The sequence below is a fragment of the Lolium rigidum genome, chromosome 7, assembly GCF_022539505.1.
Source record: "Lolium rigidum isolate FL_2022 chromosome 7, APGP_CSIRO_Lrig_0.1, whole genome shotgun sequence".
Lineage (NCBI taxonomy): Eukaryota > Viridiplantae > Streptophyta > Magnoliopsida > Poales > Poaceae > Lolium > Lolium rigidum.
The window spans coordinates 292,864,097-292,936,185 of NC_061514.1; the positions used below are offsets into that span (position 1 = coordinate 292,864,097).

Consider the following 72,089-nt stretch of genomic DNA (forward strand, 5'->3'; position numbering starts at 1 on the left):
ATAGTGAAATACAGGTGGTATGAATATATATGAGCGAGTAGCAACGGTGCCGTGAAAATAGCTTGCCGGCGTGTAGTTGATGGTGGTAGTATTGCGGCAGTAGTAACGCGATAGAAACGAGTAAACAAGCAGCGATAGCGATATTTAGGAACAAGGCCTAGGGATTACACTTTCACTAGTGGACACTCTCAACATTGATCACATAACAGAATAGATAAATGCATACTCTACACTCTTGTTGGATGATGAACACATTGCATAGGATTACACGAACCCTCAATGCCGGAGTTAACAAGCTCCACAATTCAATGTTCACATTTAAATAACCTTAGAGTGCATGAAAGATCAATTTGACTAAACCAAGTACTAACATAGTATGCACACTGTCACCTTCACACTATGTAGGAGGAATAGATCACATCAATACCATCATAGCAATAGTTAACTTCATAATCTACAAGAGATCATAATCATAGTCTACGCCAAGTACTAACACGGATGCACACACTTGTCACCATTACACCGTGCGGGAGGAATAAAACTACTTTAATAACATCACTAGAGTAGCACATAGATAAATTGTGATACAAAACACATTGCAATCATAAAGGGATATAAATAAGCACTTCACTATGCCATTCATAACGGTGAATAAGTATTACGTGAAATATAGCCTAAGAGACCCACACGGTGCACACACCGTCACCTTTACACACGTGGGACAAGGAGTCTCCGGAGATCACATGAGTAAAATTCACTTGACTAGCATAATGACATCTAGATTACAAGCATCATCATATGAATCTCAATCATGTAAGGCAGCTCATGAGATTATTGTCAACACCCGGATTTTTAAGTCCAGATGCCTGTTATGCCATACATCGCAATCCCAGGAATATTGTTGTTGCGAGCCATAACAGTTGAATATCATAAGTCATCATTCATTACATACCATAGTCGTCTTACAAATAGAGATCACATGATCCATATTACACAAATAGTTGATCTATTGATCAACATACACAAGGTTCACGGTTTCATAGCGGAAGCGTAAATAGAAGGGACTCTCTAGTCCACAGGCCAACGTCTGACGTCAGAAGGCTCCCTAGTTGTCGTGGGCGTCCTGCGGGTCGTCTTCTTCAAACTGTTGTTCTGCTTCAGGATCTGGCCATTTGAATAGCCAGGGACACAGCCGTGAGTACTTTAAGGTACTCGCAAACTAATACTAATGTAAGGGCTAACAATTCTAGTGGGGGGTGCTAAGCTCTAGTTTATTTGGCGTAAAGCTAATTTTATTTCACAAACATTTTTGTAAACCACTCTTCATGTGCTAACTAACTCAAGTGGGAACATTAGTGTCATTCCCACAACCAGAGTTGTGATTCCAAGTCAAAGTCTCCATTCAAGTTCAAAATCATAAGTCATCCTTCAGCATTCATAGTTTTCGAAAAGTTCGATGACGGAACAAGTATGGCCTTTCCAACTGTCCATAACCGAGGACGCGGCTATTCGAATAGGTTTAACTCTGCGAGAGGTTGTACACTTGTGCCACAATAATTGCAATAGCTCGTCGGGGGTAATCGGCCCTGATTTATCGTACGCGATACGCGAACTACCAATCATAACCTTTCATTTACATACCCTAGTATAGGCACCTCTCCCCATGAGCTTGGCCTCCCAGAGTGAAGACGAACGATCAGCACTGGGAACCGCACGAGGCTTGGGCCGGACATTCACCTCATTTCGCATCATATCGTATCGTTTCTTTTGTGGTAGAGGCAGCTTTCGGCATAACCCCGATGATGCTTGTTTAGAGGGAACCCATACTAAGACACACAAACTTCCGGTTAAGCCCTACCCGGATTCAGGTATTGTGGGGGTACGGTAAAATTGGAATGGTATCGCATCCGAACCCAACCATCAGTGTTTTTGTAAAATTCACCGAGTCATTCACCGGTCATATTCACCTTCAAAAATCATTCAATGGAATGCATCTCCATTCCAAGGTTTCAAGACTCCTTCAAAATCTTTCAATAGAATGACTCGTCATTCCAAGGTTTTCGAATTCATTTCGGTTCCCAGCTTCCCAAATGGAGGAGTCACTTTCAAATCAGCACTAGCATCTATGTATGAGGGGTGCTAAGTATTTTGCTTTGCTTCTAGGCTACGTTTGATACTCTTGTACTAGTCCAATACTAGCCAAGTGAATCATGAATCAAAAAGTACTTTGATAAAACCAAAGTAAAAAGGCTTGTAAAGTAAAAACTGGAAAATTGGATCAAAAGCCTAAAGTAAAATAGGGGAATGCTTCTGCTCACAGAGAGCTTAGCAAGTTGCAAGAGTATTATTGTGCAACCCAAAATGGTTTGCCTCAAGCTAGCTTGCATTGGTGGTAGCTTGCTAACTGTACTACTTTAGTAAACTTCTTTACCTTGACCAAAGTTAACTATAAAAGCAACTTGTTGAGAAAACAAGTAAAAAGCTGGTAATGTATAAACTTGGGATAGGCTATGTAGGAAAAGGGTAAGATTCATGGTGCCTTGCCCCAAGGGGCGTTGCACCTTGCAAGAATATTAGTTTGCAAACTACATATCTTAGCTTGCAAACAATATCACCTTGCAAAGGTAATTTCTATCAGTGCTAACTTGCGTTGGTAATAACTTGCAATACTATCAGCTTGCCTTGGTTGAAGTGAGGGTCCAAGTTCTCTTCTCCTTCCTTGTTGTAGAAGTCCTCCTCTTCCTGATGGTCTCCGGTACTAGCGTCTAAAATACGAATACGGGGTACACGATCATCATACCAAACTTACATACTAACTAATCTCATACAAGCTTCACACAACTTAACTCGTATCACACACTACTATTAAGTGAGTGGAGGTGTTCTTCCTATTTAAGAAAATAATTTTCTCTCATACTAACTTATGTGTTACTTTTAATTACTTAGAGAAATACTTTCCTCTCATATCTTATTAAGATTTAATTTCTCTTATGAACAAAATATGACCTAGGTTGACTAAAGTCAACCTCTTCATACTCATCATTTAAGAAAATGATTTAAATGAGGTTCCATACCTCATACAATTTAATACTAACCTGGTAGTGATTTAATGTCACCAAATACTCAACATAAGATTATATAGACCATGGTCCATACCTCATGTTGAAATACTTGAGAACAAGATTTAAATGGGAGGGAAAGCCTCTCATAAGATTTAACACATAGTTGTAACTAGGTTAACAACTACCATTGAGGTGATTTCACATCCTCAACAATTCATTGGCTATTCTAACATTGCTTGTACTTATACCAATTATTCTATTCACACAAATACTACAATTAGGGTGCATTGGTTGTGTGGTTTGGGAAAATAATTTCCTCTCCCTACATATGTAAGTGATAGTTTTCCAGCTAGTGTTTGAGAAATACCTTTCTCTTATTGAAAACTTCTTAAGATTTAATTTCTCAAACAATCATGCATGAAATCATGTTGACCCAAGTCAACCATTCATCATTATCATTTGAGAAATAGATTTAAATGAGGTAGAGTACCTCATGCCATTTATTAACACTACAAATGATTTAAATCTCTAAGGAATTCATATAGATGAGTTTGGGCCAGGGGTCCAAACATCACATGAATTCATTTGAGACAAGATTCAAATGAAGCATAAGACTTCATATGAATTACTTAATAGTTTTGGACAATATCAACTTGTTAAACTAGCCATATTACCCACTACTTAAACTAGGGCATGATCATGCAAGGTGACCACACCATTTTATTTCATAAACAATTAGTGCAAGTCAAAAGTGAGCTAAAGGAGTTGGAATTTACTCAATAGCTATTTTGGTTGATTTTTAAGAATTACTCTAAGGCGGAAAAGTCCCTGTCTTGTTATTTTTGTTAGATTAATTCTACAAAGAGATTGACCATGAGGCCAGTGGCATTGGATAGATCTTTTCCTAAGCTTTCCAGAAATATAAAATTCCCTAGATTTGGTTTAGCCAATTTGAAATGGTTAAATTTCAAAGTGGAGGCGATATTGAAAAAGTTTGAAAAGGATTTAAATAAAATTTCCTAGACGGGCTGGCGGGAAACTAAACGAGGCCGAAACTATTTAAAACGCAGCGAAGACGAGTTGGGCCGGCCCAGTGGTGCGTCCAGCGCGCAGCGGGCCAGCTGACAACGGGCCCCACTAGTCAGCGGGTCTTACTTACCGAAACGGTACGGGGGCTGAGGGGCGTAGGATCAGAAGCGGATCGGACGGCTGGGGATCGTCGTCGTCGTCGACGCGAGGGCGACGCGGGCACGGCGGAGGAAGGGGGTCGGCGGCGAGCTGGGGCGTCGGCGGTCGACGGCGAGGGGCGCAGCGACGTTGTCGAAGACGGCGGTCCTCCTGGTAGCCGCGGCGTCTCCGGGGAGGGCTCCAATCGGCGGCGGCGTCTGCGTCAGCTTGCGGGTCTCCGGCGTGCAATTGGCCGGCTAGCGGTGGCGAGGTGCTATGGAGAGGGGCGGAGGAGATTCAGAGGGAGGAGAGGAGTGGATTTGCTGTGAAGGTGAAGGCGCGGGGACGGCTCCTTTTATAGGGGCGAGTTGGCCGTGAGGGTGTGCGGTGAGGGCGACAGCAGGGCGGCGGTTCCGGCGGGCTAGAGGGCTGGGCAACGACGGGGCGGTGTTCAGCAAGTCCAGGCGGTTCTCCTGGAGGTGACAGCGGGGTCGGGCGGTGTCGGACGGCGACGCATTGCTTCCGCGTCCGCGGCGGCGTCCGCGGGAAAATGTCGACGGTGTCGACGGCGGCAGGCAGCGCGAGGACACGGGACCGTGTCAGGCGGGTTCAGGGTGCGGCGGTGAGGCTCGACGCGCAGAGAGGGGGTCCAGGGGAGGCGTGCTGCGGCGAGGCGACGCGTGCCCAATGACGTCGGCTGTGGGCATGCTCGCGACGTCCTCGGCATGCCGATGCCGTTCTGGGCGCGCTTCGTCCGGCGGCTGTCGTCGTTCTCCTCGACACTGGAGGGGCTAGGGTGGTGTAGGGATGCATGGTGGCGGTTTTGGGCACCGGGGCCGGAGAGTGGAGAGCAAGGGGAAGAGGGGGAGCACGGCATGGCCGGCATGCTATGGCATGGCCATGGCTAGGCCATGTCTTGCCCTTCCCTAGGGTTGCTGTGGTGGTGTGAGGCGGAGAGGGAGCAAGGGGACGAGTATGGTGTAGGTTGGGGTAGATTATGGGTAGTGTAGGACACTATTTCAAATAGTGTGTGTTGTTCCCTATTTATGTTTCACCAAATTTTGCCCCAAATTTGAATTGGCTCAAAAGGTTGACAATTTTGAAAAGGGTGCAATTGGTTTGATCCTAAATGACCAGAGGCAAAGAGAGGTGGTGGTGGAATTTAGAAATTCAAAATCTAGCAAAATCCCTAAGTGGGAGATTGTTCCACTTAATTAAAAGTGCCAACTTTGGAGGGGCATAACAATTGATCAAAGATGATTTTGGCCAGGGGTCTTTACCAAAGTTGCTCTCCTTGATGTCCTCTTGGATGACATGCAAGGGGTTGGGAAAGTTCAGTTTGAAAAACTTGGAATAGAGAGGCTCAAAGTAGTGACCAGAATAATAATGGCAGAATTGACCATTATTGCATGTGATCCCCAAATGAGTTTGAAATTGATTTGAATTGGGTTTCTTGGATTCCAAAAGTTGTAATAAATGTTTAGTAACATTATTCAACTAATGGTGAAGGCCAAAATGGGTTAGGGTCAAAATTTAGAAAAATGGCATAAGCCATATGTGAGGGTTTTGTGATTTTTCCACCTTTATTCTTTTATTTTTCTTTGCTTCAATTTGACCAGAGGGGGGTTTGTTTGATGCTAGAAGAAGTTGGATGCAAGGTTCCAACCATTTTGAGGCAAGGTTGGTGCCTAGGTCAAGATTGGATAAATTGGCCCTAAGTATAGGTGAGGGAAGAAAATGGAATTATCCCACTATTGGATTTCTTTCCATCCGATTGGACTTGTCTTGATTCTAAAGTCATTCTTATTAGTTTAGAAACAATTTCAAACCATTGAAACCATTCCAAAAGGTCTAGCTCAAAGATTTGTAAAATTGGCCAAAACACATAAGAGGTGACAAGTCAAGTTTTTCTTATTTTTGTAAGATGCTCCCCTTGCTTCACTTGAGCAAGGGTGAGGGTCAAATTAGGGTTAGCGTGGGTTCAGAGATGGTTTCACCCATTTGGTAAAAGTAGAAGTGCATAGGACCAGAATTGGTGAAAATGGCTAAGGGTCACATATGCCTCTATGCATATGTGGCATCTGATTTTTAATAGAACTTGGCTTGACCCAAAGATGTTGTTGGGTGTTGAAATGGCATATAGGAGTGATCCAACCATTCAACTTCAAGTCTAGGGTCAAGATCCTCAATTTCACGAATTTGATATTTTGCTCTCATATGCCTCTATGGCATTATTACTCTCTTTTTGAAAACCTTGTGTTCCACATTTGGATTGCGTTGAAAAAGCACTAACTAGGGTTCAAGAAGGTTTTCCAATTCTCTACATCAAGTAGAAAGGCCTAGGGAAAGTTTTACAAAAAGGGCCATAGGCATATCTGCCTCCTTTCTTAAATAAGATTTTTCCTTTTTATTTTATTCTTCCAAGATTGAGGACAAGAGGGGTGAGGTTTAGGGTTTAGTAATTTCTGCAATGGTTCACCACCATTTAGCAAAAGAAAAGGGGTAGGGTTTCGATTCACATATTAGGGCTATAGGCCCACATATGGTTTTTCCTTTATTCGGGGTTTCTCAAAATAGATCAAAGGAGTTTTGAAAAGGTTAGGGCTTAGGGTTCTTCTTATTTGATTTCTTTCTCTTTTTGTTTTTATTTGGTTTGTGATCTTTACTTGATCACTCTAGGGTTTTAGGGTGGGTCACATAAGCATACTAACACTCATCAAGGCAAGAACACAAGTAATAGATAGGAGCAATAAGCCTAATACCTTATATAAGAAAAGTTTTTGTTGGTTCTCATTTTTGGAAAAAGTAAATTCCTCTTTGCTTTGTTTTGAAATTTGGGGTGTTACAAACCCTTCCCCCTTAAACAAATCTCGTCCCGAGATTTTAAGAGGAGTTAGGTTCCTAGGAGAGATTGGGCGGTTTGATTTAGTAGGAAACATACTTGTTATGTTCCGAGATGCTTCTTGTGCTTCGGCGGTCTTCAGGTGGTAGTAGCGACCGGTGCGGTGGTTCGGGTAGTTTGGAGCAAACTTTCTTCTAGTTGCGATATGGTGCTGCTTGCTTGTGCCGGTGCGAGAGGGTTGGCGGCGATCTTGGCAAGCTTCTTGCGGCATTCATTGGAGAAATGACCCACAGTTCCACATTCATAGCAGGTTACCATTGACTTGCTTGTTTGGGCGATGGGTACAGCATTGCTTCCCGTCCTGGGGGCATTATTGGCGGCTTTCATCGGGCACTTGTTAGAGTAATGACCAGTAACACCACATGCGTAGCAGGTCACATTGGACTTGGCTCCAGGGGCATGGTGGAGTATTGGGATGAGCCGTTCTAGTGATGCTATCTTCACGCGGAGGCGGGCAATGAGGTAGTCCTTCTTGGCGTGTTGGTGGCGAAGTGCCTTGCGCTCCATTGCAAGGATGCGATGGCTTCGAGTCATCCTGGCGTGCTCAGGGTGTATCTGCTTGGCTTGGGCACGGGAGTTGTTGCGGGTAGGAGGGGCCATCTGAACATCGAAGTAGATAATAAGGTAAGAGGGAAACTTCTATGGTTTGTTTGAGTTAAAATTCAAGAATCGAAAACTTGAAAACTTGAGGAGTGTTGAGGGGGTAAAAACCAGCAACACTTTTTCATTCATACCAAACATCACACATTACAAACCTAACACACCGTTGGTTTGAAGAACCATTCATTCGTTCTACGATACAAGGGGATCCTGATACAAATCACACCTACTTAAGTGCTGGAGTGATACTATTCTCCCGGGTGGACTCTTCTTCTTCACGGTTGAGGTGCTTGGCGTGAGGCGAGGGCGTTGTCCAAGTCCCTGCGGGTTTTGTACTGCCTGAAGTCCTGAGGTGCTTCGTAGGGGTTCATCCTTGGTTGCGGTGGGGGCATGGTCATTGGTTCTCCCCAGGGGTCATGTCTTGGGTAGTAGATGAAGCGAGTGTTCTTGATCTTGTCCTTATTTTGTCCACACAGACGAAAAATTGCTTCTTGCATCGCTTCTGCTAGTCCTTCCTTCCAAGTGTTTCCCGTTACAGCAATCCAAATGGTTTCCCATACCGGGGCATCAAGCTTCCTTCGTAGATCAGTAGAAACGTCCCACGAGGTGGTTCTCCCGACTTAGCTTTGAGTGGCATTCCGAAGAACTTGGGGTACGGGTGTCCTAGATAATCCACTAGTTGCTTCAACTCTTTTTCGAACTTGAGGTCGCCTTCGGGACCAAGCTGATAGGACTCCCATTGGTACGTCATCTGGGAGCAAAGAGGAGTAAATTAGAGAAGTAGTCAAGTGTGCAAATTTTTGGTGTAAGTTTGCAAAGGAAGTAGAGATTGCTCATCTTTTTTGAAAAAGGATTTCAAGGATAAGAGTAAGAACAAGTTTTCCCAAATATTCACTTCATTGGTTTTTGAAACTAAGTTTTTCAGACGTCCATTCTAACTAGGGTCTCCTAAGGTCAAACAATGGCTCTGATACCAACTTGTCAACACCCGGATTTTTAAGTCCGGATGCTCGTTATGCCATACATCGCAATCCCGGGAATATTGTTGTTGCGAGCCATAACAGTTGAATATCATAAGTCATCATTCATTACATACCATAGTCGTCTTACAAATAGAGATCACATGATCCATATTACACAAATAGTTGATCTATTGATCAACATACACAAGGTTCACGGTTTCATAGCGGAAGCGTAAATAGAAGGGACTCTCTAGTCCACAGGCCAACGTCTGACGTCAGAAGGCTCCCTAGTTGTCGTGGGCGTCCTGCGGGTCGTCTTCTTCAAACTGTTGTTCTGCTTCAGGATCTGGCCATTTGAATAGCCAGGGACACAGCCGTGAGTACTTTAAGGTACTCGCAAACTAATACTAATGTAAGGGCTAACAATTCTAGTGGGGGGGTGCTAAGCTCTAGTTTATTTGGCGTAAAGCTAATTTTATTTCACAAACATTTTTGTAAACCACTCTTCATGTGCTAACTAACTCAAGTGGGAACATTAGTGTCATTCCCACAACCAGGTTGTGATTCCAAGTCAAAGTCTCCATTCAAGTTCAAAATCATAAGTCATCCTTCAGCATTCATAGTTTTCGAAAAGTTCGATGACGGAACAGTATGGCCTTTCCAATCGTCCATAACCGAGGACGCGGCTATTCGAATAGGTTTAACTCGCGAGAGGTTGTACACTTGTGCCACAATAATTGCAATAGCTCGTCGGGGGTAAGCGGCCCCGATTTATCGTACGCAATACGCGAACTACCAATCATAACCTTTCATTTACATACCCTAGTATAGGCACCTCTCCCCATGAGCTTGGCCTCCCAGTGAAGACAGTCAGTCAGCCTGGGAACTGCACAGGGCTTGGGCCGGACATTCACCTTATTTCGCATCATATCGTATCGTTTCTTTTGTGGTAGAGGCAGCTTTCGGCATAACCCCGATGATGCTTGTTTAGAGGGAACCCATACTAAGACACACAAACTTCCGGTTAAGCCCTACCCAGATTCAGGTATTGTGGGGGTACGGTAAAATTGGAATGGTATCGCATCCGAACCCAACCATCAGTGTTTTTGTAAAATTCACCGAGTCATTCACCGGTCATATTCACCTTCAAAAATCATTCAATGGAATGCATCTCCATTCCAAGGTTTCAAGACTCCTTCAAAATCTTTCAATAGAATGACTCGTCATTCCAAGGTTTTCGAATTCATTTCAGTTCCCAGTTTCCCAAATGGAGGAGTCACTTTCAAATCAGCACTAGCATCTATGTATGAGGGGTGCTAAGTATTTTGCTTTGCTTCTAGGCTACGTTTGATACTCTTGTACTAGTCCAATACTAGCCAAGTGAATCATGAATCAAAAAGTACTTTGATAAAACCAAAGTAAAAAGGCTTGTAAAGTAAAAACTGGAAAATTGGATCAAAAGCCTAAAGTAAAATAGGGGAATGCTCGCTCATAGAGAGCTTAGCAAGTTGCAAGAGTATTATTGTGCAACCCAAAATGGTTTGCCTCAAGCTAGCTTGCATTGGTGGTAGCTTGCTAAGCTGTACTACTTTAGTAAACTTCTTTACCTTGACCAAAGTTAACTATAAAAGCAACTTGTTGAGAAAACAAGTAAAAACTGGTAATGTATAAACTTGGGATAGGCTATGTAGGAAAAGGGTAAGATTCATGGTGCCTTGCCCCAAGGGGCGTTGCACCTTGCAAGAATATTAGTTTGCAAACTACATATCTTAGCTTGCAAACAATATCACCTTGCAAAGGTAATTTCTATCAGTGCTAACTTGCGTTGGTAATAACTTGCAATACTATCAGCTTGCCTTGGTTGAAGTGAGGGTCCAAGTTCTCTTCTCCTTCCTTGTTGTAGAAGTCCTCCTCTTCCTGATGGTCTCCGGTACTAGCGTCTAAAATACGAATACGGGGTACACGATCATCATACCAAACTTACATACTAACTAATCTCATACAAGCTTCACACAACTTAACTCGTATCACACACTACTATTAAGTGAGTGGAGGTGTTCTTCCTATTTAAGAAAATAATTTTCTCTCATACTAACTTATGTGTTACTTTTAATTACTTAGAGAAATACTTTCCTCTCATATCTTATTAAGATTTAATTTCTCTTATGAACAAAATATGACCTAGGTTGACTAAAGTCAACCTCTTCATACTCATCATTTAAGAAAATGATTTAAATGAGGTTCCATACCTCATACAATTTAATACTAACCTGGTAGTGATTTAATGTCACCAAATACTCAACATAAGATTATATAGACCATGGTCCATACCTCATGTTGAAATACTTGAGAACAAGATTTAAATGAGAGGAAAACCTCTCATAAGATTTAACACCTAGTTGTAACTAGGTTAACAACTACCATTGAGGTGATTTCACATCCTCAACAATTCATTGGCTATTCTAACATTGCTTGTACTTATACCAATTATTCTATTCACACAAATACTACAATTAGGGTGCATTGGTTGTGTGGTTTGGGAAAATAATTTCCTCTCCCTACATATGTAAGTGATAGTTTTCCAGCTAGTGTTTGAGAAATACCTTTCTCTTATTGAAAACTTCTTAAGATTTAATTTCTCAAACAATCATGCATGAAATCATGTTGACCCAAGTCAACCATTCATCATTATCATTTGAGAAATAGATTTAAATGAGGTAGAGTACCTCATGCCATTTATTAACACTACAAATGATTTAAATCTCTAAGGAATTCATATAGATGAGTTTGGGCCAGGGGTCCAAACATCACATGAATTCATTTGAGACAAGATTCAAATGAAGCATAAGACTTCATATGAATTACTTAATAGTTTTGGACAATATCAACTTGTTAAACTAGCCATATTACCCACTACTTAAACTAGGGCATGATCATGCAAGGTGACCACACCATTTTATTTCATAAACAATTAGTGCAAGTCAAAAGTGAGCTAAAGGAGTTGGAATTTACTCAATAGCTATTTTGGTTGATTTTTAAGAATTACTCTAAGGCGAGAAAAGTCCCTGTCTTGTTATTTTTGTTAGATTAATTCTACAAAGAGATTGACCATGAGGCCCAGTGGCATTGGATAGATCTTTTCCTAAGCTTTCCAACGGTATAAAATTCACTAGATTTGGTTTGGCCAATTTGAAATGATTAAATTTCAAAGTGGAGGCAGTATTGGAGAAGTTCGAATTGGATTTAAATAGAATCGACTAGGCGGGCTGGCGGGAAACTAAACGGGCCAAAACTATTTAAAACGCAGCGAAGACGAGTTGGGCCGGCCCGGTGGTGCGTCCGGCGCGCAGCGGGCCAGGTGACAACGGGCCCCACTAGTCGGCGGGTCTTACTACCGAAACGGTACGGGGGTGAGGGCGTAGGATCGAGAGCGGATCGGACGGGCGGGGATCGTCGTCGTCGTCGACGCGAGGGCGGCGCGGGCACGGCGGAGGAAGGGGGTCGGCGGCGAGCTGGGGCGTCGGCGGTCGACGGCGAGGGCGCAGCGACGTTGTCGAAGACGGCGGTCCTCCTGGTAGCCGCGGCGTCTCCGGGGAGGGCTCCAATCGGCGGCGGCGTCTGCGTCAGCTTGCGGGTCTCCGGCGTGCAATTGGCCGGCTAGCGGTGGCGAGGTGCTATGGAGAGGGGCGGAGGAGATTCAGAGGGAGGAGAGGAGTGGATTTCGTTGTGAAGGTGAAGGCGCGGGGACGGCTCCTTTTATAGGGGCGAGTTGGCCGTGAGGGTGTGCGGTGAGGGCGACGACGAGGGCGGCGGTTCCGGCGGGCTAGAGGGGCTGGGCAACGACGGGGCGGTGTTCGGCAAGTCCGAGCGGTTCTCCGGAGGTGACGGCGGGGTCGGGCGGTGTCGGACGGCGGCGCATTGCTTCCGCGTCCGCGGCGGCGTCCGCGGGAAAATGTCGGCGGTGTCGACGGCGGCGGCGGCGCGAGGACACGGGACCGTGTCGGGGCGGGTTCGGGGTGCGGCGGTGAGGCTCGACGCGCGAGAGGGGGTCCGGGGGAGGCGTCGCGCGGCGGGCGACGCGTGCCCAATGACGTCGAGCTGTGGGCATGCTCGCGACGTCCTCGGCATGCCGATGCCGTTCGGGCGCGCTTCGTCCGGCGGGCGTCGTCGTTCTCCTCGACACTTGGAGGGGCTAGGGTGGTGTAGGGATGCATGGTGGCGGTTTTGGGCACCAGGGCCAGAAGTGGAGAGCAAGGGGAAGAGGGGGAGCACGGCATGGCCGGCATGCTATGGCATGGCCATGGCTAGGCCATGTCTTGCCCTTCCCTAGGGTTGCTGTGGTGGTGTGAGGCAGAGAGGGAGCAAGGGGACAGTATGGTGTAGGTTGGGGTAGATTATGGGTAGTGTAGGACACTATTTCAAATAGTGTGTGTTGTTCCCTATTTATGTTTCACCAAATTTTGCCCCAAATTTGAATTGGCTCAAAAGGTTGACAATTTTGAAAAGGGTGCAATTGGTTTGATCCTAAATGACCAGAGGCAAAGAGAGGTGGTGGTGGAATTTAGAAATTCAAAATCTAGCAAAATCCCTAAGTGGGAGATTGTTCCACTTAATTAAAAGTGCCAACTTTGGAGGGGCATAACAATTGATCAAAGATGATTTTGGCCAGGGGGTCTTTACCAAAGTTGCTCTCCTTGATGTCCTCTTGGATGACATGCAAAGAGTTGGGAAAGTTCAGTTTGAAAAACTTGGAATAGAGAGGCTCAAAGTAGTGACCAGAATAATAATGGCAGAATTGACCATTATTGCATGTGATCCCCAAATGAGTTTGAAATTGATTTGAATTGGGTTTCTTGGATTCCAAAAGTTGTAATAAATGTTTAGTAACATTATTCAACTAATGGTGAAGGCCAAAATGGGTTAGGGTCAAAATTTAGAAAAATGGCATAAGCCATATGTGAGGGTTTTGTGATTTTTCCACCTTTATTCTTTTATTTTTCTTTGCTTCAATTTGACCAGAGGGGGTTTGTTTGATGCTAGAAGAAGTTGGATGCAAGGTTCCAACCATTTTGAGGCAAGGTTGGTGCCTAGGTCAAGATTGGATAAATTGGCCCTAAGTATAGGTGAGGGAAGAAAATGGAATTATCCCACTATTGGATTTCTTTCCATCCGATTGGACTTGTCTTGATTCTAAAGTCATTCTTATTAGTTTAGAAACAATTTCAAACCATTGAAACCATTCCAAAAGGTCTAGCTCAAAGATTTGTAAAATTGGCCAAAACACATAAGAGGTGACAAGTCAAGTTTTTCTTATTTTTGTAAGATGCTCCCCTTGCTTCACTTGAGCAAGGGTGAGGGTCAAATTAGGGTTAGCGTGGGTTCAGAGATGGTTTCACCCATTTGGTAAAAGTAGAAGTGCATAGGACCAGAATTGGTGAAAATGGCTAAGGGTCACATATGCCTCTATGCATATGTGGCATCTGATTTTTAATAGAACTTGGCTTGACCCAAAGATGTTGTTGGGTGTTGAAATGGCATATAGGAGTGATCCAACCATTCAACTTCAAGTCTAGGGTCAAGATCCTCAATTTCACGAATTTGATATTTTGCTCTCATATGCCTCTATGGCATTATTACTCTCTTTTTGAAAACCTTGTGTTCCACATTTGGATTGCGTTGAAAAAGCACTAACTAGGGTTCAAGAAGGTTTTCCAATTCTCTACATCAAGTAGAAAGGCCTAGGGAAAGTTTTACAAAAAGGGCCATAGGCATATCTGCCTCCTTTCTTAAATAAGATTTTTCCTTTTTATTTTATTCTTCCAAGATTGAGGACAAGAGGGGTGAGGTTTAGGGTTTAGTAATTTCTGCAATGGTTCACCACCATTTAGCAAAAGAAAAGGGGTAGGGTTTCAGATTCACATATTAGGGCTATAGGCCCACATATGGTTTTTCCTTTATTCAGGGTTTCTCAAAATAGATCAAAGGAGTTTTGAAAAGGTTAGGGCTTAGGGTTCTTCTTATTTGATTTCTTTCTCTTTTTGTTTTTATTTGGTTTGTGATCTTTACTTGATCACTCTAGGGTTTTAGGGTGGGTCACATAAGCATACTAACACTCATCAAGGCAAGAACACAAGTAATAGATAGGAGCAATAAGCCTAATACCTTATATAAGAAAAGTTTTTGTTGGTTCTCATTTTTGGAAAAAATAAATTCCTCTTTGCTTTGTTTTGAAATTTGGGGTGTTACAATTATTGTATTGAAGTACATAGGAGAGAGATGAACCACATAGCTACCGGTACAGCCCCGAGCCTCGATGGAGAACTACTCCCTCCTCATGGGAGCAGCAGCGGTGATGAAGATGGCGGTGGAGATGGCAGCGGTGTCGATGGAGAAGCCTTCGGGGGCACTTCCCGTCCGGCGGCGTGCGGAGCGGAGACTCCTGTCCCCCGGATCTTGGCTTCGCGATGGCGGCGGCTGCGGAAGGTTTACGTGGGTTTCGTCGAACTCGTCGATGTTTTTAGGTCGGGGACGAATATATAGGCGGAGAGGCGGCGCAAGGAGGCGGGCCGGGGCCCCCACACCATAGGCTGGCGCGGCCGGGGGCCACCCGCGCCGCCTTATGGTGTGGGCCCCCTGCTGCCCGCCTCCGAGCTCTCCTTCGGTGTTCGGAAGCTTCCGGGAATTCTAAGACTTTCGGTGTTGATTTCGTCCGATTCCGAAAATATTTCCTTACTAGGATTTACGAAACCAAAAACAGCGAACATGACAAGCGGCCTTTCGGCATCTCGTCAATAGGTTAGTTCCGAGAAAATGCATAAAAATGATATAAAGTGTGAACAAAACATGTTGGTATTGTCATAAAACAAGCATGGAACATCGAAATTATAGATACGTTGGAGACGTATCAGCATCCCCAAGCTTAGTTCCTACTCGTCCTCGAGTAGGTAAACGATAAAAGATAATTTCGAGGTGACATGCTACCAACATAATCTTAATCATACCATTGTAAAGCTTATGAGATGAATGCAGCGATTCGAAACAATGTAAATGCAATGAGTAAACAATTGAATCATATAGCAAAGACTTTTCATGAATAGTACTTTCAAGACAAGCCTCAATAAGTCTTGCATAAGAGTTAACTCATAAAGCAATAAATCAAAGTAAAGGTATTGAAACAACACAAAGGAAGATTAAGTTTCAGCGGTTGCTTTCAACTGGTAACATGTATATCTCATGGATAATTGTCAACATAGAGTAATATAATAAGTGCAATATGCAAGTATGTAGGAATCAATGCACAGTTCACACAAGTGTTTGCTTCTTGAGGTGGAGAGAAATAGGTGAACCGACTCAACAATGAAAGTAAAAGAATGGTCCTCCATAGAGGAAAAGCATCGATTGCTATATTTGTGCTAGAGCTTTGATTTTGAAAACATGAAACAATTTTGTCAACGGTAGTAATAAAGCATATGTATCATGTAAATTACATCTTACAAGTTGCAAGCCTCATGCATAGTATACTAATAGTGCCCGCACCTTGTCCTAATTAGCTTGGACTACCGGATCATCGCAATGCACATGTTTTAACCAAGTGTCACAAAGGGGTACCTCTATGCCGCCTGTATAAAGGTCTAAGGAGAAAGCTCGCATTGGATTTCTCGCTATTGATTATTCTCAACTTAGACAACCATACGGGACAACATAGACAACGAGATAATGGACTCCTCTTTTATGCATAAGCATGTGGCAACAATTAATAATTTTCTCATATGAGATTGAGGATATATGTCCAAAACTGAAACTTCCACCATGGATCATGGCTTTAGTTAGCGGCCCAATGTTCTTCTCTAACAATATGCATGCTTAACCATAAGGTGGTAGATCTCTCTTACTTCGGACAAGACGAACATGCATAGCAACTCACATGAAATTCAACAAAGAATAGTTGATGGCGTCCCCAGTGAACATGGTTATCGCACAACAAGCAACTTAATAAGAGATAAAGTGCATAAGTACATATTCAATACCACAATAGTTTTTAAGCTATTTGTCCCATGAGCTATATATTGCAAAGGTGAAGAATGGAATTTTAAAGGTAGCACTCAAGCAATTTACTTTGGAATGGCGGAGAAATACCATGTAGTAGGTAGGTGTGGTGGACACAAATGGCATAGTGGTTGGCTCAAGTATTTTGGATGCATGAGAAGTAATCCCTCTCGATACAAGGTTTAGGCTAGCAAGGTTATTTGAAACAACCACAAGGATGAACCGGTGCAGCAAAACTCACATAAAAGACATATTGAAAACATTATAAGACTCTACACCGTCTTCCTTGTTGTTCAAACTCAATACTAGAAATTATCTAGACCTTAGAGAGACCAAATATGCAAACCAAATTTTAGCATGCTCTATGTATTTCTTCATTAATGGGTGCAAAGTATATGATGCAAGAGCTTAAACATGAGCACAACAATTGCCAAGTATCACATTATCCAAGACATTATAGCAATTACTACATGTATCATTTTCCAATTCCAACCATATAACAATTTAACGAAGAAGAAACTTCGCCATGAATACTATGAGTAAAGCCTAAGGACATACTTGTCCATATGCAACAGTGGAGTGTGTCTCTCTCCCATACAGTGAATGCTAGGATCCATTTATTCAAACAAAAACAAAAACAAAAACAAACTGACGCTCCAAGCAAAGCACATAAGATGTGATGGAATAAAAATATAGTTTCAGGGGAGGAACCTGATAATGTTGTCGATGAAGAAGGGGATGCCTTGGGCATCCCCAAGCTTAGACGCTTGAGTCTTCTTAGAATATGCAGGGGTGAACCACCGGCGCATCCCCAAGCTTAGACTTTTCACTCTTCTTGATCGTAGTATATCATCCTCCTCTCTTGACCCTTGAAAACTTCCTTCACACCAAACTCGAAACAAACTCATTAGAGGGTTAGTGCATAATCAAAAACTCACATGTTCAGAGGTGACACAATCATTCTTAACACTTCTGAACATTGCCCAAAGCTACTGGAAGGTAATGGAACAAAGAAATCCACCCAACACAGCGAAAGAAGCAATGCGAAATAAAAGGCAGAATCTGTCAAAACAGAATAGTCCGTAAAGACGAATTTTAAAATGGCACCAGACTTGCTCAGATGAAAATGCTCAAATTGAATGAAAGTTGCGTACATATCTGAGGATCACTCACGTAAATTCGCATAATTTTCTGAGTTACCTACAGAGAATTAGGCCCAGATTCGTGACAGCAAAGAAATCTGTAACTGCGCAGTAATCCAAATCTAGTATGAACTTTTCTATCAACGACTTTACTTGGCACAACAAAACACAAAACTAAGATAAGGAGAGGTTGCTACAGTAGTAAACAACTTCCAAGACACAAATATAAAACAAAGTACTGTAGCAAAATAATACATGGGTTATCTCCCAAGAAGTTCTTTCTTTATAGTCATTAAGATGGGCTCAGCAGTTTTGGTGATGCACCCGCAAGAAATAGTATTTGAAGCAAAAGAGAGCTTCAAGAGGCAAATTCAAAACACATTTAAGTCTAACATGCTTCCTATGCATAGGAATCTTGTAAATAAACAAGTTCATGAAGAGCAAAGTAACAAGCATAGGAAGATAAAACAAGTGTAGCTTCAAAAATTTCAGCACATAGAGAGGTGTTTTAGTAACATGAAAATTTCTACAACCATATTTTCCTCTCTCATAATAACTTTCAGTAGCATCATGAGCGAACTCAACAATATAACTATCACATAAAGCATTCTTATCATGAGTCTCATGCATAAAATTATTACTCTCCACATAAGCATAATCAATTTTATTAGTTGTAGCGGGAGCAAATTCAACAAAGTAGCTATCAAATATAGGAGGCATATTGTAATCATAATCAAATTCATCCTCCATAACAGGCGGCAACAAAATACTACTATCATTATAATCATCATAAATTGGAGGCAAAGTATCATCAAAGAAAATTTTCTCCTCAATGCTTGGGGGACTAAAAAGATCATGAAAACCAGCTTCCCCAAGCTTAGAACTTTCTATATTATTATCAACAATGGTGTTCAAAGCGTTCATACTAATATTACTACCAAGCATGCAAATAAGATTCCATAGGTTTTTTAATTTTCGCATCAAACAATCCATGTTTTAAATCGGGAAATAGAATAAGAAGCTCATTCTTGTCCATTATGCCAAACTAGTGTAAACAAGAAACAAAAAGATGCAATTGCAGGATCTAAAGGAAATAGCTTCGAGTACTTACGGCGCGGAAAATAGCTTAGTAGCCGAGATCCGGAGTGTGAGTACCTTTTACCTTTCCTCCCCGGCAACGGCGCCGGAAAATAGCTTGATGTCTACGCCCCCTCCTTTTCCTCGTAGACGGTGTTGGGCCTCCAAGAGCGGAGGTTTGTAGAACGGCGGCAAGTTTTCCCTTAAGTGGATCACCCAAGGTTTATCGAACTCGGGGAGGAAGAGGTCAAAGATATCCCTCTCATGCAACCACTGCAACCACAAAGCAAGAAGTCTCTTGTGTCCCCAACACACCTAATAGGTGTACTAGTTCGGCGAAGAGATAGTGAAATACGGGTGGTATGAATATATATGAGCAGTAGCAACGGTGCCGAGAAAATAGCTTGCTGGCGTGTAGTTGATGGTGGTAGTATTGCAGCGAGTAGTAGCACGATAGAAACGATAAACAAGCGGCGATAGCGATATTTAGGAACAAGGCCTAGGGATTACACTTTCACTAGTGGACACTCTCAACATTGATCACATAACGAGAATAGATAAATGCATACTCTACACTCTTGTTGGATGATGAACACATTGCGTAGGATTACACGAACCCTCAATGCCGGAGTTAACAAGCTCCACAATTCAATGTTCATATTTAAATAACCTTAGAGTGCATGAAAGATCAATTCGACTAAACCAAGTACTAACATAGTATGCACACTTGTCACCTTCACACTATGTAGGAGGAATAGATCACATCAATACCATCATAGCAATAGTTAACTTCATAATCTACAAGAGATCATAATCATAGTCTACGCCAAGTACTAACACGGATGCACACCTCTGTCACCATTACACCGTGCGGGAGGAATAAAACTACTTTAATAACATCACTAGAGTAGCACATAGATAAATTGTGATACAAAACACATTGCAATCATAAAGGGATATAAATAAGCACTTCACTATGCCATTCATAACGGTGAATAAGTATTCTGTGAAATATAGCCTAAGAGACCCACACGGTGCACACATCTGTCACCTTTACACACGTGGGACAAGGAGTCTCCGGAGATCACATGAGTAAAATTCACTTGACTAGCATAATGACATCTAGATTACAAGCATCATCATATGAATCTCAATCATGTAAGGCAGCTCATGAGATTATTGTATTGAAGTACATAGGAGAGAGATGAACCACATAGCTACCGGTACAGCCCAGAGCCTCGATGGAGAACTACTCCCTCCTCATGCGAGCGGCAGCGGTGATGAAGATGGCGGTGGAGATGGCAGCGGTGTCGATGGAGAAGCCTTCCGGGGGCACTTCCCCGTCCCGGCGGCGTGCCGGAACAGAGACTCCTGTCCCCCAGATCTTGGCTTCGCGATGGCGGCGGCTCTGGAAGGTTTCTGTGGGTTTCGTCGAACTCGTCGATGTTTTTAGGTCAGGGACGAATATATAGGCGGAGAGGCGGCGCAAGGAGGCGGCTGGGGCCCCCACACCATAGGCTGGCGCGGCCGAGGGGCCACCCGCGCCGCCTTATGGTGTGGGCCCCCTGCTGCCCGCCTCCGACTCTCCTTCGGTGTTCGGAAGCTTCCGGGAATTCTAAGACTTTCGGTGTTGATTTCGTCCGATTCCGAAAATATTTCCTTACTAGGATTTCGAAACCAAAAACAGCGAGAAAACGAGCCGGCCTTTCGGCATCTCGTCAATAGGTTAGTTCCGGAAAACGCATAAAAATGATATAAAGTGTGAACAAAACATGTTGGTATTGTCATAAAACAAGCATGGAACATCAAAAATTATAGATACGTTGGAGACGTATCAGGTACCGTCTGTCATCATATCGGGGCCGGTCGCGTGGATCGGCCTCCTCCTTATCCTTGCCACGGGAGTGACTGATGTCTTCTTTATCCTTGCCATGGCGGTCTACAGGCCCTACCATGTTAACTTCGAATGAGAAACCTGGCTTGCACCCCGTGGAGTGATTGAGTTCCACCATGTTAACACCAGGAAAGGGGTGCGTGTCTACTTTCATGGCAAACTGACCGAGGATCAGACGGCCCTGTTCTATCGCCATTTGGATCTGCCGACGCAACTCTTTGCAGTCATTGGTGGCATGGGTGAACGAGTGATGCCACTTGCGGTACGGTCTCCCGTTCATTTCTTGCGCCGTAGGGATTTTATGGCCTTCGGGTAACTTCAACTGCTTTTCTTTCAGCAATAAATCGAATATCTGCTCAGTTTTGCTTATATCGAAGTCAAACCCTTTTGCAGGCCCTTGTTGTTTCACCCATTTGCAGGACACGGGAGCTGCCCCCCGAGTCCATTCAGCCACGGCTACCTCTTGGTCTTCTGCAAAGTCTTCAACTTCTTCTGCCTCGACCAGGCCTATCGGGCGCTTGAACTTGTCTTGGTACAATTCTGGGTGGCGCTGTTCATATAATGTTAATTTCTGAACCATGTGTGCCAGTGAATTGTATTCCACTTGGAAAGCCAGATCTTTGATCGGCGCTGCGAGGCCTACCACTGCCAGATCGACTGCTTCTTTCTCAGTTAAACGAACCGAATAACATCGGTTCTTGACAGTCCTGAAGCTGCCGAATGTAATCAGACACCGTCTCTCCCCGCTTCTGCCGGACCTGCGTCAGATCGGCAATGCCAGCCTCGGTAGCTTCTGAGTGGTATTGTACGTGAAACTGCTCTTCCAGTTGCTTCCATGTCCGGACTGAATCTGGTGGCAATGAGGTGTACCACCCAAAAGCTGGTCCTGTGAGAGATTGCGCGAAAAACCTCACACGTAACGGGTCTGATGCTGAAATCATGCCTAACTGCGCCAAATATCGGCTCACATGCTCAATTGAACTAGACCCTTCTGATCCACTGAACTTTAAGAACTCAGGGAGCCGATACTTGGGTGGCAGCGGAATCAGATCATATTCGTTGGGATACGGTTTGGAATAGCCGATTGTTCTCCTCTTTGGCAGGATACCGAACTGGTCTCTCAAGATTGTACTGATTTGTTCCATGGTATGAGCTGCAGGGGTTGAGCTCTCATGACTCGTTCCGGTGGCATATTTAGCTAGCCACGCTTTGTTTATCGGCATCTGCTCCGAAATCCCTCCTGCTCCGGAAATCCCTCCTGGCTGTAATCCGGTTCGTGCGCGCCCAATTATTGCGATCCAGGCACGTATGTGCACATGTATCCATGTGGGATCTCTTTAGGTGGCTCATACGGGAATTGGTAATCGCCGGGATCACCTCCAACCTTGTAGACGACGTATGCAGGTGAAACCCGTGGCTCGGAGGCTGCAAGCGTGAATGGCGATTCTGCGGTGCGGTGTGGAACGGTGCCTCTCCCTGATGAGTTCCTAGGGTAGGCCCTGACGGGGAGTACTGATGCTTCATGATTTCCTGAACCACGCGAACCGCAATACGCTCCAAAGTGTTCACCAGGCTCTCAGAATGACGGTGTAGAGAATGAGCCACCATATAATTAACTTCTTGGCGCAGAGCTCTGGTGCGCTCCTCCGAAGGGAGAGACAGATCTACTCCATCGAGCACGCCTTCGGGTGTGAATCCTTTGAACCTAATGCCATGTGTACGGGTCCTTTCGAAAGAGCCAATGAGATCGGCTTCGAAGAGAGCCTTAAGCTCATCATATTTCTTCTTGTGATCCTCAGGCAGATCTTCATACTTGACTAGTTCGTCCGACATCGCAGCTGCAGATGTTGACGTAGTTGCTGTAGAGTGTCCCACCGGGCGTGCCAGAATGTGTTGCCTGCTAAAACCCACCGGCGAGCAGCGACGAGCAACACGGAGAGCCGGGAGGCTCCTAGGACTGCTGGTGGGCCCTGGTCCCTCGGGCAACGGCCCGCAATGCTCCGGCACACGTCCTGGCGGTTGCAAGGGCGTGCCACCTGACCTATACCTGGTCAGGAAGGTGATGGATTGCTTCAATTAGTTTCCTGCATGGCAGACACGTAAACATTAAATGCGAGCCCGATCGGCTCTCAGGTTGCCCTGTGAATCGGCTCAAAGAGCCGATTGCCCCATGGTTCACGTTGGATTTACGATGACATGGGGATCCTGCTTGATCAATACAAAGTTAAATCAATCTACGACAGTTTAGGGTTTTCACCGCATAACCGGAACATCCTACACGTAGTTGAGCCTAGCAGATACGAAAGATGATGGAAAACTAGTCCTAAAAGATGCCTAAAAACCAACATGAAGTCAATTCCCGGAACAATCCCTTCTAGGACTAGCAAACCATGCCTCACGCACTACCGGATCGTTCAACCCGTTTGCAAGGCCTACCCATGCGGATATCAAACTAATCCTTGAAGAACAAGGAACAACTATAACAGATCAAATCTACTAAATAAAGATGAAGCAAGGTGCTGCCCTTACACCTAAGATAGGTGTAAAGGCAGCTAGATATCGAGGGGCAGCATAACTAAGCAAACTTATTCAGAAAAGCATCGATACAAGCCCCAAAACATCTATGATAAGGGTGTTACTCGCCATCAACAAGGCTTCGATACGAGCAACACCAGATAACGAATAAACCGATACTGCCTAGATCGCAAGATGCGATCTAGGCAGCATGATGCTTACCCGGAAGAAACCCTCGAAACAAGGGATGGCGATGCGCCTAGATTGTGTTTGTTGTGAACGTGGTCGTCCTCCCTTCTCAATAACCCTAGGTACATATTTATAGTCCGGGGACTTTCTATCTTTGGAATAAACCTAGTCGTATACGACCAAACTCTATCTCTTAATTCTAAACTAAGATGCGATCTACCATAATGTACAGATACACGGGCAATCTAGCCCAAACTTTCGCACGAGGCCGATTCAGAGACACTTTGTGTACGTATCCTCCAAGCCCATCTCAATTACGGCCCATCTTCTGATTTGGCCAAAATCTGGTGATAACAGAAATCCACTCAACACAGTAAAAGAGGCAATGCGAAATAAAAGGCAGAATCTATCAAAACCGAACAGTCCGTAAAGACGAATTTTTTCGAGGCACTTAACAAGCTCAGATGGAAAAGCTCCAGTTGAATGAAAGTTGCGTACATATCTGAAGATCACGCATGAATTTTTTCAGCATTTTACGAGTTTCCTACAGGGAGATCAACTCAAATTCGTGACAGCTAAAAATCTATTTCTGCGCAGAAATTCAAATCTAGTATCAATTTTACTATCAAAGACTTTACTTGGCACAAAAACGAAATAAACATGATAAGGAGAGTGCTACAGTAGTAACAACTTCCAAGACACAACAAAACAGTAGCAAAATAAAACATGGGTTATCTCCCAAGAAGTGCTTTCTTTATAGCCATTAAGATGGGCTCAGTAATTTTAATGATGCTCTTGCAAGAAATAAGAGTTGAAGCAAAAGAGAGCATCAAAAGCAAATAAGAAACACTTTTAAGTTTGACCCACTTCCTATGAAAAGGAATCTTGTAAATAAACAAGTCATGTAAGCATAATGCAATAAGCATAGGAAAATAAGACAAGCGCAACTTCAAGATTTTAAGCAAAAAGAGAGGTGTTTTAGTAACATGAAAATCCCTACAACCATATTGTCCTCTCTCATAAAGATTTTCAGTAGCATCATGAACAAACTCAACAATATAACTATCACATGAAACATTCTTATCATGAGCTACATGCATAAAATTATTACTCTCCACATAAGCATAGTCATTACTATTAATTGTAGTGGGAGCAAATTCAATAAGATAGTTATCATTATTATTCTCATCACCATAATCATCATATATAGGAGGCATATTGTAATCATAATTAATTTTATCCTCAATAGTAGGTGGACTGAAAATATGATTGTCATTATTGTAATCATCATATATAGGAGGTAAAGTATCATCAAAATAAATTTTCTCCTCCATGCTTGGGGGACTAAAAATATTATGCTCCTCAAAACCAGCTTCCCCAAGCTTAGAATTTTCCATAGCATTAGCAACAATGGTGTTCAAAGAATTCATACTAATAACATTGCCATTAGCATGCATATAAAGTTCCATAGGTTTTTTAATTTTCTCTTCAAACACCTCATGTCCTAACTCAAGATAAATACTATAAAGATCTCTAATATTTTTGTTGTTTTCCATTAAGCCTAACTAGTGAAAATAAAAACAAGAGACAAAAAGATAAAATTGCAGAATCTAAAGGAGATACCTTCGAGCACTCACACACCGGCAACAGTGCTAGGAAATAGCTTAGTAGTCGGAGGATGTGAATACCTTTTACCTTACCTCCCCGGCAACGGCGCTAGAAAATAGCTTGATATCTACGCACGCTTCTATTCCTGTAGACAGTGTTGGGCCTCCAAGAGCAGAGGTTTGTAGAACAGCAGCAAGTTTCCCTTAAGTGGATCACCCAAGGTTTATCGAACTCAGGGAGGTAAAGGTCAGAGATATCCCTCTCAAGCAACCATGCAATTAAGATACAAGAAGTCTCTTGTGTCCCCAACACACCTAATACATTTGTCAGATGTATAGGTGCACTAGTTCGGTGAAGAGATAGTGAAATACAAGTAATATGGATAATTATAAGTAGTAATTGCAATCTGAAATTGTTATCACCAGAATTTGACCGGATCAGAGGTGGGCCGCGATTAAAGATGGGCTTGAAGAATATACTTGGAAGAAATACATGAATCGGCCTTGTATACAAAGTTGGGCTAGTTTGCCCGTGTATCTGTAAATATAGTAGGATACGTGTCGGTTAGTTAGAATTTAGCTCGTGCACGGTTGGGATTATTCCCACGTTAGAAAGTCTACAGACTATAAATATGTATCTAGGTTTTATGGAATAAACAACAATCACGTTCAACACAAACCAATCTAGGCGCATCGCCAACTCCCTTGTTTCGAGGGTTTCTTCCGGGTAAGCATCATGCTGCCTAGATCGCATCTTGCGATCTAGGCGATAACGTTATTCGTTGTTCATGCGTTGCTCGTCTTCGAAGCCTTGTTGATGGCGAGCAACGTAGTTATCATAGATGTGTTAGGGTTAGCATTGTTCCGTCGTGTTACATGCTTTCGTCCATGCAACCCTTAGACGTCTAGCCGCCCTTACGCCTATCTTAGGTGTAAGGGCGGCACCTCGCTTGATCGTTATTTAGTAGATCCGATCCGTTATGATTGCTCCTTGTTCTTCAAGGATTAGTTTAATATCTGCATAGTTAGGCCTTACAAACGGGTTGAAGGATCCGGTGGCACGTAGGGTGTAGTTTGCTAGCCCTAGGACGGGATGTTCCGGGGATCAACTTCATGTTGGTTTTTAGGCCTTGTCTAGGGTCGGTTTATGATCACCGTGCGTGGCCGCCGGGCTCAATCACGCGTAGGATGTTCCGATTATGTGGTGAAAACCCTAAATCGTAGTAGGTCGTTTTAGCCTTATTTCGATCAAGCGGGACCACCATGTGATCGTACACCTCGTACGAATCATGGGTGGATCGGCTCCTTGAGCCGATTCACGGGATAACACGAGGCCGATCAAGGCTCGTATTTAATGTTTACGTGTATGCCATGCGAGGAAACTAAGCGAGGCAAATCCATCACCTTCACGACCAGGTATAGGTCGGGTGGCACGCCCTGCACCGGCATCGGACGTGCGTGCGGAGTCTTTGCGGGCCGTTGCTCGAGGGACCAGGGCCAGCCGCGGTCTTGGCAGCCTCCCGGCTCTCTTGTGTTGCCCGTCGCTGCTCGCCGGTGGGTTTCGACCGCAACACATTGCAGCACGCCCGGTGGGACCGTCTTCGACATCAAGCTGCATCGCCGTCTACATCCGAGATGGCGGAAGGTGCACTCCGGTCACGTACGAGGATGCTGGCGAGGAGCTCAAGAAGAAGTATGACGAGGTCAAAGCTATCCTCGAAGCCGACCTCATCGGCTCTTTCCGAAGAACCCGCTCACACGGCATCGAGTGGAAGGGTTCTCGCTCGAAGCGCGCTCGATGGAGTGGACTGTCTACCCCTTGAGAAGAACGCACCGAGGTCTCTGCGTCGGGAGATTAATTTCATGGTAGCTCATTCGCTGCACCGCCATTCGAGAGCACTGGTGAACACTTTGGAGCGTGTCGCCCTTCGGGTGATCCAGGAAATCATGAGCCATCGGTATTCTCCGTCGGGACCAGCTACGGGGACTCACCAAGGAGAGATACCACTCCGGTCCCGACCACGCGCCGTTGGCGCAGCACCAGAGGTGCCGACTTCATCGGCATACGTCGTCTACAAGATCGGTGGTGACCCTAGTGATTACCGGTTCTTGTATGAGGCGCCCAAGGAGATCCCTCACGGATACACGTGCACATACGTGCCAGGATCGCAGCGAGCTGGGTTCTCTCAAACCGGAGGCCGCAGCAGTGGGGACTTCTAGAACGGCGGGGAGGAACTACGGAACGGATCTTGAGAAGCGGACGTGGCTAGCTAAGTATGCCACTCCGACGAACCTCCGGAGCTCAACTCCTGCAGGTTGGCTCGGAGCTTGAGAAGCAAGCGTGGCTGGCTAAGTATACCACTCCGGCGAATCTTCGAGGTTCGAATCTGCAGGCCATCACCGCGGATCAGATCGGTACAATCTTAAGAGACCGAGTTCGGCATGGTGCCGAAAAGGAGGGCACTCGGCTATTCCAAGCCGTACCCCAACGAGTACGATTTGATCCCACTACCACCCAAATATCGGCTCCCCGAATTCTCCAAGTTTAGTGGGTCGAGATGGCTCCGGCTCAATCGAGCATGTGAGCCGATATTTGGCGCAGGCTGGGCACGATCTCGGCATCGGATGAACTACGTGTGAGGTTCTTCGCACTATCCCTCACGGGATCGGCTTTTGGGTGGTACACATCGCTGCCGCCGGACTCAATCCGGACTTGGAAGCGAGTTGGAAGAACAATTCCACCTACGGTATCACTCGAGTCTTCGAGCACTGGCATTGCCGATCTAGCACAAGTGCGACGAAGCGCGGAGAAACGGTATCGGAATACATCCGGCGCTTCGGGGCTGTTAGGAACCGATGCTATTCGGCTCGTGTGAGCGAAAAGAAGCGATCGAGTTGGCGGTGGTGGGTCTTGCATCACCGATCAAGGATGTGGCCTCCCAAGCGGAGTACCCTTCAGCGGCGCATATGGTGCGAAGGCTGCCATTATACGAACGGCGCCACCCGGAGGTATACCGGGATAAATTCAAGCGTGCGGTGGTCCTGGTTGAGGCGAGATGAAGATGAAGGCTCGCGGGAGATCAAGAGGTAGCAGTGGCTGAATGGACTCGGGGGGCAAGCCCCGTGTCCTGCAAGTGGGTTAAGCCACAAGGTCCTCCAAGAGGGTTTGAATTCGACGTTACTAAAGCTGAGCAAATTTTTGACCTCTTACTTAAGGAGAAGCAGCTAAAGTTACCCGAAGGCCACAAAATCCCCACGGCACAGGAGCTGAACGGAAAGCCATGCGCAAGTGGCATAACACGTTCACCCATACCACCAACGACTGCGAGGGTGTGGCGTCGGCAGATCCAAATGGCGATAGAACAAGGGCGGTTAATTTTTAGCCGATGCGCCATGAAAGTCGACACGCACCCCTTCCCCGCCGTTAACATGGTGGAGTGCACTTACCCTGGGAGGTGCCGGCCAGGTTTCTCGTTCAGCATCAACATGGTAGGACACAGGCACCACTCTGGTAAGGACAGAGACGAGGGCAGCTGCTCTCATAACAAGGACAAAGAGGAAGCCGCTCCACGCGATCGGCTCCGGCACGATGGCAAGCGCTACGCCACAGAGGGAGAAGTGAAGAATGTGCGATATCAGCGACCTCTCTCTGATCATCTCCTCAACAAATACGTGAGTCAATACGACCAACGCCGGCGATATGACGACGACGACGAAAGAGATCGTCCGGCTAGCGGAGACGCCGGGAGAGACCGCCGGCATGATCGCGACGAGGAGAGATATGAGCGCCATGCCAAGGAGAAGTCAAGGGAACAAGACGACGTGGATAGGCACTCGGGACTGTCCTTTCTTCGGACAACTGCTTGGGATTCGGGAATGAGCCGATTGCCTACAATCGGCAAGCGCCAGAATGTAAAGAGAAGAAGAAGGGTGCGGGGGACGTGTCGGTATTCAAACGTCTAGAGCCGCTCCCATCTCGGAACAAGTACGGCCGAGTCCTCTCGGGTGGAAGATCTCGAGGAATTAGAAGACGACGATGAAGAAGAAGAAGATAAGTACCACCGGCCAAGGTGGTGCCACGATGGACTCAGCCGTTCCCAAAAGCGTAGGGTTCAGCGGCTACGTGGTTTGGAGGAAGCTGAAAGGTTATACCTGCACACGTTAAGGAAGGCGCGGCCTGATCTGGCCGCGAAAATTCAGCGAACTCTGGACGAAGAAGGACGACCACAAAAGAAAGAGTGGCGTCCCAAACAAAGGAAAGCCGATGATGAGACATCGAGCTGGCACAAACATGGTGTTCATCCTTCCGGCGGAGTTTTGTGCTCTAGGATTGGGCGAAGCACCTGTGGCACAACTTGAGCTGCGGCCCACGGCCGATTATCTTTGAGAAGCCACGAGAAAGAAGCTACGGACACACTGAAGGCCCTGTACCTACGAGGTTATATCAATGGGCAGCTCTGTCAACAAGATCTTGGTAGACACCGGAGCGGCGGTCAACATTATGCCATACTCCATGCTACGTCGGTTGGGACGCTCTAGCTCGGATCCGATCAAGACCAACGTTACATCGAGCGATTTCAACGGCCAAGCATACGAAGCGCAAGGTGTTCTGAACGTGGATCCGGCCGTAGGAAGAAAGACCATCCCTACGACGTTCTTTATTGTCGACGAGCAAGAGCACCTATGCTTTGTCCGGCTAGGGAGAGATTGGATCCACGCCAATTGTTGCATTCCATCCACGATGCACCAATGTTTAATACGGTGGGATGGAGATGAAGTAGAGGTCGTCCACGCGAGATGACTCAGCCGAGATTTCAACGGCGGCATGAACGTTTGGGAGACGGCAGGCCAAGAGCCACTCTCGGGCATCACTTTGGACGGCTCGCGAGCGCATCGACGTGACGAGAAACGGGGTGAGGCTGGTCTTATCCACCGGCCTGACCAGTGTAACAAGAGCAAAAACTATGAACAAACGTGGCGAGGCCGATCCTTGTGATCGGCCCCAAAGATCTATGGACAAACGTCGCAAAACCTTCATTGAGCGAGTCAATCAACATGGAGGCCGATTCCAGAAATCGGCCAAAATTATCCTCACTATACGTTCTGCCCGTGTTCAACGTCGATCTAACGGGCGGCGGAGAGCGGGGATACAGGTTTACGTCGGCTGACGAGCTGGAAGAAGTCAACATCAGTCATGGCGATGCCGATGTTCAAGTACAGTACCTTGGCTAACTACAGAGCCGATATCTGCAGTTACCTGACAGATTCGGCTCGGGGGGCACCTAATCAGATAAACATGTGCGACACATGTGCAGTAAAATATCGGGGGCCGATAGAAAAATTGGCCAGTAAAAAAAATCATCACAGCCGATGCACAGACATCGATTTCAGAATGTAAAAAGCCGGTGCACAGCCATCGACTTTAGGCAAGTTCAGTAAAACATGTATTAGTTACACAGAGAGGCTCTACTGAAGAAACGCGTTGAGGGCGTGAAGGGCGTCAGCACGGATGCGATCTACCTCGGCGATTTCAGCCTCGTCGTCCTCGTCTTTGCCTGTCACCAGCTGACTGCTCAGGGCACGAATTTCAGCCAGATCGGTCTTCAGATCGGCTGTGAGGCCTTTTGCTTCCTCTTGAGAGCGGGCAATGAGGGTTTCCTTGTCTTGGATAAGTTGCTTGGTCTCCCTAACCCTCTCTTCAAGGTTCTCTAGCTCCTTGCGCAGGGTCTCGAGTTCGGCACTCTTGGCAGAAGTGTCGGTTTTGGCGTCTAAAGCAGCCTTCTTCTCGTTGAGCCGTTGACACTTGTCTGCAATATCGGCTCTCAACGGGAGCTGGGCGCGACGAAGGGTAATTCTTTGACGAGCCGACTGCACCCTTGACCTGAAGACCGACAGAGTCACAGCTGGCCAAAGCTTAACCTGCAGTGTCACCGGGAGATGGGGCTGGATGTCTTCGAGGATGCCCTTGACTGCCTCGGGGTTTTCGACCAGAATCTCAATGGAGGAGGAGAGCAAAGCTTTGAGACGCTGGAGGGGACCGTGGACCGTGCGAGGGCTTGGCTCTTCACCCGCCTTGGGAATAGCTGGCTCGATGGATTCAGGGTCGAACGTCAGCAAGCTTGAAAGATCACAACCCTGACAGACGAGCAAGAGCAGTATTAGCATACAACAAAGAAAAGAGTAGAACCGAGGGAGCGGAGTGTACCTCTCCCAAAGCAGGAGGAGCAGCCGATGGTGTGATAATCGGCTTTTCGGTGGGCTTGGCCAGGTTAGCCACTTGGTCAGCCACGCTCGTCGAGGTGGCCAGGTCTAGCGTGACGGATGGCGTCAGTACCTCTTCAACATCCCCGCTAGAAGTCTCATTAGTCTGCACAAGAAATGGTGAGTCGATCCGAGTAGCAATGGAACGGCATGAAATACGAACTGGTGAGGCAACTACGTTTGAAACCTCCTGGCTTGGCGAGGAAACTCGTGGATCTTTGCGAGCCCGTTTGACGCATCGACGCTTCACGCGTGATCCTGTTGTGGTCGGAGCTTGAGGAGCAACAGGCTCAGGAGTCGACCCTTTCCCGGAAGCTGACGCTGGCGAGTCCGTCTGACTCTGTGGGGTGGATCTCCCGGAGTCGCCCGGGTTTGAGTCCCTTTGGCTGGACTGTGCCTCCCCGCTGGAATTCTCTTCGGTGGAAGTCTGTAAAAAGAAGTTCAAGCATGTCGCGAAGGGCTGGGAGGACAGATAAATTTGGTCCAGGCACGAGTCAGCTTACATGCAAGCTTTCTTGGGCAGGAGCTTTGCGCTTCAGGGTCTTTCTAACAGCTACTTTCCTCACGGCCTTCCTCGCCTGGACCGAGGCTCGGGGGGCAACTGGCCCCGAGGATGCTTTAATCTTGGGAGCCGATTTCGGTGAAATCGGTTGGCTTTGCATTATGACCTTCTTCAGAGGAGGCGAGCTCTGGCAAAAGAGAACCACCGGGGCTGGTGGAAGGAACTTGAAGGGGGAGCCATCGGCTTGCAGGGGCTCTGGGCCATCCTGTTGCTGGCAAGAAATAGAGTCAGGTCACAGACAATAATCACGAGCCATTGCAAGTAATTTATATGTAATGGTACCTGGCATGCAGGAACGTCAGATTCGGCATCAAGCTGCTTCAGCAACGATCCCAGAGCTCTTCTGAAGGCGTGGGTCTTCCACATGGACCACCAGGTCTCAAAACCATCGGTAGTGGTGGTGAAACAGAGGTTATGAGGAATTGGAATGGCCAGAGCGTCAAAGAAGGTATAGCACCTTTGGCCGGTAAGAATGTCAGGCAGTTCAGCTCTGCTCGCTGTCAGGTGGTGGAGAAAGAAGTGTGGGGGCACTTGCCCGAAACCAAGCTGCCGGGATACTACCACCGGTTGGTAAGACTCATAGCCAGGCTTGATAATCCTGTTGGAGGTACTCATGCCAACCGGGAGAAAGCAAGGACGGATCATGACAGAGTACAAGTGCCGAGTGCTAGCGTCATCGGCAAAACTGTCTAAACGGAAGGAGACTGGATTCTCAAAGTTCTCTGATTCAGTGTAAGGGAAGAACAGGGGGTTGTCCAAACCTTGGAAGAAAATCTTGAACCACTCTGCTGCTTCCTTGGGGATCAGCCTGCTGCCTGGAAGGCTATACAGAGCTTGGCCATAGCTAGTGCATCGGATCTCCTTCCCATTAGCATCTGGGAAGGTGCAGGTGGCCAAAGGTGGGAAGTTTGGGATCTGGTGCTGAAAGTACAGCTGAGCCCATAATTGAATAAACCACCAGGGGCCTCCTATTTTAACTGTCTTTTGGGAGAGCAGTTTGACAGACATCAGTTGAAGAGATCGATAGATCTCTCCAAGGAACAGTTTGCCAAGGCCAATTTGAGTGCCTTTAGCGAGTTCATAGGCCAGGGAAAGGTAATTCTTGGTTGGGGCGAGTGAAGGACCACAGAATATGAAGTGCTCCAGCCAGAAGTTTAAGAAGGCGGTGTGCTCTCTCTCTGTCACGGGGCCTTTGGTTTTCATGTAACGCCTGAGGTAGGCGCCCCAGCTTGTACACTCTGTTTTAGAGGAAAGGGTGAAAGGGACCTTTGGCAACTTAAAGGCAGAGGGGCTTGAAGATGCAATGTCCAGGCTCGTGATCATGGCCACGTCCGAGCGAGGTTGGTGTCATGGGGCCATGGCCGAACATGAAGCAATTCAATGCATCAGACCAAAAATAGCCGATGGTTTTCAGAATGTTCTCATTCTTTTCAAGAGGAGACAATGATAATGATAAAGCATCAGCTATTCCTGTCGTTTCCCAGGTGGCATAATGAGTTTTAGACACTCTACTGTACCATGCCACCCAACCTTCAGGGGGATTAGGCCAGGCTCGCAGGCAGTCGGCCCAGGAAGTCAGATCTAGATTCTGGTTCACAAAGGGGATTCTATTGGCCTCACATGAGATTAAGTGAGCGGGACTCTCGGAGGAACGGGGGCCAAGACACATAGAATTTGGGAGAGAAGGATGCGGCAGCAGGATGTCTGAAACCTAAATTAATAACGTAACAGGGCATTAATTCAGGTGTTTGCTGTTTAATCCTAACATTGGTTCGAATGGCGAAGAGGCGATTGAGGATTACCTTCAGGCCGGAGATCATGGTGTTGGCGCTGGATGATTCCGCCATTTGATGCGCTGTGGAGTTGGGTCGGAGCGGTTGAGATCTGAGGTTCGGGCGATTTGGGGATCTGAGTTGCTTTCTCAGGCGGAGGTCGCAGGTTACCGTTTGGGGGGGCAATTAGGTTGGCCTTGCTCGTGTTTTATGGTGGAGGCCGATGTGATGCTATCGGCTCTTTTGGACATGACCCGACGAAGAAAAAGCAGGATGATTTTGGAATTGTCATTTCCAAAACCAGGGGGGCATGTGTTATCACCAGAATTTGACCGGATCAGAGGTGGGCCGCGATTAAAGATGGGCTTGAAGAATATACTTGGAAGAAATACATGAATCGGCCTTGTATACAAAGTTGGGCTAGTTTGCCCGTGTATCTGTAAATATAGTAGGATACGTGTCGGTTAGTTAGAATTTAGCTCGTGCACGGTTGGGATTATTCCCACGTTAGAAAGTCTACGGACTATAAATATGTATCTAGGTTTTATGGAATAAACAACAATCGCGTTCATCACAAACCAATCTAGGCGCATCGCCAACTCCCTTGTTTCGAGGGTTTCTTTCGGGTAAGCATCATGCTGCCTAGATCGCATCTTGCGATCTAGGCAGTAACGTTTATTCGTTGTTCATGCGTTGCTCGTGCTGAAGCCTTGTTGATGGCGAGCAACGTAGTTATCATAGATGTGTTAGGGTTAGCATTGTTCCGTCGTGTTACATGCTTTCGTCCATGCAACCCTTAGACGTCTAGCCGCCCTTACGCCTATCTTAGTGTAAGGGCGGCACCCCGCTTGATCGTTATTTAGTAGATCCGATCCATTATGATTGCTCCTTGTTCTTCAAGGATTAGTTTAATATCTGCATAGTTAGGCCTTACAAACGGGTTGAAGGATCCAGATGGCACGTAGGGTGTAGTTTGCTAGCCCTAGACGGGATGTTCCGGGGATCAACTTCATGTTGGTTTTTAGGCCTTGTCTAGGGTCGGTTTATGATCACCGTGCGTGGCCGCCAGGCTCAATCACGCGTAGGATGTTCCGATTATGTGGTGAAAACCCTAAATCGTAGTAGGTCGTTTTAGCCTTATTTCGATCAAGCAGGACCACCATGTGATCGTACACCTCGTACGAATCATGGGTGGATCGGCTCCTTGAGCCGATTCACGAGATAACTCCGAGAGCCGATCGAGGCTCGTATTTAATGTTTACGTGTATGCCATGCAGGAAACTAAGCGAGGCAAATCCATCACCTTCCCGACCAGGTATAGGTCGGTGGCACGCCCTTGCACCAAGCATCGGACGTGCGTGCCGAGTCTTTGCGGGCCATCGCTCGAGGGACCAGGGCCAGCCGCAGTCTTGGCAGCCTCCCGGCTCTACTGTGTTGCCCGTCGCTGCTCGCCGGTGGGTTTCTGACCGCAACAGAAATAAAGATGGCAGCAAGCGAACATGTAGTAGAACTTGTTGGAAACGGTGTTTCAATGCTTAGAAATAAGGCCTAGGGATCATACTTTCACTAGTGGACACTCTCAACAATGATCGCATAATTGAATAAATAGATGCTACTCTCAAACACTCTCTTGTTGGATAACAAACACCATTCATTGTGTAGGGCTACAAAAGCACACCTAAAGCCGGAGTAAACAAGCTCCACAACTTCATAAAAGAATCACACACGATGCGCACACCGTCACCATCACACCGTGGAGAGTGACTCCGGACTTCATATTAAAGTAACATCTATAGTGCATAATAGACAAGAGTAACATCTACATATTACTTCTATAAATGTTCCTAGACTACCCGGCCAACCAGCCATCCAAAAGGGGCACATTGATCTGGGTCGTCCATTTCACCATCTCCAATCCCACTTTTCACCACAGCCATCCGATCGGTGAATATTTTTCTCACTTATTCAGCTTCCTCCGAGTCGCCGATGCGTGGGACCAGCCTACGCGCGGGGACCGATGGTTGGAGACTGCGACGCTGCTCGTTTCGCGTTGCCTTTCTTCGCGTCCACATACGGTGAAACCCTAGATCGAGAAAAGCAGCCAATCCCCCATCCTACAGCCCCGCACTTGTCTCCTCTCGCGCCGCCCCTCACCGACGCGGCGCACCGCCAATCCCCTGGATGGAGCCCGACGGGGACCGGCGGCGTTCGTGGAAAGGAGGAGGTGCGGCAGGAGCGCACACAGAGGTGGGCAGCGGCGACGCCTACTCCTATCCTCGTCCCCGTCCTCTCCTCTTCTCCCGCCCTCGACGTCGTCTTCCGGCGGAGCGATGGCAGTGAGCACGCTCCTGCTCGGATGGGCCGGACGGGGACGGTCGCAGTGGGAGGCGCTTGGGGAGAGCGCATGGAGAAGGTGGCGGCGCAGAGGGGTAGCAGCGGCGCATCGGCTGGAGAAGGTCGTTGACAGCCGGCTGGGCTCGAGATTTCCTTCTCTGGGGCGGACGGGAAGGTAGGAGCACTGCCGCCTCCGTGCGCTGCTCGTCGACTCCTGGGGACGCCTGCTTGTCTGCGGCGCCGCAAGCAGCGCGAACCAACAACGGAGGAGGCCATGTAACGAAGAAGACGGCGCGAGAAAGGGTGGATGCAGTGGCGAATCGAGCGATGCGGGCGATGGAGTGGTGGTCAGGTGCACACGTGGGGCCGGGGAGTGGCACTCCGCATACGAGCGCGCGCAGCCTGTCCAGCTCGATAGCAAGTACGGTGAGCTGATTTACTCCCATCTTTCTTCCCTTCTACTCATGTCTCCGTCTCGTTGCTAGACAATTTTTGTTGGAAGAGTAGCGAGAGGATCAAGGAGGGGCGGCGTCGGCCCGGCGCCGTGCCACACGAAGATGCATCACATCTCCCCCTCATCCCTTCCGATTGGTCTCCCCAACCCGAGATTCTTATTCCGACTCGTATCGGGCGTGGTGCTATCACAGCGGCAAGTAGGCAATCAACACCACCCCTTCTCCTCTTTATTTCTTGATTTTTAGAAGGATTCATCTTAATTTGAGATGTTAATTTGTGATTGTGTTCTTTCTCTTGTATCTCAGGATGTGATCCTGGCTAAGATGAGGTGGCTATCACTGCTTGTAGTTTTTGCCCACCACATGTTTGTTGAAATGTCTGACTCAAATTGAAATTTCTTTTATAAATGTATAGGTGACGTCATCTCCTCTACCAGATTGTTCAGTCGCTTTTGTCACACCATGTGATGTGTAGATCAAGTGTTCATCATGCGGTACAGCTGGGAAGGAAGGCCGCAAGGTGAGTCAATGTGCTCTTTTTATCTTCTCCGTTTCTGAGCATATGTTCAACACCACTCACTTGATTTAATCCCCTCTATTTGTTTCAACAATGGAAGCATGTATTAGTGAACCAATTGGAGGTGCCGTTTGACTCCTGCTACATCATTGATATCCTAGATATCCACATGGTACGTCAACTTTTTTCTCGTTCCTTTTGTGTGCTCTTGGGATTAATTAATGTGATGACTAACCGCAATCACCCTATTCGAGAGCGATGTCGAGCAGGAGCTATGTTTTGACAATGGGAATTGTAGTTTTATCTTCCAATCTTTTAATTCGAACCAAACTTTGTATATCGTTTATCATAGAACATGCCAAAATTATATGTAGGGTTAGTATATCTCGTGCAATCATCTATTCATGCATCATTTGATACATATATCCGGAACTTCTAATAAAGGATATATGATATAGTTTCATTTCATAATAAATTCCTCTTTAACTACCAATGAAGACCATGTTGTGGTATTAAGGAATATCTAATTGAACTTTTGTACCGTAATCAGTTGACTAGACTTAGCTCTAAAGTGTGCATATGGTTCTTTCCATGCATCATGTACCACACACCTGCTACACCACCAGATCAATACATGGTAATAATAGATATTTGTTCATAAAGTTTCCAGACAGAGTAATTACATTTTTCTATAAAGTTGATTTGCAAACATGTACCACCTTGTTGGTGTAGTGAGTCGGTACAGATCAGCTCGGTCCATACATGCACTACATATATACTGGCTAAGGATGTGTAAATATAGGAGGGTAATTAGAAGCTACCATCTTGGTGCCGCTGCATAAGGTTCTGATAATGCTTTATTTCAGGTATGTGCAGAATTCTACTAGGGATAAAAATCAGTCGAGTAAAAGAGGGATGAAAAGTTGCAGTCTTTGTGATAATCATGGGAGCCTGGGACATGTTCACTTAAACTATTCTGCTGCCGTTTTCTTTGGTATTTGCGTACCTACATCCAAGATATGATAGTCCATTGATTTAATGGTTATGGTAAAGATGAGAAAGTTGGTTGATATGGGGTTTGTGCTTTATATAGGGCAATATGGTTTTCTAGAAAAGGTACTTGAACGCTTAATTTTTTTTGATTGCTTTGGTTTTGTTTCAATTCCATTTGCTGGTATTGTTCTATTTTGAGGATTTTTATTTTACCGAGCTTCCTTGCGGCAGGCGACGACCGGGCGAGACAGGTCGATATAAAATGGTTAATTTACTTGTTCATTTAGATAAGGGAGGAGAAGGGAGCATGAGATGAATAAATGTGTCTCTGATGATTGTTTCCATGGCTAGAAACATGGTCAAAAGCCCCATGTGAATTTCCTCCCTTTTTTTTTGTTTGGGGACCTTTTTGGGTGAGACATTTGTTGCTTCCAAGGGTTGCCTGGTTGCGCTCCACCGCGCCGGGTATGAACCTACCGGTGGAGTAGCATGGAGATGGAGAGAATAGGAGCATATGGTGGCCGGGTAGTGGTGTTTTTATGAGATGGAGATAAAGTGGTTCTAATCCGAGTGTATTCTAATCAGATATTTTATTTGTGATTTTATCTCGTGATGTAATCTTGCTGATTTGATTTGGATAGTGTAGAGGTAAAATTTCCAATCACCAACTCGATGCTTTTGAGTTTTAACTTTTGCTTCTATGCTCGAGTAGATTGGTCTAGAGGTGAAGGCCTATAAGGGCTTGTCGTAGATAAACTTTTGCTTCGTGCCGAGCGATTGGTCTAAAGGTGAAGGCCTATAAGGGTTTGTCGGTTTGCAAGGCACCGGTTCTTGAGGCAAGCTTATTTGGATCACGTGGGCAGCTCGAGCGTGGAGCAGTAAAATCAAGAAGATTTGATTTGGAGTTTGGGAAGGTAGTGTTGTGCAATATGCATGCAACAAGTCTGTTCCACAAGGCATGTCTCACTCAGTTGTTTTTAGACTTGTGATTGCATTTTGTCATTTTAAGGCTTCATTGGATCTCTGGATTGCTTTGACGTAGGAAGGATTTTGTTACCATTAATTAACACACGATGTTAGTGCTGGTGCTTTTGTGATGAGTGGCGAATGAGGTATGGAATGAATATAAAAGGATATACAGCAGGTTCCATTAATTATCTGGCATATTCTTACTTTGTCAGAAACCCTAAATGGGAAATTGCATAAGCTGCATTTTACATGTAGCATACATGGGTGTGTATCTTAATCGAAAAAAGAGTGTGAGTTTCTTTTTATTGCGGAATTGAGATTGACAATATAAAACAATTAGTTCCTGTGGTGTTTTGTTCATGGTTTCTTTTCGTAATGTACATGATTGCTTTGTCAGTTCAGCTCATTGTCCTTCAATCCGTTCAAGTAGATCTTTTCTACAGCATCTGGCGATGCAATTATTAAGCTATTTGACTTGTGCACACTATCAAGAAGCTTGCATGCTTTCGATAACCATGAGTGTGATTTTCTTTATTGGTGCATGTCTTCTTTAATCAGTATTTCTGTTTATCATGCTCAGTTTTATGGTTCCCATTGGTCAGTCAATCTACCCGATCTTCTTCAGCTTTAACTCGATATGCTATTAAGTAACCGATGTTTTGTGTTGCACAGCTTTGCGCCGTAGGGGGGGAGGTCTTCCAGGTTGAGTGGAATCCAAATTTGGAGGCTATATTGTAGCTTCCACAAACAAAAGGGTTATGATATGGGACGTTAGTAGGAAAGTTTAGTCAAATCTGCTCCTATATTCTATTTTATGTTTGCTTTTGGCATCTTATTTTCCCTCTCGCCACATTGTTATTTATTGGTGAATCAGTCCGAATTGAAACCGAAAAATATGTAATGAGTTTGATCCAAAACAACAATCAGTCCGCATTTACTTCTGCCTTATCAACTCGCCAATGCTCTTAATTTGAAGCCAATTCTCATTAAAATGGTTAGCAATAATGTTAATAGGAGAATAGTTCTGGAAGGATTTATGACCGAATGTACATTTAAAACCGAGAGTGTGAACCGTAATTGAGCTTTATTCAGATTTGGGCACTTTTTATTTATCGCGGATTCGGAACGAACTATAATTGAGCTTTATTCAAGTAGAATAAAACAAGCGCATTTTTGAAACTGTGTGCAGCTGCAAGTTCTTTGCAATTTATCTCGGTTGTGTTCATATAGTAGAGCGGACAATCTGTGCTGCTGCAGTCTCAAGGTAGTGAGCGATTAACAACACCATGTTGCATACATGGTCCATGGTTTTTCCATTTTTAAATGCAGAAGCAGGACTCAACATTTTCACCTTTGTTTTTGGTAAAACTTATTGACAAGGTTGATTAGAAATTTTATCCTTTTCTTTACATGTCAAGACGACATCTCTCACGGAGTATTTCGTCCTACAGTCTTCTTCCTCGAGCTGGCTGTGTGGTTTAGTGGTCGTTATTCATTCCGTCGTCTTCTCTTCAGTTCAGTGTTTAGTCATGTGTGGCTTGGTTTCTGCTTGATCTTGGTTTTTAGGCTGTAGTAGATGCACTACACACCTAATGTCCTAATGTGCATAATCATTAATGGTACATAATGTATCCCCATGGCAATATCATCTCGCTCATTAAGAAGGCCACTATCATTGATGGCAGCGCTGACCAGCAAGCTGCCTTTTGCCCTTGCCGTGGTCAATGTTGGTTGTTTTCACACGGATGGATTTAGTGGCATATTGTGTGTGAACATTGAAACTGATTCTCATGGCCTTTAAGTACAACTTCATAGAGTAGTGTTACAGCAGATGGACAGAGGTAATTACGGCGGTTGGTGCTTTCAGAACGATGGGCAACCGTTGACTTGCAGGCCCTCACTGTCCCTGCAGCTAGAGTTTCATATCTCGTGCTGAGGTATCACTGTCTCATATCCACTGCTTTTGCTTCTTCCCATAGAAAAGATAGGCTGCAATTTAACTGTGCTATTTATTGTGATCACTTAGTTGCAGATTCCTTGCCACCTTCTTCAGGTGCAGGGAGTGTTCCTAGATATTGTTCTTCTCGTCGAGTTGGTTGCTTTTAGGCATTTCATTAGCGGGGATAGGTCAGTTGGGATAGCGTCAGACTGAAGATCTGAAGGTCACGTGTTCAACCCACGATCACTGCATTTTGACATTTTTTATTTTCTTGTTTACCACCAATCTGCCATTTTCAGTTTAGAAGTAGATCATCTGCCATTTGCGATTTAGAAGTAGATCATCGGCCTAGCATGCTCCTTGGTTTCACTCATGTTGCTTTGCATAGTTAGTGCCGAGATGAGAAAGTGTAATTCTTTCTCACCTTCCCTCTCAGCTGAGTCTCCATTTAACTGTACCAATAGCAAACATGACTATTTTATTGCATCTGTGAGTATTCATCTACTTCTGGCAAAAGCAGTTTTGTAGACTTTCCTTCGTGCCACTATTTCCGTGGTGGTGTATGCAATCTAACTGACCTATCTTGCAGGTAACTAAGGATATACATTGCCAAAGTTCCACATGTATCCTCTGTTCCCTGCTTTGGTTTGGATACTTGCTTGCCACCTTTGGTATGTGTCCACATTATGGTGTGTTTTTTGTTGGCTTGTTGGATCTGAATGTTGCTTCCTACTTTTCTGTCTTCCTCTAGGATTCAGTATATAGGCATATATATACAATATTATCTAAAATGGGATGAACCTGCACGTTGCTGGGATCACGGTGAAGCGCATATGGTCTTTGCGCTGCAACCTTTTGCGTCTGCGGATGATACCATCTGACTAAAAACTTATTAGCTTTGTTTGTTGATTTTTTGGGTTTTAGATTGGGAACTTATTAAATCCATATAATTCTGAACCATACTTTGAAATGAAAAGTAGTAACTATAGAATGGTGTTTCAAATTATACATCATTATTTTATTTCTAACTAATCCTTTACTTGCTTCTTTTTCAGTTGGAAATTAGCTTCCTGGGTAGATCGGTTTCAAATAGCTATATTGAGGCTTCGTAAATATAAATTTTGTAAGTAAAATTATATTGAGGCTCTATATCCGTCTTAACATCGTATACATTTTCTATGCATCCTGGTCATATCATGTCATGCTAATATGATGTGTTCAACAAATACATTCCCTTATGGTAGACTCGCTGATTTTTTATTTATGTTTATAAGTATATTTAGTTAAAGCTCACCGAAACCGTTGTTATTGATCGGTGCAAGGTTGAGTGGGAAACAAAAGAGCATGTGCCAGCTCAAGCGACAAAGAGAAATTGGGGCGGTAAGGGAGGAAAATTGGGCACCCAAAGTAAGGGAAAAGAGAGGAAAGCGAGAGATGAGCAAACCAGTCCACAGAAATTGGTTGAGAGAGGAGCTCTCACCTTTCAAGCGGCAGCCAGCTTGATCCTCTGCCGGATCTGCACCAACATCCTCCTCCGCCAGCTTCTTGTCTCATCGGCCAGCCTCCTCCTCTCCAGCATGGCACAACCCTCTCCCAGGAGGGTGGCAAGGTATGACTCCTCTCTTCCTCATCGACTCTCACCTCTCCGCCCACCTGCTCCTATTTAGAATGTGCCTCCTTTCTCTCTACTGTATGCTCGTGGTGTTGTTGTGCCTCTATAATAGTAGTAGTATTTGTTGGATTCGGATGTTAGCTGCATGCATTTGGAGGTTAGCTACTAGCTGGTCCATGTGAGATGTTGGCATTTGGATGTTAGATGCATGCTTGATTAATCGATTAAAATATTTGATATGTCTGGTTGTCTCATTCGAATAGTACCTTAGTGGATGTCATTTATGCCGTATGATTAGAAGAGTACATGATGATGCTCGTTTAGTTTTCTAATTGATTACTCTATCGATGCTCTATTGGTATATTCAGATTTGCAAATGTAGCTATTGTGTTTCTGACATGCTTGATCATGCGAAGTTTAATCCTTTTTTTAATCTTTTGCACACATTTATATCAAGTTTTTACCTCGATTGCGAACTAGGTTCTCATCAGGTCAGTCGCCTGGAGATTCTTTGAATTTTGTGATGAATGATAAATACTTACATTTTTCTTAGCATGTGACTCGTCAAGCAAATATGTGTCGTTTCAGTTTTGCCATATACATTTGTTGTGTCATGACCGGTGTGCGATCAAGCATTCTAAGCATGTGACTCGTCAAGCAAATATGTGGCGCTTAAGTTGTGTCATTTTTCTTAGCACGTGACTCGTCAAGCAAATATGTGTCGTTTAAGTTGTGTCATCTTCTTGATATTATGTAAACCTTAGAATGCTTGATCGCACACCAGTCATGGTTAGTAATTGTTTTTGCTTTTTATTACGTGCTTATAGTTTCTCTTTCGTAAGTATTATTTTTTTTATACTTGATGGATGCACAAGTATATGAGACATCAGTCATGAAGTAGGAACTAATTATGTACTATATAACAAACTCTTTCATTATTAATATTTGTTCCACTATTGATCTGGATTCCTTAGAAAGGATAAACAGTGATGTTTTTTTTTGTAGTTTTGGCGATCCATGATCGCTATAGTTTTGCATTGCTGTTCAATACACAATGTGGCCTGATGTTTAATATTGCAGTGTCTGCCGCACAACTTGAGTAAGAGTGCCTGCTACGGCTGATCCAGGATACGCCCAAAGAGGAGATCCATATTGTGTACATACAAATTATTGCCAAGTGAATTAAGTTTTAATTTTTAGTGCAAGGAGTAATGAGCACAAATATATATGTGATCTTTGACAACAATATGCTTTTCTTAGTGATAAATTTAAATTAGTGCTTAGACATATTGAGCTCTTCATCGATCTATGTATCACATGAATACATTAGAGTTCCTTATAAGTGAATACATTCAAAACCCTAAGGACTGAATACATTTAGGCTCCTTACAAGTGATTGCATTTGTACCACCCTAAGGACCGACATCAACAAGGTAGCAGCATGCGCTAAAACGAGACAGAACTTGTGGTTTAAATTCTCACCCCGTCACTCCGGGCATATAGTCAAATAATTCCGACTCTAAAGTAAATGAATCTCAAACGCATATACTCCGTCCGTCCCGTTTTAATTAACTTGGGGAGAAAAACGCTTCGGAAATTGATTTTTACATTCCCGTCCTATACAGCTTTCAAATTTTAAAACAGTACTCCCTAAGATTTACCACCAGCTCGCCAAACGATCGATGGGTCCAGCTGGGATCGATCGAGGGAAACAAAGGCGTATGAATAGCAGCAGGGATCATCATCGTTCGACGAATACCGGGCCAACAAGATCGTCGCCGGCCGTGCCGCGGATGAGGTGGTCGGGCCGTCGCCGCTAGGCGCGCGGAGGCGGGCGGCTACTCGTACGGCTGCGCCAGGATGTGGCTCTCCATGGGCTGCCCTCCCGCTCCCGGCAAGGGGGTGAACGGGAGCCTGGTCGACGGGAGGCGGTCCTACGATCGGGAGCTGGATCGCTTCGAGGACGGCCTCGCGGCAAGTGCATTGACGATGTGATTCCGGATGATCCATGCGGCTGGGGAGAATTGGGGATATAGGCGCGGAGCGGAGCGGTTGGGCTGGGTCGAGCGGAGTGTCCGACGGCCTGATTCGTGACGAGGAGGACGTGCGGGTAGAGAGTAAAAAACAACAGGTTTTTTTTTTGTAAAATTACGGTTGAGTTAATTAAAACGGAACGTAGGGAGTAGAAGGAAGTCAAGTGCCTGGCATTAGATTAATAGAGACCCATATGTGGCCAGGTTTGTTACGTAGATGTTGAATACCAACTTACAAATCAATGAAATTACAAGCAAACAACATATACAAAGAGAAAAACATTCTAAAAACAACGAAGCCATGTTCAGGGAACAACATATCGAAGCCAAGGAAGCCACGCTGCAAACTCATACTGTCCATTGCCAAAGAATTTCTCTCATGGCATAAGTTGTGTATAGATTCCTACGATACCGAGATCCAACACTTGCGCCATTCAGTCACATCAATTATTATTTCCAAACAAAATATAATATGTTGTTTCACATAAGTTTACATATTAAGTAATCGTCCTTACAATAACATGTTAATAGGTCACAACTCCTAAGGTAAAGCTTATGGTTTCAATATTTTTCTCTTCAACCCATTTGCGCCGGGGGCAAATGAATTGAATAGTATCTCTATTCAACCTCGAAAAAATGTAGAATAATACTATTAAAAAAAGGCATTTCCCATCCATGTAGATGAAGTACCCCAATCAGTTTATAATGTTTAAGACCAATAATTGAACATTTGTTTTTCTTTTTCTTTTGACCATTTGTTTGTTCTTGAATATAAATGTCCTCCTTTTGCATGTGCTACCTTTATTTCAAAAGGAAATCTTTCGGTTCCATCACCTAGCCGAGAACATGTTGCGATTAGCCATTAAAAACGCAGGCGATCGTTGATTCGGAAAGTTCTCGATGTAGAGGTTCAAATTTCATTTGCTTTGGTTTATTCTTTGGTGGCCTAGGTGACCTGACGATGTTTCATATTTTTTCCATTTTAGTTTCTTCCTCTCTTTGAATACTTGATATTTTTGCACAAAGTATTTTCTAAATTTTGGAAGCCAACACATCCTATACGTGTTTCTTTTGTTCTATGATGAAGATTGTACCACTCAAACTTTTCTTCAGCTTTTCCCGTCAAAGTTTTATTATTAATATGTCGAGGCAAAAATTGTTAGTCCATATATCATGCATTCTTCCTTGGTAACATATTTTCTTATGTTCGTAGCATAATTTGTTGAAGAACGGGTGCAACTTATGTCTATAATCAGTAAAAATATAGTGCCACCTAAGACTTCAATGGTAGAATTGTAGTTCTAATATCTTGGGTGAGCAAATGTGAATTCCTTCTAATATTTTCCCGAATTGAGAAGTGAACCTTGTTAATAGATTTCATGTACATATGCTTTCTCGTGCGTGTGTCATGTGTACATATGCTTTGTGTGTAGAATTGCAGGTCTAATATCTTGACATATTTCCACGCGCTCTCATCCTTCAAATCAACAGCTCTTATCGTGTGATAATTAGGTGTGTAAGGATGTCTCAAAGCATATCTCCTCCTCTTTGAGTAAGAAAACATCTTCATTCTCGCAGCTTAGTACCTCTCGCACCGTTTTTAATTCCATACAGTAAGTATAATTTTGCTCGTGACACTTTTCCCGATAGTTCAATATCCATTATCTTGCCGCTTTTATTATGAAATGAATTAGCAGTATCCTTCTCTAATCTTCCCATACTCAGGATTCCTGTTTCGCATTCATGCAAATCGGAGATCATATATACATGTTAATAACATTACCGATCACCGCTAATACTATCTTTGGTAATAGCATGTGCTAGAATTTATATGGTCTTGTGTTTTTAATTATTTTATAACATAATTAATGCTCACTCGAGTTGCATGCAGCCTTGGGTGAGCTCAGCCTTGGCCGAGCCGATACCGTCACCAGCCACAGGTGGGGTGTGCTTGAGATTCCACTCGAGATCGACCGGATTTTGTAGTCGGACGAGTTGTAGTGTTCAAGAATCGTAACTTGTCAGGTCGTCAAATTTCAGAGATGTAAACTGGTATGAGTTTCAGAATTATATGGCCATATCCACTGTAAATTTATCCCAAAGCTGCTAATGTATGAGTTTCAGCGCTGCAAATTTATGAGTTTTGTGCACTATCCAGTCATCTACTACAATGCCCAAGCTTGTACATTGTAGTTTGAAGTTTTTGTGTATTTCTTAATCGACTTGCTAGATGGAATGGTGTTCGCTAGAGAAGATGGATGCTTGCTTGGTAGCCTATCATATGTACTCGTCCCTTTCGATTTTGCTTGTAGATCTTCGTATAGTATTTTTGCCGGCAAACCTTCTATAAACAAGATGGTATATGCCCTTGCCATGCTCTATAAAGAAAAGGGATTCCATGTGTTTGTGCATGTGGTATTCTCCAAACTCGTATTTCTCTCTTATTAGCACATGATTTAACTATCTCCCGATATTTCAGCATTGTCTTCTATGGTTTACCACATTAGTAAAAACTGTTGTTTGCAGAATATAATCGTCACAGCTTCCCTGTGTGGAAAATTAACGACTACAGGTCCATTTATGGCTGAGATTTTGGTTTTGAAAGCGTGATGTACCTAGCTTGGCATGTACATCTTGACATGGCTGTTTATCCCAGGCTCCAGGTGACACAATAGGGATTTGTGCCAATTATCATCGGTCATCATAGTGTGATGCAAACTTGTGTCTCTACACCACTAATCTGACCATGATTTCAAAAATTAGTTTGTCAGCTGACCGAAAAATAATGTTTGTTGCGTGGTAGTACTTGATTGCCACTTGACTAACATCTTGTGTATATATCTTGAAGGAACCGAGCTCGGCAATCGCCTCCAAGCGAGTGGCAAGAGAAAACAAGTGACTTGTGCTATATTACTAGAGCTAGAATCGTTTGTCTGGTTTTAAGCCTTAGATTAATCTTTGTAGATTGTATGACACTCGACATCAAATTAAAATTCAGTATAAACCATCATGTTTACAAATAGTGAGAGTTTTGTTGAGGACATCTAACTCGAAAGAGGTTTATTTTTGACATCAAATTCTTCATGAAATATGTCAAGCATCCACGGCCAGCTCGGAGCATGTCCGTGCGCCATCGGCATGTGATCCTGTTGGAGTTGATGAGTGGCAGAGCCTCATTGCAAAGGTACATGTAATTGTGTCTGCTAAAGGCACACAATTTCGAATGGTATGACTTTCAAAAAAAAAATTCGAATGGTATGTTTGGAACCTGGTTACATGATGTATGCAAGTATTGCAGGCGTTGTATATGCGGTCAACTACAGTTTGTGTGTCCGTTTAAATAGCTGCAGCAGCTGAACATCACATGTATCTATTTTTTTCTTGCTATGTAATAACTATATAATTGTAAGTGTCATCGGATGTAATGCACATATGATATATGCACACTCTGGTAGTTCTGTTTATTGCGTTCGATCTCCTTTTTAGGAACTTGGTTCTCCTGTTTCATAGCTTCATCTTGCATAGTACGTTGGCATGTTAACATACTCACTAGGCTGGAGTGTATTGGTTCCAAATTTTGGGATATTATAGGCTAATATTTCTTTTTTGTTCTTGCTTTGTTCACACGATCATGTGATTATTTAGTTTAGGTATGCAGTTACAAACATATCAAAGGCACTATTTAGGATCTTCACTAAACAAGATTTCTAATGCTGAGTTTTGTGCTCTTGCCAATGAATATTTTCCCGCTCGATTTGAGGAAGATGCACGGTTTTCGGACTCACGGAAATTTATTGTTTATTTTGGTTTGGTCATTGTTTATTTCGGCTTATTTCTAACCCTGGATTATGTGAATGGATCATATCAAAAGTTCATAACGTATGCATCTACTTCCAGAAAGTGTTTCGGTTCACTTGTGCAAACATCCACGCGATATATTGATGATTTAGTTATATACCATATGGTGCTTACCAATGTGGTTCCGGTAAAGCGTGATAAGTTATAGAAATTGTGAAATATTTAATATCAATGGACAATAGCATAAAATGGGAAAACAAAATCTCATGGCAAAAATGGAAGGCGAATCTAATAGAACCGTGGATACTCTCCGCATTAACTTTGAATGACCAATACATGAAAGATCGTCTTACAACTATTTTGGTATGAAACATCCCGTATAATTATGTAAAATTTAGAGGAACAAGAAATAAACGCCATATTTGATGCGTATATAGCAACTCAAGACATGAACCATCACCAAAAATATAGATTTAAGCACTGGAATAAATTATTTATTAAATTACCATCCTATATATCAGCATTCATTGGCATATTAATACGCTTTCATTTGCACTTGCGCGATAGCGCAACGGGTCATCTAGTTCAACTAGATGACAAAGCTCATGATCACATAAAGATCACACCATGGGAGAGAGAGATGAACCACATAGCTACCGGTAGAGGCCTCAGCCTCGGGGGAGAACTACTCCCTCCTCATCATGGGAGACAGCAACAGCGATGAAGATGGCGATGGAGTCGATGGAGATGGATTTCGGGGGCACTTCCCCGTCCTGGCGGCGTACCGGAACAGAGACTTCTGTCCCCCGAACTTGTCTTCGCGATGGCGGCGGCTACGTAACTTTTCTTGGAATATGACTGATGCCCCTAGGGTTTTCGCATCTGGGAGAATATATAGGCGGAAGGGCGGCGCGAGAGGGTGCCCGAGGGGCCCACCCCATAGGGCGGCGCCGCCCCCCTCCTGGCTGCGCCAGTGGATGGGGAGGAGGTCGTGGGCCTCCTCTGACCTGGCCCTTCTGGCTCCGTGGGTCTTCTGGCGAAATAGAATTTCTGTAATTTTTCAGGATTTTTCCGAGCACTTTGGTTTTTGGGCCTTTTCTGCAATAAACAGACATAATAAACAGACTCTGGCACTGTGGCATCTTGTTAATAGGTTAGTCTCATAAAATGCATAAAAACATTATAAAGTGTGAATAAAACATGTAGGTATTGTCTTAAAACTAGCATGTAACATAAGAAATTATAGATACGTTGGAGACGTATCACGGCTTGCAGTTCAATTTTGGGCGAGGCCCTTGTATCGTCGTTGTTGTAGTGCGCGTGGTGGCTAATCGTCTGATTAGTGGTGTGTTGTAGCCATTGTTGGCTGTGTGTATCGTCCGTCGGTCTCTTCTTCTATTTCTATGTGATTGATATATCTTCCAGGACATAGTCTCGAAATTCCTACAAAATTTGTGTGGTACAAAATGCTTCCACTACACTCCTTTTCGAGCTCACTGGATCTCCTAAAATGCTTCTCAGCTTCTATTTTCTTGTTTAGGAAAATAAATATTGTCATCAACATGTGTCATCCTCTATGAGCCATCAATGAGGGAATTTAAAATATGTTTTAGGATAAGACGAAGTTCTCAGAAGAATGGCGAAGGCGGCAGCCTTCTGTGGGCCTCACACGCCTCTAGGGCACACCAAAGGCCCAGGGGTGCATGGTAGACACATTATCCTCCCTTGCGTCTCCTCAGGTGCATTGAGGAGTTATGTCATTCAACTTCAATAAAAGGAGCTCCCTGATTTTCCGTGGAATTTAATTTTAATTTAAGAAGGTTCCTAAAATAAATAAAAGAAAAAAAGTGTTCCGCCTTTCCAAGTTAAAAAGAAGAAGAAATGGATTTTACTACAAATGTACATTAAAACAAATAATAACAATGAAAACATTATAGTAAACTTCAAAGGGCATTGATACACTATGGACGTATCACCCACTTGCGTTGCTCGCCCTTAGTCTCCTCATACACACGTACACCACACACTGATTGATTAAATCGATCTATCTGTGCATTGGGGCAAGCTACTTCTTGGTTCGATCTTACCAAGATCCCATCAAAATAAATTTATTGTGGTACTCGATGACTTATGCAAAAGACATCTCGAAATGTTATCCCGCATGTCATCTTTGTACCGACCTATGACGACCCATCATCTAGATCAACAATCTAGGATCTCCAAACCTCTCCTTACCACTTATTAGCGTTGTATGGATATGATCGATGTACCAAGGACCAAACTATCTCAACACGGTGACATTTTTAAGGAGGGATCTCATCCGGGGCATCACTATGGGTGATCCTTGCCTTGGTACCACAACATCGGCCCGCTTGGACATTGGCACATGTCTTCGCCTCCTCTTGGTGCATGTCATATCTAGTTGTCATGGTTTGTGTTCTACTCCACACATTATATAGGAGATCAATGCTACAATCATCACCTTCAAGACTACACGAATCCTATCCACACTAGTTACAAAACAATGTCATATGCGTATTCTAGAACCGCGTGTAGTTGACTTATTCTACATGGACAAAAACACACTAGTACAAAACTACCACTAGAGTCGGTATTCGTACATGGTAGAGATGATTTACTCTGACTCATGGTCTCTAATAAGGGCAATGATACTTCGCTACGGATCTCAGATTGTAGTACTTGAAGCTTTTTCCCTAGAGACCTAGATTTGTTGAATTCAGGTGAAGATTTCCTTTGATGTAAGATCACTCGAACAAGATTTCTAGTTTTCATCTAGTGTTTGCTTTACCAGACTAACAGTTTTCTTGTGTTGTCTTGTACCAATGATTTGGAGATAGGCCAGGCCTTAAGATTTCACCTAGAGCTGTGCATTAATAATAGGATTAAAAAATAAAATGAAGCTTACATGCGTAAATATACTAAAATAATGATGCTCATATAATGTGGGAAATGTGTCATAAGAACACCATAAAGCTGCAGCGCGCAACCTGTGAGGACTACTCACACATGATTAGATCAACAATCATCAACATTGTATTATGAATCTCAAAGAGATGAATGATAAGTAATCTTACAATCCCACCAATTGTGAATAAATCAAGATTACAAGTAGGGGAGAAAGAGGATGGAGATGGTGATGATGGTGAGGCGATGAAGTCGATGGCGGCAGCAACAGAGCTTCGGTGTAGATTGGATCTAGCTATGATGATAGAATGTGCTTTTCTCTGTGTATATCTCTCGAATGTCCTAGGCTCATTCACATTTTATACTGGGTTTGACAAGACAAAGCCACCGACACATGGTACGGTTAGCCTTACGGGCAGGTACGACCTCAACAGCGCTTGTTAGGGCATGTGCAATGGTGGAGAAGGCATGTCTTTCCTTACTCTGCCACATCAGCTAGAGAAGGCATTAGCTATAAGTGATATAATGCATTATCTCTTACAACCATCTCTAGCAATTAATATGAATAATTAAATTTTGGTAGGAAATTTGTTGCTAAGGGAAGATATATGTGATACAATGGAGAAAATAGTCTTCCATTATTTCCTAAGAGATGATCCCTTAGCTAAGGGAAGACAACCTTCTCTCTCTTCATTCTCTCTTCTCCAACTAAGGGCACGTACAATGGGGTGATATCAGCCTTCCCTTAGAGATGGCACATCAGATTTTTGCTTAGTTGGAGGAGAGAGAATAAAGAGAGAGAAGGTTGTCTTCCCTTAGCTAAGGGATCATCTCTTTGAAAATAAGGGAAGACTATTTTCTCCATTGTATCACATATGCCTTCCCTTATCAACAAATTTTCTACCAAAATTTAATTATTCATATTAATTGGTAGATATGGTTGTAAGAGATAATGCAATGTATGACTTATATATCTAATGCTTTCTCTAGCTGATGTGGCGAGGTAAGGGAAGGCATGCCTTCTCTACCATTGTACATGCCCTAAGCAAAAATCTGACGTGGCATCTCTAAGGGAACGATGACATCACCTCATTGTACATGCCCTTAAACCTTTTGTGAATCATATCTCTGAACCCGGGTTGACTTGGTGATATCTCCAGCTCGGAATCCTACATTTATTCTCTTGATTTCCTCCTTAATACGTATATTTGTGCACAAAACAAATTAAGAAGGAGATTTGGGCATCTTAGCATTGATTAGCACTTTTAGTGAGGGTAGGAAAATATTTGTTTCATATTGAGACAAGTATCCATGTTTAGAAGGAGATTAAGTGATTCTTTTCACGAGCCAGCAACATCCCCAAACTTAAACCTTGAGCGTACAGGAGCAAAGAATAGAGATTATAGGGAACTCAGAGTCTAAATCAAAATAATGAAAATGGAAGTTTACTTACAATTGGTACCCACAACTCTTAGTTTTTCTCCTCAAAGCTTAACATAGATAGAGTAATGGCAACATATTACGAAAGTTCCCAGTATGACAAGAAAACTAAAATAAGGCTTTGGTAAACAAGTATGATTACTTGAGTAATTGGTATTCTACCTTTCTATAGACAACAATTTATTGCCAAGAATGGAGTGAGCAGTACGTGGCTAGTGACTAGGCAGGTTGGACGATGACACGTCGAAAACGACTCCGCCGGGGCCCGATTTGTTCCGGGGGATCGATAGATAGATCATGGCAGGAGGCATATATACGAGCGAGATGCGAGCTCGACGTGGGTCCAAGGAGAAAACGAGAGCCGGGAGGGGCGACAGAGAGGGCAAAGCAAAGCAGCAGCACGGGCGCGCGAGCATTCCTACGTCATTTTCGCCATTTTATTTCACATCGCGTCAACCGGCCGGGAAAGGCGCTGGCTCCGCTTTCCTTTCCTCTCCGGTTTGCCGGAGCCGGCCCCAACTGGTCGCCAGCCCGTGGGATCCAAGGAGAGACAGCTGCAACACGGTGGTCTGGGTCTTGCTGATTCAGCAGCATGTGCACGCTGTCAGCGCCTGTCCTGCCACAGTCAGGTGCCAATCATCAACCTAAAGTAAGTGCTACCCACCAGTGCTGCTACGTCGACCCAGAGCTCACACACGGTTAGGGCATCTCCAGCGCAACGCATTTTAATGTCCGCGAGCGTCCGTTTGCGTCGCGCTGCGGACGCTAAAATGACCGTTTTTGTCCGCGCGTCCGTTTGCATCTGCGGTCTGCTCCAGCGGGGACGCATTTTTTTTTCTTTTTTTTCCCTTATCTCAATTAAACATAGTTTCAAAATATTACATTACATTTTAAAACATGATTTTACACAAACTAACACATAGTTAGGAACATGGTTTACACAAACTAACACATAGTTTGAACCATGGTCGACACAAATATAAAAAATTTAAAAATAGAAGCCAGTTGTGTTGATTTCCGTATGTTCGCTGCCAAGAAAGAACATTCGAGGGCACACACAATCACCCAAACTGGAAAATCCAGCGGGAGGAGATGGTGCCCTTGTTGGTTCTATCGATGAGGCGAACAGACAGAAACCTCGACCACTGGCTTCGTCTGGCCCGTAGCCAGATTCGTTGCAAAGAAAGAACACTCGACGTTCTAACTATCGGTGTCGGAGCCGGAGTCGTCGGTGTGGTAGTGCTCGCGGCGAGCCGTGTCATCGAACACCTTGACGATCATCTCGCCGTCCTCCTCGTAGAGGAAGGTGAGCCGGCGGCCGGGCTCGAGCGCGAGGTCGCGGGCGAACTTGTCCCACCCCCTGTGCGGGTACATCTTGCCCTCGCCCGTCGAATAGGACCTCCACGGTCCGGCGGTAGAAGTTGCGGCTGGCCTCCCGTAGGCCGCAAGTGCGCCGGCTCGACGCCGTCGACGAACTCGGCGAACTTGTCCGGTAGCCGCTTGATGGCGAGTGGGTCATCGTCGATGCGGAGGAGGAACTCGAGCGGCGCTCCTCCTCGCGAGGACGAGGAGGGCGCGAGCGACGGCGAGCGTGGGGCCGTAGGCTGCTCCACCATCGCGACCCCCTGCCCGGCCACGGGCGCCCGTGGCCGCGGCCTCGACCGCCTCGCCGGCCACCAGGCCCGGCCATGCACTTCCTCGCGGGCTTGGCTGCGTCGCAGGAACACCTAGGCGGCGCTACGGTCGAGCTTTGTGGCGGCTAGGGTTTCTTTGGAGGTGTGGATGAGAAAGAAGAACGCGTGCCCCCTTTATATAGGCCGGCGGCATGCGGTGGCCGCGGGACGCGTGGCGTCGCCATTAACCTGGTTGGCGGAGGTGGGCGGCGCGCCGCTCGGCAGCCGAGGCATCGTCGCCATTAACGTGGCGCAGAGTGCCGAAGCGACGCAGCTTTGCAGTCGCTAGCGCGTTTGAGAAGACGCATCGACGCAGGGTGGCTGCCAGGCGGGCCAGCCGAAACGTCCGCCAGACACGAGCGGACGTTTCCGGACGTCCGCAGAGACGCATCCGAGGCGCATATTTGGGCCAGATTTGCGTCTCCGCGGACGGCCCGGTCACTTTACGTCGCCCCGCTGGAACAGGCCCCAGACGCATTTCCGGTCACGGCGGACGAAAACGGTCGCTCAGCGTCCGTTTGCGTCGCGCCACTGGAGATACCCTTAGTCTCTATACAGTAGATATTGTTATTTACAGGTTGACCGCTAGGGCCAGTACTTCATGTGAAGGCGGATCCCAGAGATCGGAGGTGATGCAGCATACCGCATACGGGCTTCTTTGTAGATTTTGGTAGTAGTAGTAGTAGTAGTATGGTACAAGGGGCAGTTGGGGCATGGTTCTGTTCACCGTGGTTTATTAAAACTGAAATTCTAGCTGCAACTAATCACTCTATTCCTGACATGATCCAAAGTTTGCTTAACTCCGGCCATCCACAGATTACTCTTACTAGTTTATATACTTTTTTATGGTGTCTTTGGAAATCTCGAAACGATGCTCTCTTTGCTAGGAAATATTGCAGGCCATCTCAAGTGTACGCGACATCAAATACTATCATCCAAGGATCCAAATTAGATGGTGCGACCCCTGCTAAAGATCATGGTGTAAATTGCTTACAGGACCATCTACTTCTGCCGGCAATACAAAGTCCAGACTCTTTTGCAGGCAACACAATTTTCTGTGACGCTGCGTGGAAAATGCAACCGAGCAACACCACTAAACAAGCAGGAATTGGAGTCTTCATTCAAATTCAAAATAATCAGCATGTCAAGCAACTTCACATCTCGGCAATGTCCCCTCCAGCTTCTTCTCCTCTTCAGGCTGAGACTTTTGGTCTGATGCTTGCGACCAGATTAGCGGAGGTATTCAACATACAAGATCCACACTTTCTCACGGATTGCTCAGTACTAGCTTCGGCGGCAAAAGCGGCAGATATTTTCTCCGCTCCAGGGCACTGGGACAATAGGCCACTGCTAGCTCAAATTCAAAGTAGCCATGTTTTCAAGCGAAGCAACGTTTCTCACATAAACAGGGGAAACAACGTCAAGGCTCATCATCTTGCAAGGCTAGCTTCAAAGTTGCAAAATAAACCTGTACTATTCCGTTGCTTATGTTCAGATGCAGGACTTTGTCCAATCAGAGAAACTCTCTCTGAAACCAGCGTGTTACCTTTCACGCTTCTCTCTGTAAAATGCTCCTAGATGAATAAAAAAATTTATGTTCAAAAAAAAAAAAAAGGGGCAGTTGGGTGGATCCAAGTTGAGGTTGAGGAGGAGAAGCTGTCTGCAAATACCAGACATTTAAAGGGCGCAGGCTCCCATCAAATGTGGCGGGGCGGGGTTGCACGGGCACTGGTTTGACGTGGCCCTGCCCGTGCATGCTGCAATCCACTTCCGCGGCTCACATGCCCAATCCGGCGCCGGTAGTCCTCGACGATGTCACGACCAGAGATCAAATCAGCTGGTGAACGCTGGCTATTCCCATACTCTCTCCGAAGAAAATCATATACGACCGTGGGTCGTACGCTCCATGGCTGTACCAAGCCATACGATTTGATACCTGGCAAAAATGGATCTCAAAATCTGTGGTCACTTATTCCCCAGTTCCTAGTTACTTAGGGCTCCAGCGGCGCGACGCAAACGTCCGCCGTGACCGGAAATGCGTCCGGGGCCTGTTCCAGCGGGGCGACGCAAAGTGACCGGGCCATCCGCGGAGACGCAAATCTGGCCCAAATATGCGCCAGGTTTGCGTCTCCGCGGACACTCGGCGCCGTCCGCCGAAAATGATGTAGGACCCGCGCGGCAGTGGCTGGAGGCCGATATTATTCTCGCCACTGGCCATTCCCCCGCGCGAAATTGCAAACTAGACCGGCGCGAGCAGTCCAGAAGCGATGGACGTCCTCGCCGCCGCAGCTACCGCCATGGATGCGGAGCAAACCCTCGCACCCGGCGCCGCCCCACACTCCCCCGTAGCCACGACCATAGCCACAATGGAGGCTGCAGCTCCGGCGGAACCAAAGCGGCCCGCCACCGGCGGCGGCCGCGAGGCAAAGCCGAAGGCGGCAAAGAAGGTGCTCTCCCCGGAGGAGAAACTCCTGGAGGCCGCGAAGCGTCGCGGCCGGCGCAAGAAACAGAAGATCAAGACTGCCGCGGCCGCCAACCAGCAGGCCTGGCAGATGCAGATCAAAGCCGGTGTCGCGCAAGTAGCCCTCCATCCGAGCTTAGCGGAGGGCTACATGCTCATCAAGAGAGAGGGGATCACCGGCGTCGCTCCTCCGGCCTCATCGGTCAGCTCGGTAAGTTCCCAGCTACGCCCTGGAACACCCGCTCCCTTGCAGGGCCACGCGGCGTCGCGGTTCGCCTCCGGCCTGCCGCCGGTGAAGTTGACCGGGGCGGCGGTTCCCGACCTCAACCGGACGCCTAGAAGCGGTGACTCCTGCCCGGGCGCGACACAGAAGACGTTCGACGAAATGGCGCCGCCTGCCCCGACGATGGACGACCCGGTACGTGAGCTCTGTCCATGTGTGCGAGTGTCGTGTATCATGCGTCTGATGTCCGGTCGTTCGTAGGACTATTGGAAGGACCGGCATAATTCAGACATCCAGGAAATCATCTACGGCGGCGGCTTCGTCCGCGATGATCGGGCCGAGACAGGCGCGCATTATGACTGGCCACCAACGCAAGATGCGGAGGACATCGACACCGCACGGCTGTTCGGCACCCAGAAGACGCAGCCAACACCCGTGTGCGTGGACGACTTCGACGATGCGCCAACACAGCCTATCCCCACGGACATTGCCACCAAGAAGAAGGGGGAGAGCCACAGGACACAAGGCTTCGTCGACGCCGAGGACAAGTGTTTGTGTGAAGCGTGGCTGGCAACGACCCAAGATTGCATTATTGGCGCCCAGCAAAAGGGCAAGGTCTATTGGGCCAAGGTCTTGCAGGAGTACAACGAGACCAGGATGCACTCGCCCTACCATATCACAGGCCCTCGGACGTTAGAGTCGCTCCGGAAAAGATGGAACTACATCAAACAAGAGACAAGCAAGTTCTGCTCGGCGGTCGAACATGCTATTAACAACCCCGTAAGCGGCACTGGCGTCATGACAGTGGTAAACACGATACAACCATCATCATTCTACACAATTTTGCATCATTGTATGTACATCATTGGCGGCTATGATTGCAGGTATCCCGCGCCTTGGAGAAGTTCAGGGCGACGCATAAAAAGGGCTTCCATATGGTCCATTGCTGGGACGTGCTCAAGAACAACAACAAGTGGATGATAAGCTTTGCGGCCTACCAAGAAGCTGTGAAGAATGGGACAGCGATCAACCTCGACGGCGAAGACGACGATCAAGGCTGTCCAGCCCTTCCACCTCGTCCACGAGGCCATAAGGCTACCAAGGCCGATCTTGCCCGGGAGGCGCAGGCCATTGCGTTCACGCAGAGCATGGAGAAGATAATGGCCGAGAATCGTGCCGCCATGGCTGCTAGGGACGAGAAGAGGCGTCTGGAAAAAGAGGCCGCATCTGCCATCTACCAGAACCTCGCGAAGGAGGTTCTCGATGTCCAAAGGTTGGACATCGAGGCCAAAAAGGCTGACGTCGAGGCGAAATTGCGTGTAGAAGAAACAAGGATCATGCTTGCCGACTTGAGCGCCGTCGACGATGACACCAGGGCCTGGTTCATCAAGAGGCGCGCCGAAATCCACGCGCGAGACGCCTGATCGCCGGAGCCATGCGCCCAGCACCTTGGCCTCCTTTTGGACATTTTTATTGCTGTTCAGGCCTTGTTGTGCCCCTTTTGGTCTCCACTTTGCGCCGTCCGATATGCAAAGTGGGGTGAACTTGTTTCAGCCCTCAAATTGCGGCTGTAAAATTTGGTGCAAAAGTTGATGCGTGCTTCTATTTTTTGAATTCTGGCCTGCGCCCAAAATGCGTCGCCCCGCTGGAGCCAGCCCTAGACGCTAACGGACACGCGACCATTTCCTCGTCCGCCTGGCGACGCAAACGGACGCCCGCGGACATTTTGGATGTCCGAAATACGTCGCGCCGCTGGAGATGCCCTTACCAAATCTCTTTTCTCACCTCGAGCAAACCATAACCGAACTGTTCGCCTCCTGCCGTCCTACGGGTTCATCTCCATGTCCCTTTTCATCTAATCTGTCAGATCTTGTGCATTGTCTCACTGTGATATTCATAGATTGTCCAAGCCAGAGACAATACTCTAAACACCAGTAGAAATTGTTGAGACAAACCAGTGTTGACAAGAAAAGAGCACAAAACGAGTAGATTGACCACGGCCGGCAGGACAAGCAGATGAGGCGGTCCGGCAGCGGCGCCGCGAGCGACGGCGTCGACGAGTTGGAGCGCCGGTGGTTCCACGAGGGATGACGTCGAGGAAGGTTTCCGTGGCAGGAGCCACACCGGGCAACGAAGTTTCGCCGCCGGGCGCGGAGTTTTGTGCTTGTAAACGCCGGGGCAGAACCGCAGTGCAACGAGCAATGACGGATACTTGGCACGAGCAGGAGAATCGCGGCAGCGACCATAGCTATGTTGGAGAAGGAAACAGAAATATGGATTTAGAATTTGGTAACTGGAATTGGGGAATAACTGTCCAAATGCTTCGAGATTTGTTTTTGCCAGGTGCCAGATGCACGACTTGGTCCAGCCCTGGGAGCGTATGACTGATACGTCTCAAACGTATCCATAATTTCTTATGTTCCATGCTAGTTTTATGACAATACTCACATGTTTTATACACACTTTACATCATTTATACGCATTTTCCGGCACTAACCTATTAACGAGATGCCGAAGCGCCAGTTTCTGTTTTGTGCTGTTTTTGATTTCAGAAATCCTACACAGGAAATATTCTCGGAATTGGACGAAATTAACGCCCAAGGTCTTATTTTTCCACGGAGTTTCCAGAAGACCGAAGGAGATACGAAGTGGGGCCACGAGGTGGCCACACCATAGGGCGACGCGGCCAAGGAGGGGCCCGCGCCGGCCTATGGTGTGGGCCCCTCGAGCCTCCACCGACTCTGCCCTTCCGCCTACTTAAACTCTCCGTCGCGAAAACCCTATTACCGAGAGCCACGATACGGAAAAGTTCCGGAGACGCCGCCGCCGCCAATCCCATCTCGGGGGATTCAGGTAGATCACCCTCCAGCACCCTGCCGGAGAAGGGAATCATCACCGGAGGGCTCTACATCACCATGCCCGCCTCCGGATTGATGCGTGAGTAGTTCATCCTTGGACTATGGGTCCATAGCAGTAGCTAGATGGTTGTCTTCTCCTCATTGTGCTATCATGTTTAGATCTTGTGAGCTGCCTATCATGATCAAGATCATCTATTTGTAATGCTACATGTTGTGTTTGTTGGGATCCGATGAATATTGAATACTATGTCAAGTTGATTATCAATCTATCATATATGTGTCGTTTATGTTCTTGCATGCTCTCCGTTGCTAGTAGAGGCTCTGGCCAAATTGATACTTGTGACTCCAAGAGGGAGTATTTATGCTCGATAGTGGGTTCATGCCTCCATTGAATCTGGGACGAGTGACGTAAAGTTCTAAGGTTGCGGATGTGTTGTTGCCACTAGGGATAAAACATCAATGCTTTGTCTAAGGATATTTGTGTTGATTACATTACGCACCATACTTAATGCAATTGTCTGTTGTTTGCAACTTAATACTGGAAGGGGTGCGGATGCTAACCCGAAGGTGGACTTTTTAGGCATAGATGCATGCTGGATAGCGGTCTATGTACTTTGTCGTAATGCCCTGATTAAATCTCATATTAATCATCATGATATGTATGCATCTCTATTTGTCAATTGCCCAACTGTAATTTGTTCACCCAACATGCTATTTATCTTATGGAAGAGACACCACTAGTGAACTGTGGACCCCGGTCCACTCTTTTACATCTGAATACAATCTACTGCAATCATTGTTCTTTACTATTCTTTGCAAACAAACATCATTCTCCACACCATACATTTAATCCTTTGTTTACAGCAAGCCGGTGAGATTGACAACCTCTCTGTTAAGGGTGTGTTTGGGACAGCTCCACTTCACCAAACCACGGGTGGGCAGGTGAAGCTGCCTCAAACACCCAAACTCCAGCCAACGGGTGGAGTGGAGCTGTGGTATCCGGCAGTACATTTCGGTGAAGTAGAGAAACATGTGCTTCACTTGCTCCACTTCACCTCTTGGTATGTATCTGACCATAGAGCTGATGTAAATTACCCGCAAATGCCCTCGCGAAACGTTTTTCTCCCCTGTCCCCGATTCCTCCAAGTCCCCATGGCCTCTGGCAACTAGGGTCGGCGGCCGCCACCATCTCCGGCGGCCGTCCGCCATCCTCCCCTCCGTATCCGAACCCCCCAGCCTCTATCACTCCGCCCCCTCTTGAGTCCCTTAATCCTCCACCACCAGGAGGTCCGCCCGAGGTAGTAGGTCGCCACCAACCTTTAACGGGAGCACGCAGATCTTCCTCGTGATTTTCCTGTCTATGAGCTCGCCGCCGACCCTGCAACAGACCTCGAACAGAGTTCGCCGCCGGCCACATCTAGCTCTACCAGAACGTGAACTCACCTTCTTACAAGACTCAGTCCTTCACCAGGAGTTTCCTGCTAGAAGATTAGTGTTCCCAGGCCCATATGTGGATTTCTTTTGATATTTCTGCTATGATTCGTTTAGAAAAAAATGGTGAATGATGATAATGCTTAATTATGTTGATATATAATCTGTACATGTTGAATAGATGATGAATAGATGGTGAATAGATGCTCCTTCTGACGTTGATCTACAGCTACAGGCAAGAAAAAAAGGAAAGAAAAAACGTGGGTACTAATTTAGATCTGAAGCTAATTTCCCTCCCAAACAGTTTTACTACTCTGGAGCACGTTAGATGGAGTGGAGTTTAGGAATGGAGTGAAGTGGAGTGGAGTGGAGCCGTCCCAAACACACCCTAAGTTGGGGCAAAGTATTGTGATTGTGTTGTGCAGATTCCACGTTGGCGCCGGAATCCCTGGTGTTGCGCCGCACTACACTCCTTCGCCAACAACCTTCACGTGGCCATCATCTCCTACTGGTTCGACAACCTTGGTTTCATACTGAGGAAAATTTGCTGCTATACGCATCACACCTTCCACTTGGGTTCCCAACGGACGTGTGCTTCACGCGTATCAATGACCCAGGGTCGTATAGGATTTTCTTCGTACTCTATCCTGCCCATTTTATGTTAGCGTAATTTTCCGTGCAAGATAAACTATGTAATATTTAATCAAAATATAGATAATAACAAAAAGATTTACTATGACAAATGCATATAATATGAAAATATATTTCATGATAATTCTAAAAATATTATTCTTCTGTTATATATATTTATATTTTTATCAATATAAATCATAAAATTTTACGAAATTTGACTAAACCTTATATGCAACATATTTTGGGTAGAAGTACATGGGAGGTAGGTACCCTCTTCTCTTCTCCCTGTTGGGGTGACAGGAATGCGACCTGCCACTGTGGGCTCCTTAACTTCTTTTACAAGTAATAAGTAGATCCTACCTTGGCCATTTAGGGCCACTTGTTATTTTCCCGTCGTCTACATCAATAGGTCACCGCGCCTGTCACGTGTCTCTATCCTGCGTGCATGCACGGAAAAGTCGAGAATGAACCGGCCGGCATATGCTCCCGGCTGAACTCGTTATTCCATTGGCTGAAGGTCAGAGGTGGTCCTGCTACCGGGCTTGTAATTTTTCTAAAGCACTGAACAATACGGCTGCAAAATACTGAATGGGACCCGAAACTGAGGGGAGAGAGAGAGAGCGAATTAAAACATGGTCGGTGTGGCGTCTTCCCCAGATTCCTCTCTCTCCTCCGAAACGTCTTCGCCCAACCATTTTTCTTCTCTTTCTCCTCTGTGAGTGCAAGGTGATCGAACAGCTACTTCGCGTCCTCGTCTCTCATCTCTCGCCGGTTGACCTTTGCTACACTTTGGAGGTTACCATACTTACCTCGCCGCTCTGCTTGACTCGTTGCTCCCTTGAGCTCAGCACGGGACCCTCGCCCATGGCAGCGCCGTCGTGGTCATCTTGTTGCGCCTCTACCTCTACTCGTCCTCTCCTTAGTTATATTGTGGGGACGAGGAAGCTATGGTGGACAAGCGGCGGTGGTAGGGGCGGTAGCGGAGGGAATACACATCAGCTGTCCATCTGCGCGGTGGCGGCACCGACGGCCGTGGACTAGGCAGACACCGACGCTGACGACGTGCCCTCGCTGAAAATCAAGCTGCTGGTGAGTGGTTGATAAGCATTCGGTCCCTGTCTCCCTGACCGGGATAGCTTGATGGGTTCTTGATTTCTTGATGTGATTTTGTGGATGCAGAGCGCGGTGTCCGGGCTGAATCGGGGCCTCGCGGCGAGCCAGGAGGACCTGGAGCGAGCGGACGAGGCGGCGGCGCCGACACCCGTTGACCTTGCCAAGGACCTCGACAGCCTGCGAGGAGCGGTGGAAGCTAGTCTACGGCAGCGCGTTCTCGTCGCGGACCATCGACGAGAAGCCGGCTCGGCGGACCCTCGACGAGAAGCCGGCTCGGCGGACCAAGCCCCCACGTCGCCGCCGCGGTGGCGGCGAAGGTCGACGAGCAGCCGGCTCGGCGGGATCTCGACGCCGACGCCGCGCCCGGCGTCTCCTCTGCGCGCGCTCGCCGAGCACCCGCCTGCCCGCGCAACTCTGCTCCCGTCGGCGAGCTGCGGGACCGGCTGTGGTTGTTGGCTGCTATAGCGCAGAAGAGGAGAGAGAGTTGGGTGGGGAGGGGGACGCAGGTCACCACCGAAAGTACTCTCCTATGCGCGGGGCCCATGATAATATACCCATTAATTATTCAACCTTACAGGAGATATACCCTGTCACTATACTGGTCCCAGTGTAAACGTGGACCAATGGATGTTGGAGTTGCGGCAGGAGCAAATACCGCCCGGTTCTATTAATCCACTCTCGTGCATGCACTCCATATAAACCTAATAAGTTAGATTTTTACGTTACAACCTACGTTTCGAGACGACTGAGGGGCTCTACTATACAGCTGGGCATGGACAGCCCGACCCAAAAATCCTGGGCCGGGTTGGGTCAGGCTTGGACTTTAGGCCGGGCTTGGGCTTGACTTTTTAGCCCGAACGTCAGGTTGGGCCGGGTTCGGGCTTGCAGGTTTGTGCGATTTAGGTAAGGTTCGGGCCGGGCTTGTTGGGCCGGGCCGGGCTTTTGCCACTTCCGGCCAGGTTCAAGCTCGATTTATAGGCCCGATGGTTGGGTCGGGCTGGATTCGGGATTGACATTTTAGCTTCGAGCTTTTTCGGGCTTGGCCCGAAACTCGGCCCGGCCCGAGCCACTCTACCCAGTACCGCCTACTTTCCTTTGCATGTGCACTCGTACACACTGCACAATACTGCTGGCACCCGTCCAAGTTCAGCAGAGCAGGGTGGCTGTAATCTTTCTCTCCCGTTCCTTATCCTCTGCTACAGTAAATCGAGAAAGAGAGAGGAGGGCGTCGCAGTTGCTCCACCGTTTCCCCGGCGCCGCCGCGGGTTCCCCTCTCCTTCTCCGACCGCTGCGGCGGCGGAAGGGTGGGGGAACCCCGGATCTGTGCGTTTCGGGTGTAAATAGGGTGTGGGCGTGTGTTGCCGGCGGCGATGCTTCGGTTGGAGCGGCGGAGCTGCATACGGCGGTTTGGTCTTCCCGATTCGAGCTCCTCCTCGTCGCTGCTCTGTGCAGGGACGGCGAATCTGTGGAAGTTCCTCCGTGCGGATGGTGTGGCGACAAGGCCGTCCGTGCTCGGTGGGGATCCTGTCCTTGCGCCCTTTGTCGACGCGTCGTCGTCTCCTCCAACGCCGGCGTGGGGTGGTCAAGGTTAGTGTGTAGGAGGTGGCTTTCTCTGAAGCTTCTGGAGTGGGGCTGCGGGAGTTGGTGGTCACCGTCGATGTATGCTCCTGCTGCGGCGGGAGTTGGCGTCGGCGAGCCTACGGTGGCTCGGGGTATTTCCCCGCCGATGTTCCTTCATCGTCCTCGATTCCGGCAATCGCGCCGGATGGTTACTGCGGTTCTTCAAGGCAGCTTTGCTGCGGACGGGCTCCGGTTGGCTCTGGATCAGTGGTACGCTTGTCGTCTTCATCTTTGGTGCCGTTTGGGTGGCGCTGCTGTTCGTAGACCTCAGGCTGTGTGGTGGTTATCCAGTTTGCTTCAGTGTGTGTGTGCGTGTTGTAATCTTCTTCAGTTCTGAACACGTACACTTTGCTCAAAGAAAAAAAGTTCAGCAGAGCAGCGGCGATCCACAGACGTGGTTGGCCTAGCAACCAGCGGCAGCGGGGCCGCAATAGATCTTGGAATAGACAATGTCTGGTCAAGGGATACAGTACAAGGTCCCAGCGGACAGCGGCTTAGGACAAACGGGGCAACATACTTCGGACGCCCAAAATATCCATGTTTCGTTTGGGTTGACTTAAATGGTCGAAAACGACCGTGCGTCCATTTACGTCTGAGGTGGCTCCAGCGGTTCGATGCATTTTTTTCGATTTTGCATTTTTTAAACATAAAAACATAATTTACATAGTAAAAAAAGGAAAATAAAAACCCTAAGAACGCAAACACGGCGCAAATATGCGGCACGTTTGCGTCTCCGCGGACGCTGCGGTCGCTCCGAGCGTCCGCTCGCTTCCCCCACGGGCCCGCCTGGCAGCAACCCTGGCTCGATCGGCACGAATTAAAGAAGAGCAACTACCGGGGAGGTCAACCGTTGGAGTGGCAACCGCGCCAATCAATGCGCCAACCGCCGGAATGGAGCGCCAAACCGCCGCAGAAGAGAAACCGCAGGCCTCTTCGTTATACGCACCGCTATTAATCCCCGCTGAATATAACCCATGCGCCTGCTGTAATTCATGTCCAACCGGCTGCCATTCTTCTTCTTCTCCGACACCGGCTAGCCACCATGAGGAACCTGTCGTTGCCATCGGACATCGACAGCGAGGGGAAGATGCTGGGATGGCGGCATTGGTGGGATAGGGCTGCGACACCGAGCAACCCTAGCTCCCCGCCGACGGAGGGTGAGTAGGAGGGGTGATACGTCTCAAACGTATCTATAATTTTTGATGCTCCATGCTTGTTTTACACTAATTTATATATGTTTTGCTCATGCTTCGTTGCACTTTTATACCACTAACCTACTAATAAAAGACGCCACAGTGCTAGTTCCCTGTTTTCTGCTGTTTTGTATTTCAGAAAAGTTGTACAGCAAATATTCTCGGAATTGGACGAAACAAAATCTGAATTTAATATTTTTTCCGTAACGAAGATAGAGTCCAGAGGGGGTTCGAAGAGAGGCAACAGGGCGGCCATGCCAGCCCTAGGCGCGGCCTAGCCCTGGCCCGCGCCTAGGGTGGTGTGGGCCACCCTGGCCTCCACCGACATCGTCCCTCCGCCTATTTATTCACGCTCTCGGGAAAACCCCGAACACCCAAGCCTCCATCCACGAAAAGTTCCATCGCGGCCGCCATTGCAGACCCTAGCTCGGGAGGATTCTGAAGCTCTTCTCGGCACCCTGCCGGAGGGGGAAATCATCGCCGGAGGCATCTACATCGCCATGCCTGCCTCTGAAGTGATGCGTGAGTAGTTCAACCCTGGACTATGGATCTATAGCAGTGGGTAGATGGCTGTCTTCTCCAATTTGTGCCTCATGTTTAGATCTTGTGAGCTGCCCTACATGATCAAGATCATCCTTATGTAATTCTACATGCTGTGTGTTTGCTGGGATCCGATGAATATTGTGTACTATGTTGAGATCGATTATATATTCTTGTCATATGTTATTTGTGATGATATGGGGTGTCCCGATCTTCTCAGTAAGCAACAGCGGTGATGATGAACACGGGGTGATGGCAGCGGAGAAACACGATGATGAAGTGGATGATAACTTGTATGACGCAACGAGATCTCTCGATTGGTCCATGATGCCAATGCAACAGCTCTCAACCCTGCAAGATATTCGCAACTCCACACACTTGCGCACGTAGCCGTCGACCACGAAGCGGTAAGTTGCAACCGTCTAATTCCCAATGGAACAGCAAATCACACAAGACTTTTTCAGGATCTACACAATATCAAGCAATATGGTGTAGGGATTCAATAGTTTTGCTAGGGCAAACAACTAAGAACTAGGGTTTATCTTAAACGTGGTCTAAAACAGCTAGGGGGGCGTCCTGGGCACTTATATAGGTGTCCGGGACGAGTTCTGGTCGAAAAGATACAAGAATAACCGACCCAGAATAGATCTGGTCGAGACAGACTCGGACGAATCCGGTCTGGAATCCGGTCAACCGGGCCAGGGACCGGGTCGGCCGGTCTGGTGTCCGGTCAATCGGGCGGCAACCGGAAACCTCGCAACTTTCCGGTTTTTGCCCGGTACGATGCGTCCCTTCCGGTTGGCGACCGGTTGGCGACCGGTCAACCGGGCCAGGGACCGGACTGGCCGGTCCGGAGGCCGGTCCGACCGGGTGCTTGGACCGGCTCGGACATCGTCTTCTCCTCTCGCGCATGCCTCCCGCTCCTCCCTCGCGCGACCATGAGATATCTTCATGTCCAGCTCCATGTCCAGCCTTCACGTCCATCTTGACGTCCGTCTTCATGTCCGAGCTGCTCCTCTACTCCTCGTGCGACGCTCGTCTCCTCTTGATACCCGATGATACATAAGTAATAGGAATTAGGCAGTATAAAGTTCTCATCAATCAAAGTACCGTTTAGAAACAAGTTCACTTGTTGTTTAAGTAGCTTCGCACGAGCCCTTGTAATTGGTCCAATCCGAACTTCATTGGACTTGAGCTTCACAGCAGGTTCATCTTCATTAATCAATGACGGAGGTAATGGTGTAGTAGGGATGTCCTCATCATCTCCCCCTTCAAAAGGCGTCGACCTCGACGCTCCAAGGTCTTCTCCGTCATATGGTGTCAAATCAGCAACATTGAAAGAATTACTCGACACCAAACTCATCAACTGGAAGATCTATCGAGTATGCATTATCATTGATCTTGGCAAGCACTTTGTAAGGACCAGCACCACGAGGCTTCAACTTAGACTTCCGCAGCTTCGGGAACCTATCCTTGAGAAAATGTACCCAGACCATATCACCAGGCTTGAACAACATCTCTTTGCGCTTCTTATTCATCCTTGCAACATTGCTCTTGCCTTTCTTCTCGATCAACTCTTTAGTCTTCACATGGATCTTACGCACAAAATCTGCCCTCTTGGATGCCTCCATATTAACTCTCTCATGTATGGGCAAAGGCAACAAGTCAAGTGGAGTAATGGGTTTGAAACCATACACCACCTCAAAAGGACACAGCTCCGTGGTAGAATGTACCGCCATGTTGTAAGCAAACTCGACATGCGGCAAACACTCTTCCCACTCTTTCAAGTTCTTCTTGATCATGGATCTCAACAGTTGTGACAAAGTTCGATTCACCACCTCAGTTTGACCATCAGTTTGGGGATGACAAGTAGTACTGAACAGTAGCTTTGTCCCCAGCTTTCCCCAAAGTGTCTTCCAGAAGTAGCTCATGAACTTCACATCACGATCAGAAACTATAGTCTTCGGGACTCCATGTAGTCGAACAATCTCCCTGAAAAACAGGTTAGCAATATGCGACGCATCGTCGCTTTTGTGGTAGGCAATAAAGTGTGACATTTTAGAAAATCTGTCCACTACCACAAATATAGAATCATGGCCTCTTTTAGTACGCGGCAAACCCAACACAAAATCCATACTAATATCTTCCCAAGGTGTAGTAGGTGCCGGTAATGGAGTATACAAACCGTGAGGCTTCAGCTTGGACTTGGACTTGTTGCAAGTAATGCACCTCTTCACATACCTGTCCACATCCCGCCTCATCTTTGGCCAATAAAAGTGATCAGCGAGCATGAGTAGTGTCTTCTCACGCCCAAAATGACCCATCAAACCTCCAGCATGTGATTCCTGCAATAAGAGCAAACGCACAGACGATTCTGGAACACATCATGTATGTGATATTTATCCCATGCTTTACCAAGAGCACATAAGCGATATGGTTCAGCAAAATCATGATCCGTAGCATACAAATCACATAGCACCTCTAATCCAGGAATTTTAACATCAAGTTGAATTAATAGCATATTCTTCCTAGATAGAGCATCAGCAACAATATTATCTTTTCCTTTCTTATGCTTAATAATGTATCGAAAAGACTCAATGAACTCAACCCACTTAGCAAGACGCCTATGCAAAGTAGATTGGGCTTTCAGATATTTCAAAGCTTCATGATCAGAATGTATGATAAATTCTTTTGGCCACAAATAATGTTGCCAAACCTCAAGAACTCTAATTAAAGCATACAATTCTTTATCATATATTGGATAGTTCAACTTAGCACCAGAAAGTTTCTCAGAAAAATATGCAATTGGACGACCCTCTTGCATTAACACACCACCAATTCCAATACCACTAGCATCACATTCAATCTCAAATTGCTTACTGAAATCAGGAAGTGCAAGCAATCGTTTCAGTTCATCAAAAGCATGATCTTGGGCAACGCCCCACTCAAAGACAACACCCTTATTAGTCAATTCATTCAAAGGTGCAGCAATAGTAGAAAAATTGGGCACAAAACGGCGATAAAACCCAGCTAGACCATGAAAACTTCTTACTTGACTCACATTCATAGGAGTAGGCCAATTTTGAATAGCTTCAATTTTAGACACATCTACTTCTACTCCATGCTTAGAGACAACATAACCCAGAAATATGACCTTATCTTTGCAAAATGTGCACTTCTCAAGATTACCATAGAGTTTACTAGCACGCAACACTTGCAAAACATGTCGAATAGGTATAATATGATCAGATTCATTGCGGCTGTAGATTAATATGTCATCAAAATATACAACCACAAACTTGCCAATAAAATCACGCAAAACATGGTTCATCAGTCTCATGAAAGTGCTAGGTGCATTAGTTAAACCAAAAGCCATTACTAACCACTCATATAAACCAAATTTTGTTTTAAAGGCGGTTTTCCACTCATCCCCTTCTTTCATCCTAATTTGATGATAACCACTACGCATATCAATTTTAGTGAAAACAGCAGCACCACTCAATTCATCTAGCATATCCTCTAAACGGGGAATAGGATGACGATATCGAATAGTAATGTTATTTATCGCTCTACAATCTACGCACATACGCCATGTACCATCTTTCTTAGGAACAAGAATGACAGGAACAGCACAAGGACTAAGGCTTATGCGGATATAACCTTTGTCAAGTAGCGCTTGTACTTGCTTCTGTATCTCCTTCGTCTCTTCGGGGTTCGTTCTATATGGTGCCCGATTGGGTAGCGAAGCTCCGGGAATCAAGTCGATTTGATGCTCAATACCTCGCAATGGTGGAAGTCCTGCGGGTACCTCGTCCGGAAACACGTCGCTAAATTCCTGCAAAACATTAGAAACACCAAGAGGAAGAGGGGTCATGTCGTTAGAAACCAAAACCGTACCCCTGTACAAGAGCACAAGAGGCATGACTATAGGATCCTCACTAAATTCTCTCATGTCTTCTTTGGTGGCTAATGAGACTAAGGAATTCACTCTCTCACTTTTCGTTATATCACTCACAACATTACAATTCTCTCGCCTATCTAAAGAAGCATCCTCCAAGTTGACTTCAACTTTGTGATGAGACTCATTGACAATTTGCTTTGGTGTCATAGGCTGTAAATTAATTTTCTTGCCCTTGAACTCCAAGTGGTATGTATTAGCACGGCCATTGTGTTGCACAGAACGGTCATAGAGCCAAGGCCGTCCCAATAGTAGGTGACACACCGTCATAGGAACGACATCAAAATCAATGCAATCCTTATACGGTCCAATAGCAAACTCAACACGCACCATGTGGTTTACCTTCATCTCACCATTGTCGCTCAACCACCGAATATAGTATGGATGCGGGTGCGGTAGATACTTCAACTTCAGCTTGGTACATAACTCCTTGCTTGCTAAATTGCGGCAACTCCCGCCATCAATAATGACCTTGTAAGCCTTGTCAGGACCAACTAAAGCCTTTGTTTGGAACAAATTGCAGCGCTGAGTAGATGCACTAGGCAACACATTAAGAGCACACTGCGACACAACAATGGTACGAGCATCAGACGGATATGCATCTTCACCATCAGTGTCATAGTCATCATCTTCTGGAGCATTAGGATCAACATCATCTCCAGTCTCATATTCATTGTCCTCATTGATAATCATGACTTTGCGGTTAGGACAATCTCTCTTGAAGTGACCATTGCCACCACATGTATGACAAATCATATCACGGTTACACGCAGTAGACACATTAGAGCCACTCGTACTTGCAGCAGATTCGGACTTCTTTGTGTTAGACACATTGGAGACCGGCTTACTAGGCGGAGTAGAGTAAGGTGTGGAGCGCGTCGAAGGCGCCGGCGCCGAAGATGGTGCCTCGCGGGGTGTGAAACGCCCAGCTCCTGTAGCTCGACCTTTGATTTTTTGCTTCGTCAGCCAACTGTGATTCAGCTTCTCTTGCATGATGTAACAATTGATTCATATTGGTGTAGCTGTAGTGACGAACAATGCCTTTGATATCATACTTCAAACCGTTGAGAAAACGCTGCATTGTCATCTCGAGAGACTCACGGACACGGTCACGCTGCATAAGCATCTCCATCTCCATGTAGTATTCATCCACAGTCTTCACACCTTGTCTCAAAAGAGTCAGCTTATCATATATATTCCGCAAGTAATTTGTAGGCACAAAGCGAGAAGTCATCGCCTCCTTCATGGCACGCCATGTGCGTATAGGTTGCTCACCATCCTCATCTCGATTACGAACAAAAGCATCCCACCAACGCAAAGCGTAGCCATCAAATTCGGAAGAAGCAAGTTTAATCTTCCGATCTTCAGTATAATGTGGATGTAAGCTCCACAACTTCTCAATCTTGAGCTCCCAAGTGAGGTATTCTTCAACATCAGCTCCTCCTTCAAACTTAGGGATAGAAAACTTGGGCTTACCCAAACCATCTTCCTCATCTTGTCCACGACCATTGCGGCCAAGTGGAGCCCAACCGCGAGGACGATTACCACGTGGCGCACCACGAGCATTGTGGGCGTCATCTTGAAGCTCAGGATCTTCGTCATCTTCTTGTTGTT

The 72,089-nt window shown here is 46.1% G+C and overlaps 3 long non-coding RNA genes across 3 annotated transcripts; all 3 read left to right on the top strand.

The window, feature by feature from the left end:
• The first annotated feature begins 36,721 nt into the window (after positions 1 to 36,721).
• On the top strand, positions 36,722 to 38,051 carry LOC124670615. Its single transcript, XR_006992594.1, has 5 exons — positions 36,722 to 36,744; positions 36,853 to 36,875; positions 36,962 to 37,066; positions 37,164 to 37,235; positions 37,930 to 38,051. It is a non-coding gene; the product is annotated as an uncharacterized LOC124670615 (long non-coding RNA).
• Positions 38,052 to 42,315: 4,264 nt separating this feature from the next.
• On the top strand, positions 42,316 to 43,859 carry LOC124670006. Its single transcript, XR_006992367.1, has 2 exons — positions 42,316 to 42,573; positions 43,657 to 43,859. It is a non-coding gene; the product is annotated as an uncharacterized LOC124670006 (long non-coding RNA).
• Positions 43,860 to 47,706: 3,847 nt separating this feature from the next.
• LOC124675061 lies at positions 47,707 to 47,976 on the top strand. The gene is made up of 2 exons (XR_006993152.1): positions 47,707 to 47,793; positions 47,908 to 47,976. It is a non-coding gene; the product is annotated as an uncharacterized LOC124675061 (long non-coding RNA).
• Positions 47,977 to 72,089: the final 24,113 nt, after the last annotated feature.